The sequence below is a fragment of the Nuphar pumila genome, chromosome 14 (genome assembly GCF_984573655.1).
Source record: "Nuphar pumila chromosome 14, dmNupPumi1.hap1.1, whole genome shotgun sequence".
Lineage (NCBI taxonomy): Eukaryota > Viridiplantae > Streptophyta > Magnoliopsida > Nymphaeales > Nymphaeaceae > Nuphar > Nuphar pumila.
The window spans coordinates 75,925,071-75,997,159 of NC_143262.1; the positions used below are offsets into that span (position 1 = coordinate 75,925,071).

The window sequence follows — 72,089 nt, forward strand, 5'->3', positions numbered from 1 at the left end:
GGTCATATTGAAGAACATTGGAGAAACAAGTACCATCGAGCCCAAATACAAGAGCCAAGCTTATGTCATGCTTGAAACAACCTTGCAGGACAAAAAATGCTATTTTGACTATTTTGGAGCTTCTAGAATTTACTTTGGCAATTCTAGATATTATTTTTGTTTGAAAACTACTTTTGTAGCCTTAAGAAAACATTTATAATTTTTATAGCAAAAAAAATTAAATTTAGGTTTTTTCGAATTCTCTCCATACACCCGAATCTAGTTTCAGTTGCCTATTAGGACCCATTTAGGCTATTGGAGGGTGTAGTGGGTTATTTGGGTATTTTTTTTATTTTTGGATTTGGATATGTGCCTTGTTTTGAATCTCCTTGAGTTCTCAAACTAGCTGTTGGGGACCATGTAAATCCATTAGGCGTCCAACTAGTTGTTGGACCTTGGATCCTTTTATTGGGTCCAAGGGGCAGCGGCCCAAATCCCCAAAACAAAGAAAGTTGGGGCCTCTCCATCGCAACCTATTTCAGCCCCAACGTGAAGGACAACAACTTCTTTTCAATCTTACCAGTGGAGTTTCCCCTTCACATTTAAGCTGTCTATCGGCTAGTTGTTGGTCTATCTATGTGTTGTGTTGGAGCTAAGGGCGTGAAAGAATTCTTGGCCAGCAACTTCATCGCCAGAGCTAAGGGTGTTTTTTCCATTACTGGTCAACACCTATTCTTCTTCATTGTTGACATTGTTACATGTAGACTTATATGCATTGTTAGGCACATAGACTGATTCCAACGTGTTATTCAATTATTCTATATTGATTTTAAGTGGAATCTGATTTCTATATTTGTTGAATTAATTGTTAGTATTATATTTTAGGGTTTTATGAAATTTGTGGCTGGATTTTAGGCAAAAAAATGTTATTAGTAGTCTGATTGTGGAACACACATCAATTGTTTGGTGAAATGCCCCAACGACCTGGCTGGACTTATTAGGTTCAGATTTTTAGTTGGGTTATTTTATTTACATTATTTGATAAATTACCCCACCTAATTGCCAATCTTTATTTCTGTTTGGACGATGGTAGTGTTGTTATTCTCATTTATCGTTTAGCCACTTAGTGTCGTAATTTACTAGTTTCTGTTTATTATGATTTTTGTCATGTCTTAGGTCATGTTTTCATCCCTGGTCACCCTTATTTTCAGACTGATTGGTCGTTGACAAGTCCCTCCCACCTTGAAAAATTGAACAGAGTAAGGAATATTTGGCAATGCATTTTGTCAAATATACCTTATTTTGTCAAAGATCTAACATGGATTTCGAGTTCGCTAAGATCAAGCATCTTTTACATTGTTTTCTTAAAAGTTGAATTTTCATGAATCATAAAATTTGTTTGAAGGACTTGCTTCATGATTATCTTGATAAAAAAAAGGATCAATCAAATCATCTCATCATGATTAACATGTCATGTATTTTCATGCATTTTCTATATTTTACTAAAGTTTTCTTTGCAACTGGCATAGTTTTTTTGGAGCCCAATTGTCTCATTAGAAAAGCCTATCAAGTCTATCTTAAGATCCTCTTAACCTAGATAGTTGGACATTAGGTTCATAGGCTGTCTACCAAAAGTCTGCTACCCAATTGTTAAGTTCATATCTATCTTCATTTTCCATGTAAATTAGACACATGAGTCATGTTTTTATCAAAAGTGCAAGTATTTTTAAAGATTATCTTTGACATCATCTTTTTTAAAATAAGTCTTTATCTTTCAAAATCTTGTCCACCATTTATCGATACAATCTTATCTGATAAGACACTTCTTTTGCTTGGCCTCGTTTAGCAAAGACTTTCTACTCACCAGACGGAGTTCAAGAGAAAACCCTCATGTAAAACAAGGTATTAACTTCATCTTTGACTTAGAGTAATTTGGTCAACACCTCTTGCTCAAATGAAACAATATCATAGAACACATACATGCCTTAAGCTATAAAGCTCACATTTGTCATCATGTCATATCTTTTTGTAAGACTTTTACAAAAAATGATGTCAATGTCAACTTTTGTCTTCTAATAATAGTGTATCTACTTTTTTGTTATTGACTGCTACACTTGACAATAAAAAAGAGCATTTTATAGACACCTCAATTTTAATTCATTTGAATCATGGATAAATTAAATTTTGGATTGGATTTCTCAAACGGGTTCTTTTGGGTCTAAAACAAGGCATAATTGATTTTTAATATAATTTTATCCCATGAGATAACATTTTAACCCAAAAGGTCAAATGTTCTAAAACATGTTATCTTCTAGAAAACAAAATTCACTAGAATTAGACAACCAGTGAAGGATTTATGTCCAAAATAATCAAGTTTGTCCAAAACCGATCCCAATTTTCAGTTGAGCCTCACTTAGAATGCATTTTTTATCTAAAAAAATATATATTTTTAATCTTGAGCTTAAAATAAAAGTTGAAGAAAAATGTGTTAGCTATACATAAAAAAAAAATCACATTAATATTAGCTATATTTTAGAATATATGATAAAAATGGTAAAACTTAAACCATAAAAAAAAGAATTCAATCTTGTTAGCCTATCCTAAGCCTGGATTTACACGATCCAAGCCTTCCAATTTCACTTCCTTGACCTCCAAGCATGCTCAAAATGAAGTCTTAGCCCCTAAGAAATTAGTCCAACCAATCAAGGCCTACCACCTATTTTTTTCAGCTAATTGTGCAACAACCAAATTTGGATAATGAAACCCAAACCTTACATCCAAGATCCAAGATCTACCTCAAACTCCTTAAATAAGGCTTCCCCCTCTTATTTTAGCCATCTAGAACTAGAGTAAGGAGACCTGCTGCACTACCCTATTATGTTAAACCATCTTGCTCAGTTTAACTAGTTCTAAGTCATTTCCTTAGCCTACTAGATCCACCCTACTAAACCCAAACCCATAGAGCCTCAACCCTATGAAAGCTTTGTGAGAGTAGTGTCCTAGGAGGGCTGCCTAAGCCCATGGTGAGCTCTCACTTTCTTTATTTCACTTGTTTGTGTTTTTTCATTTGTTTCATCTATTGTTTCTTAGATTAACTTTATCATATGTTTCACATTTTGTCTTGTTTTTCATGCGTTTTATGAGTTTTGCTGGTGCCTAGCACCATCAAAGTCTCACTTTTTCATTCCAGGATACACACCTGAATAATCGAAGATCTAATATGAGGATCTGCGATCTTGTTGGAGTTGAGCCCTCACCATTCGGGAAGGAAATGCGATTATCTTGCAAACCGAACACCCACACTTTTAAAAAATCTATTTTTAAAGCTTTATTTATATTTTAAAACCTTTTGGGTGCAATTTCCTTCATCCGATCAAAAAAATGAACTGACCCACTTGTTCCACATAAAAGCCAATAGATTTTACCTGTTTTCGGCAAGTCCAATACCACAGAAGTTCAGATCTTAACTAAATATGAACCATTACTACGAGATTCAAGTTTGTTTAGATTCAAAACCCAAATACAGGCTTTGGTCAAGCTTGACCCAAGCCATATTCATCTATTGTGAGAACTAGTCGGGGGTGTGGACATGTTTTGCCAAAATGGTTATGGTTTTGAATCCTCAAATTTTCTTGTACACTACAAACATTCAGAGTCTACTTGGCAAGTCTTGTGTCGCATGCAACAGAAGTGACAGAGCGAGTCTACCTCGTTGGTTTTCATTCCCAGAACCGAGTCTTTAAAGACGATTACAAACTTGAGAGAGAGAGAGAGAGAACCGAGTCTTTTAATTACCCAAACTCGGCGAATCGCCCCAGTATCAGAACCGATTCTTCAAATAACAAGCCATCAAACAGTGAAAGAGGGGACGCGTCTGACTCGGATAGAATCATGAGTCTCAGAATAGAGAATCGAGCCTTCAAAGAGCACAAAAACGGAGGAGTCCGGATCGGGTGCAATTATATGGCAAAAAAATTTGTGCACTAAGCACCAGATCGCCCTCCATCAAGCCTTGGGCCCCACAACTGACAGGCGCTGTCCCAAGATGGAGGGTGATCAGGTTCACCTGATCTTTTCACGAAACGGAGTAGCCAACGAGAGAGAGAGGGCATCTTTCCCCGCGCGTGGCGAGGAGGGGTGCGATGGCTTCCGGGGAAGAGCAGGACCAGCAGCATCAAGGGGAGGTGGTGGCACACGTCTTCTGGGACGACCGCATGCTGGCCCACGACACCGGCACCGGCGTCTTCGACACGCTCTGGGACCCTGGATTCCTGGAGGTGCTCGACAAGCACCCGGAGAACGCCGACCGTGTGAGGAACATGGTCTCCATCCTAACCAAGGGACCCATCCGCCCCTTCATCTCCTGGCACCCTGGCAGACCCGCCCTCATCCCAGAATTGCTCTCCTTCCATACCCCAGGTATCCATCCAGCCCCCTTTTCCTCTATCTCTCCACCTTCTTTTGTTTGGATGGGGTGTCCTAAAAATGAAGGGGTGGTGGCTTCTGATCCAACTAATGAGGATAGGTGACTGCCCATATTGGATTTTGTAGTGATACAAGCCATTATGGTTCTTGTTTCAAAATCCAAAATATGCACATAAACTGCCTTTGCCAAGAAATATGCTATATCCTTTTCTCAGCCGTGCATTATTCGGATCATCCTGGTCTTTTGTTATGGTAACAACTCGTTGGCAGCTGGTTAGGGTCAATCATTTTCTTTTGATAAATTTGTGAAACCATTTTACTTCATTTCCATAATCTGTATTTTAACGTTATGGAATGATTTTCAGGCTACATTAAGAATCTTCAGGAAGCTGATGCAGCAGGTGGCAGGGAACTCTGTGAAGGCACCATTCTGAAACCTGGCTCGTTTGATGCTGCACTTGTTGCTGCCGGAACCACACTTTCAGCAATGCAGCACATACTGGATGGACATGGAAATATTGCATATGCGCTGGTGCGTCCACCGGGTCATCATGCTCAGCCTTCGCAGGCCGATGGATATTGCTTTCTAAACAATGCTGGTCTTGCAGTTCAGTTGGCACTAAATTCTGGTTGCAAACGAGTTGCCGTAGTTGACATTGATGTCCATTATGGAAATGGAACAGCAGAAGGATTCTACAACTCAAGTAATGTCCTCACAGTATCCCTTCATATGGTGCATGGTTCATGGGGACCATCCCATCCACAGAGTGGTTCCATTGATGAGTTAGGTGAAGGTGAAGGGCTGGGTTTTAATTTAAATATACCCTTACCAAATGGAACAGGAGATAAGGGTTATGAATATGCCATGATGGAATTGGTTACGCCAGCTATTAACAAATTCGATCCAGCACTAATAGTCATGGTCATTGGCCAAGATTCTAGTGCGGTGAGTTCAACTCTCATGTCCTATTTTGACTTTGTTTATATTTTTAGTTGAAATTTTTATTAGACTGATTGTAGAGGCTTTGTTCCCTTCTAGGACTTAGGTGGTATATTAAATTGTATGTTGGCTTGGGGATTCAAAATTTAGTATTTAACCCACTAACATAGATCATTAAGCTAGAACAACAGTCACGCGACAAATAAATTAGTTTCATCCAAGCGCAAAAGATACCTCTGCAACGCAACTCCAGTTCTTGGAGTGGCATGATTCTGTGTTTGGAATATTATTTGTCTGGAGAGCAACATCTTGAAGCAAAATCTAATATGACTTCAATCATATTTTATGTTGTCAAGTCCTGCAAAAAGCAGATGTTTTACAAATCAGCCTGCAAAATCTCTACACATCCATTTTTGTTCCCCTGGGTGCAACTGTAAGAGCATTTGTATAGAAACCTAATCATAGTTTATCCGCAATGTTTACATTCCATAAAGGTGTAATGCAAATCTTATCAGCCTAGTTTTTTGTGTGACAATTTGACGTGGAAAGAAACACACATGATCAATCTCAAGGATTAAGAAACCTGTGCATTGAAGCACTAGAGCTTTTCTATAAGATTTCTGAATGTGGACACCAACTATATCACTGTAGCTCTATTCTCTGTCATTGCAAGACAGACAAGATCAGACAAAGTGGATAAGAAAAGAGAGGATCATTGGCAAAACTGAATGGGATCAAGGAAGTCATGTAATAAAGTTGAAGAGCTGCTATGAAGGGTAGAAAGAAAGGAAGAGCTTCAGGTATCATTCAGCAAAACCAAGAAAGAATGAAAGCTATATAAGGAAGCTTAAAAATTAGAAGACTGAAAGAAGCAGAAACTTGAGCTTTCTTTGTGGTAGTAGATCAAAAACTATAAATAGGGCGGATAAATTGCCCCCAACTATAAACACAGATTCATCTTCACATGAATAGATTTAGGAAATTGTGAGTTATTATCGATGTTTTCTAGTGCAGTTTTGAATGAACAGGCCTGGATGAAAAACATAAAGGTGGGAAAGATGAAAAGATCAAACAGACAAGAATTTTGATTCCTTTTATTTTTTAATATTTAAAAGATTACTTGATGCTATCAGAAGCTGATGTTAGCAATGACCAGTGAAGGCAGAAGAGTATATAACTCTTTTGTGTTCACATGATAAAAGTGTTGGATTAACTACCACGTAAAACGTGGTGGTTATCCATGATGTGGAAACACCCCCACATCAAGGGATGATCCATCCCGATAAACTGACATAGATAAAGGGGGAACGGTTATGCAAACCGTTCCCATCCTATGCCTATATATACAGGGTTTCATAAGCAACCCGAGACAGTGCAAAGACAGTGCAAAACTGTGAGAAAAACAATAAGGGAGGGAAGAAGGTCGACTCACCGTCTGCATTCGGAAGCCTGCGCTTGTGGTGGCTGCAGACCGGCTGAGTTGAAGATCGCCCTTCTCCGGCAAACGTCCTCCTCCCTCCGGCAATGGCTGCCTCAGGTATGCTGCTGCGTTTTATATTTTCTACTTTGCAGGGTTTCGACGGATCTGGTGGTTGCTGAGACGCCGGTGACTCCAGACCGACGGTGGAAACCTCGACGGACCCAACAATGGGTTATGGACCCACACCATGCATCCGCTGTAGGGTGTGCCTTTTGGTTGTCCAACAAAGCAGGTCACCGTGGGGTGACACTGCTGCTGGTCGCCGGAAGCCAGCGACTGTCGCCATTGGGCGACAAACAGGCAGATCAAATAAAAAAAAATAAAAATCCTGTGTTACCTCTTTTTTTTGGGGGGGGTTTTTTGTCGGCGAGGACACCGCCGGCGTTTCCCTTCTCCATTCGCCATTAAAAAGCTGCAAGAACCATCGCCGACGACTATTGAGTCGCCAGATTTGGCTTCTACGGTTTTCCCGTATTCGTCGGCGGATGGCTGCTTTTGCCGGAGAAGAAACGCCATCAGGAGCGGCGTCGAGGGTCGCAGGCAGGCGGCGTAGGTCGCCAGAATCTGGCGTTGGTCGTCGGCAGGCAGTGGTGTTGGTCGCCGGCGGCGGCCATTTCTTTCTCTTTGCTACCGGAGAAGAAAACGCGAAAACCCTATTTCGCGTTTTCTTGTTTTATAATGGATTCGTTTTTTTTTTTCGGGTAAATACCAGGTCAGACCCGGATCCAGTACGTACCAGGTCTGACCCGGATCCAGTATGTACCAGGTCTGACCCGGATAAGGTAAACACCGGGTCCGACCCGGATAAAGTAAACACCGGGTCTGACCCGGATCCAGTACGTACCGGGTCTGACCCGAATAAGGTAAACACCGGGTCAGACCCGGATCCTGTACGTACCGGGTCCGACCCGGATAAGGTAAACACTGGGTCAGACTCGGATCCAGTACGTACCGGGTACGACCCGGATAAGATAAACATCGGGTCAGACCCGGATCCTGTACGTATCGGGTCCGACCTGGATAAGGTAAACACCGGGTCAGACCCGGATCCAGTACGTACCGGGTCCGACCCGGATAAGGTAAACACTGGGTCAGACCCGGATTCAGTACGTACTGGGTCCGACCCGGATAAGGTAAACCCTGGGTCAGACCCGGATCCAGTACGTACCGGGTCGACCCGGATAAAGCAAATACCGGGTCTGACCCGGATCCGATTAAACTCCGGGCTAGACCCGGATCCGATTAAACTCCGGGCTAGACCTGGATCTGGTAGCTACCGGGTCAGACCCAGATCTGGTTTTGTACCGGGTCTGACCCGGATCAAGTTAAACCGAGTTTTCTGACCCGAATCCAGTAGGATCCAGGCACTATTTAGCCTGAACCGGATCAGGGTCTGATTCGAACCCTTTCAGGACCGGTTCAGAGCCGTTTTTGGCCAGTTCTTTCCAGTTTCTCACCAGTTCCGAGATGCTAAGACTTTGTTTTCTTAAATATAAGAAAATACAGGTATTTTAGCATATGGTCATTGGGTTTTTATGAACTTTTGTTCATTATTAACATCGGTTCATAAGGTTTAGAACCGGTTCGAACCTTTAAATGACCGGTTCGAGGTCATTTCAGACCGGTTCAGAGTGCTTTAAGACCGGTTCATGATTCATATGACTGGTTCTTTTAGTTTTCGAACCATTTCGAGGGTCATATGATTGGTTCATTCGGTTTACGGACCATTTTAAGATATTGTTTTGCATATTGGCATTAAGGATAGTTAGATGACTTAGTGTTTTTATGTGACCAAAGTGACTGAATACACGTATGTCACCATTGAATTTTATATTATCATACAGTTTAAGCCAATATGCACATTATACTTAGATTCATGAAACGATAGACGACCCAAAGGTAGTTTTATCGTGTTTGAAATTTAAGTAGGGTAGAATAAGATAAATGTGTCGAGATACATCACACATGAGTATCCAAAGGTACCTTGTGTTGATGGGCTATCTTCATAAGAACCTTAGTTTTACCGAATATGGTCGGTAGGCGAAATGGTTTTGCGTGTCGGAGCTTTTACCAAAGTAGGACTCCGATGACCGCCTTCACTCGCTTGGAAATAAGCATATCAAGCGCCTTTATTCTTTTGCTTTTTCCATTAAAGTTTAGTCTCGTACGAATGCTTCTTGATACATGTCTTTTTGTCATGCAGTTTCTAGTTCTGTGATTTTATATGGCTCTAGCTATATACCTTTTCTAGATGGATCAAATTTTAGTGATTGGAAAGAAACTGTTCTTTTTACATTAGGGTATATGGATCTAGATCTGGCCCTAAGGATAGATGAACCCACTGCCCTCACTGATCAGAGCACTGCTGGTCAAAAGATTGCTTTTGAGAAGTGGGAGCGCTCGAATAGGCTTAGCCTGTTGCTTTTGCAATTTAAAGTGTCTAAGAATATTCGCAGTGCTATCCCACAATGCAGAACAATGAAGGAATTCCTCAGTGCCATTAAAGCACAGTTTGTGAGTTCAAACAAGGCTAGAGTCAGTACCCTGATGTCTAAACTTATATCTGTGAAATATACTGGAGGGGGAAACATTCACCAGCACATTTTGGAGATGAGGAACATAGCGTCTCAGCTAAATGACATGAAGCTCACCATCTCTGATTCTTTCCTAATGCATTTAGTTCTAACATCCTTACCTTTGGAATATCGACCTTTCAAAATCTCTTACAACACACATAATGATGAATAGACATTTAATGAACTTATGTCGAAGTGTGTTGAAGAAGAAGAAAGATTGAAAATAGAGAAGGCGCAAAGTGCACATATGGCTTCTCATGCATCCAAGGTAGGACCCATGAAGAATGCAGTTAAGAGAAATGCTAGGAAGAAGCCAACAGAGGATAAGACATCCCAAGACAAGCAATCTGACTCTACTCTCATAAGGTGCTTCTTTTGCAAGAAGAAGGGACACAGGAAAGCAGATTGCATAAAGTACAAAAAGTGGTTGGAAAAGAGAGGTAATTTGTCATTTGTTTCTCATGAATGTAATTTATTACATATTCTTGAAAATAGCTGATGATAAATCTTACATGCTTTGACATCAAAGGTTGGGTCATATATCTGAAAAGAGAATAAAGAGACTCGTAAATGAAGGGATCTTGAAATCTCTAGATTTTACCGACAATGACCCATGTGTTGATTGCATAAAGGCTAAGCATACAAACACATATAAAGAGGGTGTCAAACGCAACAGTGAGATATTAGAAATAGTCCATACGGATGTATGTGGACCTTTTTCCCCTTGTTACACAGGCGAAAAATATTTTGTCACCTTTATTGATGACTATTTTCGGTATATGTATCTCTACTTGATCTTTGAAAAATCTGATGTTTTTCAGATGTTTAAGGAATTTAAGAAAGAAGTAGAGAAACAAACCGATAATGTTATTAAGATAGTCAGGTTTGATAGAGGTGGCGAATATTATGGTAGATTTACTGAGATGGGGCAAAGAGAAGGACCATTAGCGCGATTTCTCATAGAGGAAGGCATTGTGCCTCAATATACCATGCCTGGTAGTGCCTATCAGAATGGTGCAGCTGAAAGGAGAAATCATATGCTTAAGGAAATGGTCAGAGCTATATTGAATTATTCAACGCTTCCCATAAAGTTGTGGGGTGAAGCCTTAAGGACTGCAGTGCTATTTTGAATAAGGTTCCTACGAAATCTGTGCCTAAAACTTCTTACGAGCTGTGGACAGGTAGGAAACCATCACTGTCTTATATGCACATATGGGGATGTCCTGCAGAAGCTAAACTGTATAAGCCCTACATTAAAGCCTTTGATCCAAGAACAACTAGTGGATATTTCATTGGTTATCCAGAAAGATCAAAAGGATACAAGTTTTATTGCCCATCTCATTCACCACAGATTATTGAAACGGATAAGGCTAAATTCCTAAAAGATGGTTCAATAGGATTAAGTGCACTTCAAAGCCTTGGTTTTGAGGAAGAACAAGATCCAGTTTCATCACCTGTTAAGGAAAACATCGAAAGATACCATATTATTATTCCTAATGATGATGTGGTTGATCATTCGGTTGTTAATGTACAAATTCAAAGTGAACCTATTGTGGACAATCCAGAAGAGAACGAACAGGATGATCAGGTTCAATCTGAACCTGAAGAACGATCTGTTTGGAGATCCACAAGGATTAGGTGATCTGTCATACATTCGGATTATGTGGTATACCTTCAGGAGCCTGGTAATTTCATAGATATAGATGATGACCCGTTGACTTTTATGGAAGCTGTTGAAAGCAAACAATCTTCGCACTGGATAGAAGCCATGAAAGAAGAGTTAGACTCTATGGCTAAAAATCAAGTGTGGGATCTTGTCGAGTTACCTAAAGGAGTAAAACTCGTAGGGTGTAAATGGGTCTTTAAGATCAAAAGAGACTCCAAAGGTAACATAGAGAGACATAAGGCAAGATTGGTTGCTAAATGATTCACACAGATGGAGGGAATTGACTATAATGAGACATTTTCCTCTATCTCAACTAAGGAGTTAATGAGGATAATTTTGGCCCTCGTAGCTCATTATGACTTAGAGCTACATCAGATGGATGTGAAAACAGCGTTCCTCAACGAAGATCTGAATGAAGAGGTATACATGGAACAACCTCTTGGTTTCTCTGAAGATGATCGTTTGGTATGCAAGCTTAACAAATCAATATATGGACTTAAACAGGCCTCCCGACAGTGGTATATTAAATTTTTCCAAGTCATTGTGACTTTTGGGTTTACAGAAAACATTATTGATCAGTGTATATACCTTAAGGAAAGTGGGAGTAAGTTCATTATATTGATATTGTATGTGGATGACATCTTACTTGCAACCAACGGTATAAAGTTACTTTCAGAGACAAAACAGTTTCTTGCATCACATTTTGATATGAAAGATATGGGTGATGCTGCTTATGTTCTTGGCATTGAGATTCGTCGAGACAGAGCAAAAGGTGTTCTAGGCCTCTCTCAGAGATCCTATATAGACAAGGTGTTAAAGCGATATGGGATGGAGAATTGTTCTCCTAGTTCTACACCCATATCAAAGGGTGACAAACTGAGCCTAAAGGATTGTCCACAGAAGGATATTGACAAAGCACAAATGAGTGCTTATCCATATGCATCAGTTGTTGGCAGCGTGCAGTACACACAGACATGTTCTCGATCAGATATTTCTTTTGCAGTAGGGGTACTTGGCAGATTTCAGTCTAACCCAGGTTTACTCCATTGGAAGGCTGCCAAAAAAGTCTTGTGGTACTTGCAAGGGACAAAAGACTATATGTTAACGTATCATAAAGTTGATCACCTCAAGGTCATTGGATACTCAGATGCGGATTTAGGAGAATGCCTTGATAGTAGAAAGTCTACTACTGGGTACGTCTTCTTACTTGCTGGGGGCGCGATCTCTTAGAGGAGTGGGAAGCAGACGACCACTGTTGCTCACACCATGAAAGCAGAATTCATGGCATTGTACGAGACTACTTCGCAGGCTATATGGTTAAAGAACTTCATATCATAGTTAAAGGTGGTCGATTCCATTAGGAAGCCACTGAAGGTCTACTGTGATAATGAAGCTGCAGTGTTCTTTTCGAACAACAACAAAAGTACTACCTCATGTAAGCATATGGAATTGAAGTTTTTTGTTGTTAAAGAAAGGACGGAGAATCATTTAGTGCATATTGTCAATATTGGTACCAAAGAGATGATCGTTGATCCTCTTACTAAAGGGCTAGCACCGGAATTATATTCCGAACATGTAATGAGGATGAGATTGTTAAACTTTTTTTGACATATGCACATAAATAAAGTGATCACTTTCAGTTTTTGATTCTCATTATGGTTGTTGTTAATCTTATAAGGATTATAGATTCAACTAAAGACCTATAGAATAGAATAAAAAGGCCATTCTATTCATCAAGTTATTCCCATAAGGTTTTCTGGTTAAAGAGTTTATCGTAGGATCAAGTGGGAGAATGTTGGATTAACCACCACGTAAAACGTGGTGGTTATCCACGATGTGGAAACACCCCACATCAAAGGATGATCCTGTTAAAATGTATCTCCTAAATTCATTGATGTAAATATAAATATATATACTTATATACATAGAGATACATATACATATAAATATTTATATGTATATGTATCTCTATTTATATAAATATATATATTTATATATTTTTCTTTTTGATTACCTGATAAGGGTATAATTGTAATTTCACCTCTTGCGCATATTCCATTTGGAATATGCTGTATTTTTTTCCTTTTTATTTTTTGTACCTTTTTTTATTTTTATTTTTTATTCTTTTTCCCTTTTTTCAAAAAGGTGCATTGGGGGTCCCCCAATAGAGTCGTTGGGGGCCCCCAACGACTCCTTTGGGAGCCCCCTTGCACCTCCTTCTTCTTGTATAAATAGGGGTGTTCCCCTCTTGTTTTCCCTAAGCTTGAGAGACTCAAGCATTCGGTTCTTTCTATGAAATACATGCCATAGTGCATGTTTATTATTTTTACGCTTTTGCTTACTTTGTTCAAGTGTTGTGAGAGTGCCTTTGTGCACATCGTTTCTATATTATTTGTGTTCATATGCGTATTGTCTTATCATAGACATTTTCACATGGTATCAAAGCAAGGTTGATTATTGAAGATCGTGGGATTCTCCATTTTCGAGTGCCTCGAAAAACGTGCCTTTCGATCTTTGAAGTTTGAAGTGGTGGATCTTTCTTCTCAAATATTTTAGAAGAATCTTGTGCAAAGTTGGTGTTGGAAATATTGTGTTGGTACGCTTTTTCCTCTACCTCTTTACTCTCTAATGGGCGAAAAAGAGTCCCATTTTGCTCTTGGTTTCAAATTGAATGGGTCCAACTATCATGTTTGGGCCGGAAATATGGAGGCTCATATAAAAGGGAAGGGCCTATGGGGATATGTACTTGGTACAATTCCGGAACTGGAACCCAAGATTACCGTGGTAAATGGAAGCGAAATCAAGGTTCTTGAGGGAGAAGAAAAAACCAAAGCCCTTGAAGAATACTCCAAGAAGCACGATGAATGGGAAATGAAGAATTTCAAGATTCTTTCATGTTTTTTCTCATCCGTGGAGACTAAGATCAGTGCCAACATTATTAAATTCAAAAAGGCATCGGAAGCTTGACATTATCTTGAAAAAATGTACACATCAAGGGATCTCTCTCATAAATACTACCTTCAAAAGAAGGCTATTTCCCTTACCCAAGGTGAAATGACGATTAGGGAATACTTTGCCGATCTTTCCTCTATTTGGGATGAGCTTGCAATGCTTGAACCAAAATGGAGTGGAGAGGCAATTGAGCTTCGTCATAAGCAACTTGAAGAAAATCGGTTCTTCAACTTTTTGAATGGGCTAAGGCCCGAATTTGAGCAAATAAGGTCATCTATTCTTTCCTCCTTTTATCCTCCTTCTCTTGAAGATGTTCTCACCAAATTAAGTGGTGAAGAGACTCGTATGAATTTATGTAAACAAGGACCAAATGTTCTTGCGGTTCCTTGTAGTATTGAAGAAAATAGTTAATGCCATATCAAGACCCGGAAACAATGTAAGAACCTATCGTCCCCCTCACTTTAAATTTCAAAATCAAGGAGAAAATGGTGGACAAAGAGGGAAAATGGACTATAGCAAAACTATTTGTCATTTTTGTAAAGAACCGGGGCATATCAAACCCGTTTGTCCCAAATGGAAGAAGCTCCTAGCCATGGCTACCACTGGTGTACCACAGAAAGAGGAGGCATCTTCAAGTGGGACCCTCTCTATAAATCAAATAGTGGAAGCTCTTCAACCTCTTTTCAAGGGATCTACCTCCGGTGCGGCCGTGTCCACTTCTTCTTCTCTAGGTAAAATCTCTTGGCTTTTGAACTTCGGTGCATCCTTTCATATGTCCCCAAACATTTTTTCACTTTCCGATTACTCAAAAAATGGTTCCCCATCTTATGTCTCCACTGCGGATGGAACCTCTCTTGAAATTAAAGGAATAGGTAATTTTGAAACTCAAGAGTTCTTTATTCCAAAAATCAGATTTATACCTAAACTAAACTTAAATCCCCTCTCTGTTTCTCAACTTACAGACCATGGTTGTGATATTAAATTCTCTTGTGATAAATGTTTAATACAGGATAGTCAGTCCGGGAAATTGATTGGGGAAGGCTTTAGAAGCGGAGATTTATATTATATGGAATCTCTTCAAGTTCCAAAAGTTTTGTGTAATGTTGCCCGACATAAAGATATAAATGTGTGGCACAAAAGACTTGGTCATCCTAATATCACCAAGCTATCATACTTACATTTTGCAAAAGACCTATGTAAAAGCTCATTTTCTTGTAATGACTGTATTCTTGGAAAAATGCGAAGTTTACCTTTTGAGCAAAGAACTATGTTCTCTTCTAAAACTTTCGAAATTGTTCATTCGGATGTTTGGGGACCTGCACCTGTTGTTTCAAAAGGAGGTTTTTCTTATTACGTAATATTTGTGGATGATTTTTCCAGATATTCGTGGATATATTTTCTTAAGTTTAAACATGAAGTGTTTTCATGTTTTAAAAATTTTCATTCAATGATTAAGAACCAATTCAACAGTAACATAAAGATTTTTAGAAGTGACTCTGGAGGAGAATATCTCTCCAATCAATTTAAGGTATATCTTGAGGATCAGGGTATTGTTCACCAAAGGTCCTGTCTTAAGACACCTCAACAGAATGGGTTAGCTAAAAGAAAACATTGGTACATTATCGAGACCACTAGGACTCTCCTTATATCTCAAAATATTCCTAAAATTTTTTGGGCTGAAGCAGCTCTTGCTTCTGTTTATTTGATAAATCGCTTACCATCTAGGTTATTAGGAAAAATATCTCCCTTCGAGTTACTACATAAGATCGAACCTGATTATAATAGGTTAAGAGTCTTTGGATATAAGTGTTTCATACTTATGGATAAGAATGACAAACTCTCTCCCAAGGCTATTCCTTGTGCCTTTCTTGGTTATTCCGAAACTCAAAAAGGTTTTCGTTGTTATGACCTTCGAGATGATAAATTATATGTCTCTAGAAATGTAACTTTTTTAGAAAATGAAAGAGGTTTTGAAAAAAATGTTTCTTAACAAGAAAATTTTGATTATTCCTTATTCGACTTATTGTCTAGTAATGATGACATATCTAGTGATGATGATGTATCATTAAACCATGATGAGGAAAATGATGGAGACATTGGTGAACATAATTCACCCAATGAACCAGAAAGTAGAGTTCCAAGTGATCCTATAACCTACTCTCGTAGAAACCAAGACACCTTTAGAAGTGCTATTGATCAATATAGTGAGCTTTCCACCCCTCTTGACCATAGAAGATCTGAAAGGAATAGAAGACCTCCAACTCGTTTTGTCTCTTTTGATTCGTTTTCACCCCGATATAGGGCTTGTCTAAGTGCCATTCACTCTTATTTTGAGCCAAGAAATTTTGAAGAAGCTAAAAATATGTATAGAATGGCAAGAGGCCATGCAAAGTGAACTTGATGCTCTTAAAAAGGCCGAAACTTGGGATTTTCAAACTCTACCTATGGGAAAGAAAACTATAGGTTGTCGATGGGTCTTTAAAGTTAAAACTAAGAGCGATGGTTCCCTAGAAAGGTATAAAGCTTGCTTAGTTGCTAAAGGGTATGGGCAAGACTATGAAATTGATTACAAAGAAACCTTTGCCCCTGTAGCTCGGATGGTTACGGTTAGGTGTCTCATTACTATTGCATCTATTAAAAATTGGAATATTTTTCAAATGGATGTTAAAAATGCCTTCTTAAATGGTGATCTCAACGAAGAAGTATATATGGATGCCCCACCAGGCATGATAATTCCTAAAGATAAAGTTCTTCGTCTTCGAAAGGCTCTCTATGGTTTAAAGCAGGCACCCAAAGCCTGGTATGATAGGTTTACCAGTGTAATGCTGGAAAATGGATTTTCCTCATGTTATACTGACACTGCTTTATTTACTAGAAAATCTAATGCAGGGATTGTAATTTTGTTGCTCTATGTTGATGATATGTTAATCACAGGTGATGATATTCAAGGAGTCAAGGGTATTAAGTCCGTCTTGACTTCAAAATTTGAGATGTCAGACTTAGGTTTTCTGACATATTTTCTTGGGATTGAGGTTGCCTATTCGCAACGTGGATATTTTCTATCTCAGTCTAAACTTGCCTGCGAGATTATTGACAGGTCAAGTATTTCTGATAACAAGGTGTGTGAAACTCCTGAAGTTGTGGGAGCAAAAATGAAGATTGACGACGGTGTTCCTCTAACCGATCCTACTCCTTACAGGCAGTTGGTAGGTTCTTTAATGTATCTTAGCATCACTCGACCCGATTTGTCACATGCTATACACATCGCCAGTCAATTTCAGCACGCTCCTACAACCGTTTATATGAGTGTTGTGCTTCGCATCATCAGATATTTAAAGGGAACTGTGAATAAGGGAGTATTTCTATCTTCGTCTTCTGAATTGAAATTGCTTGCTTATACTGACTCAGATTGGGGAGGTGACCCTAGTAACCGTCACTCCACCACTGGTTTATGTGTTTTCTTAGGTGAGTCTTTGATCTCATGGCGATGTAAAAAGTAACAGAAGGTCTCTCTGTCATCCACTGAAGCCGAATATAGAGCCATGACATCTACCACCATGGAAATTGTATGGATTCGACGTCTTCTGGAAGATATGAGAGTATTTATCAAAGAACCAACAAAGCTGTGCTGTGACAACAAAAGTGCAATTTATATTGCCAAGAATCACACCTTTCACGAGCGAATAAAGCATATAGAGATGGATTGCCATTATGTCAGAGAAGAATACTTGAAGAAAGTCATTGATCTACCATACGTAATGTCTGAGTATCAGCTTGCCGACTTCTTCACCAAAGCTCTATGTTCGCCCAGATTTCATTTCCTCCTTGACAAACTTGCGGTTATCACACCGTAAGTTTGAGGGGGGGGGGGGTGTTAAAATGTATCTCCTAAATTCATTGATGTAAATATAAATATATATACTTATATACATAGAGATACATATACGTATAAATATTTATATGTATATGTATTTCTATTTATATAAATATATATATTTATATATTTTTCTTTTTGATTACCCGATAAGGGTATAATTGTAATTTCACCTCTTGCGCATATTCCATTTGGAATATGCTGTATTTTTTTCCTTTTTATTTTTTGTACCTTTTTTTATTTTTATTTTTTATTCTTTTTCCCTTTTTTCAAAAAGGTGCATTGGGGGTCCCCCAATAGAGTCGTTGGGGGCCCCCAACGGTCACAAATGTGACCGTTAGGGGCTCTCCAACGACTCCTTTGGGAGCCCCCTTGCACCTCCTTCTTCTTGTATAAATAGGGGTATTCCCCTCTTGTTTTCCCTAAGCTTGAGAGTCTCAAGCATTCAGTTCTTTATATGAAATACATGCCATAGTGCATGCTTATTATTTTTACGTTTTTGCGTACTTTGTTCAAGTGTTGTGAGAGTGCCTTTGTGCACATCGTTTCTATATTATTTGTGTTCGTATGCGTATTGTCTTATCATAGACATTTTCACAGATCCATCCCGATAAACTGGCATAGATAAAGGAGGAACGGTTATGCAAACCGTTCCCATCCTATACCTATATATACAGGGTTTCATAAGCAACCCGAGACAGTGCAAAGACAGTGCAAAACTGTGAGAAAAACAGTAAGGGAGGGAAGAAGGTCGACTCACCGTCTGCATTCGGAAGCCTGCGTTTGTGGTGGCTGCAGACCGGCTGAGTTGAAGATCGCCCTTCTCCGGCAAACGTCCTCCGCCCTCCGGCAATGGCCACCTTAGGTATGCTGCTGTGTTTTATATTTTCTACTTTGCAGGGTTTCGACGGATCTGGTGGTTGCTGAGACGCCGGTGACTCCGGACCGACGGTGGAAACCCTGACAGACCCAACAAAAAGCATACTAAAGTCCTCTTTTTTTTTTTTCCTTTTAGGTTAGGCGCCTGATATATATATATATATATATATATATATATAATTTTTTTTCTCTGATACTATAATATTGTTTTCAAGCTCAGAGGAGATTATCGTTCAATAATTAGTTACTGGTGTAAGCAAGGATAACACAACCCTTGGAGTTATATCAAAATTTGGAAGCCTAATCCAAAAGCATTTGCAAGCTTATTTTGTAGATTCCATGCCTCCTTTGGAATGCTGTGTATCATTAGGTATATTTAAGAGCCTAAATGGGTTTAAGATTTGGAAAAGCTATCAATTCTCAAAAACAATTTTTGATTCCATTCCCAAGGTGCCGCTAAGAATCAATAGTGACATCAAATGAAAATTTGTCTTGAAAAGTTTTGATGTGACTAATGCATTAGACTGTATTGTTATCCTCAAATATTGCACTAGTTACCAGTTGAACAAATGTGTTAGTACCAGTTAGACTTTGTTTTAAATATCTTTTGGTGTACTTGAAAATATATTTCATGGTTTCCTATTTAGATATTACCTTTGATATTATCCTAGCTTGTATTTTAACCTACATCACAAAGAAATGGGTACAACCCGACTTGTGGCACGAATTTGAGACGTGAGTTCGAAATTATTTTTGCAAAATAAGACATGAGGACAGAGATTTTTTAAATTACTTTAATCAATACAAATATATTTTTTGATATTTTAATAAATACATTTTTAGTGAAATATTAAATGTGTCAGTGTGTCATATAGCGTGTCAGATGACACACAGCCAGAATGGTGCGTCCCTGTGATGTAAGCTTTAACACATGAAAATCAGAAAGCTGAATCTCAATTCTTATGCCCTACTGTTACATTGCTGTTACATGGTCACTGCCAAGATTCCACGTCAAGTACCCAGTACTCCTTTCCAGGGAAGCCTTCTTGTGCTCAATTCTTCCTGAACCTTTATAATATCATTTGCAACAAATAATTACTACTGTATGATGGACACATTAAAATGTGGTTGTTGTCCTTGTTTGTTCTGGCTCTGCACTATTTACTGAAACAAAATTTTTGTATTGAAATTGAGAAACTTCTGAACACTGCGTATTTCATACCAACCAAATGGAAATGCCATGAATTTTATCTCATGCTTCATTTTAACTTGGAATGTAAATGCAATTACTTGCAAAGTCAAATCATTGCTAAACTGGCTTTTTTATTTTCACAAAATAAGCACCAAATAGGGGCACAGCTGGTTTGGCATAATTAACTTGCTTTTCGTCTAGTGCAGTTTGACACTAATGGTCGGCAGTGTCTAACAATGGCTGGCTACCGGAGAATTGGTGAAATTTTACGCAACCTGGCTAATATGCAGTGCAATGGGCGACTGTTGATTGTTCAGGAGGGAGGATACCACATCACATACTCAGCATTCTGTGTCCATGCAACTCTAGAAGGTGTTCTTCACCTTCCACTTCCTCTCCTTTCAGACCCCATTGCTCACTATCCGGAAGATGAAGTCTTGTCCATTAAAGTCATAGACTCCATCAAGAAATACTGGAGCAAGAATGTATCATTCCTGCAAGAAGATAAGCATGTGTAAGCACATTGGTGTAGAGGTGCAAACGTGGATTTGCAGGCTTTCATGGTGTAGAGGTGCAAGCGTGGTGTTACTGGCTTTCATTTGCAATCATTTATAGCACGCATGTGTGTGTGCATGTGTTGGCATGTGTGCTTGTGCGCGTGTGTGTGTGAATGAATGAATGAATGAACGAATGAATCACAATAAAATGGAAGTCTATGCGGTTGTAAATGTGTATATGTTGTGTGTTTAAATAAGAGAGTAGATTATTGTTATATTCATGTTGGTTTATGAGCTACATGTATTTAAATAAAATAGTAGATTATGATGATATTCATGTTGATTAATGAGCTAAATTATGGTGAGTGGTGTTGGTGTTGACATAAGTCAAGTTGTCATATATCAAATGCTGCCTGTGGTACAAAATCGAGTGTATCTGGAGTTAACAGAAACATGAAGGATATATTCAAGAGATGTGGCATCAGGTACTTGGCTTATCTTCCAAACCTGCTGCTGGGTTAAGACATCATTTTGTCCACCTTCAGAAGTGGGAAAATGATAGGAAAATCTTGTACAGTATGTGAAAAAATGCTACTCTAATCAAGTGAAAACTTTTTCATATGACAAATTTTCACGTGTACTATTTTCACATCCAACATATAAAATTTTCTGTTGTGTGTGTGTGTGGGGGGGGGGGGGCGCTCTGCTTGTCTGGCAGGAGCAGTTAGTGCACGTCATCTTGTGTTGGGACTATGCAAGTTTGAATCCCAATGGTATGGTTGTATAACTGGTAGGGGACTGCCTAACCCCAGTGGAAAAAAAAGAAAAGAAAATTTTCTTTATCTATGGTGAAAATTTTCACAAGCCTAATTCCCGTGTAAATTTTTCATATGAATATTCTATTTTTTTTATGAAAAAAATTCCATTTCCAAACATGGTCCTTGTTGCAAAAATATAGCTAGGTACTTTAGTGGACATGTAATCTATGTTTGAACTTTGGACCCATCCTATTGCTCTTGATTTATGAGCCTTGATGCACTGAACCCGGATCTTGTCCAGGATTTCAAACCTTGGGGCTAGGGTTGTGAATGGACTCAGTTCAGGCCTGAAGGATCCAGACTGGCTATGGTTAATTTTTTTCCTAGCTAGGCCCTAACTTAGGTTATAATGTCATTGAGAAATTCCTGTAGAAATATGCTAGTCGCGAGGTCACGCTTTACTAGGAAGGCAGACCTTTTTTTTATTATCATGGGAGATTAAGGCTCCCCTTAGACATGTCCTACTGTGGTTACAATCCATTTAACATACCCAATCTAAAGGTTTATCTTTTCAAAGTACAGTCTCCAACCCTTGAGATATGTTTCAATATTTAACACAGTTTGGGGTCAGGCCCTCTACATTCAAACTCACAGGAGGTTAGTCTGGACCAGCCATGTCTCATGGTGTGCACCCTACCTCCTTGAACTGCCTTCATCCAGTTCAGCCATCCTTATTTGAATGTACCCACATGGTGTATTATGCACCTTGAAGTATTTCAATCATATCATCACTGATTTTCATCTCAGGAAAGATGTCCTCCTCTCTATACGCTCACCCATAGCAATATGAGTGCCCTCACAAATATATCTTGTTGTTGCCATGTGGCATGTGTAGTGTGGTGGCCCCTCCTCACTCGGACCCCACAACCAACAGAACATGGCAACTTCCTCTGCTTGGCTATCCACCATTGGCCCATCATCGTCCTCTGGCGCATTGACACACACATGACATTTGGGTTTCTGGTATTTTTTTTAATTGGTATCGAATTAAGCTTTTTATTGTGATTTTTTTCAATTATAATATGAAATTATGAATGTTGTTTGTTAGGATTAGGATTTAGGTTTTAAATTTATTTTTTCTTAAATAGTTTTATTTTAATAACTAGGGTTTAAGGCTTTTTGTACTTGTTTTTTTCAATTAGCATTTAGGTTTTTAATTAGATGAATATTAATTAATTATTTTTATATTTTTTTCAATCAACATTAGACATTATCTACATGCTTGATTTTAGTTAGAAATTTGAAGATTTTGTGATTTTTTTTTGTTTTAATTAGCTTTTGTATGAAAACTATAAATGATGTTTTCTAGGTTTGCAGTCTTTATTTAGTTTTTTGCAAAATGGCATGAATATTTAGAGTTTGTTGTATTTTTTTCGAATAGCTTAGATTTTTAATTTAGTTTTAGATAAGATGAATATTTAATGTAGGTATTTTTGTATTTTTTAGTTAATAATAAACATGATTCTAAATGCATGATTAGCATAATTGATGACATCAAAATTAGGGTTTCAATTTTGTATTTGTTTAAATGACATGAATTTTGGATTATACTTTTAGGGTGTTATATATATTAATTAACATTAAACATAAAGAATAAATACTTGATTTTGATTAGAACTTAGAATTTTAGGGATTTTTTACGTACTGAGTAGGATATATTTGACACTATTAACAATAAATCAATTATGAATGACTTTTAATTTCAATTTTTTATTTGTAACACCCCGGATTTTCAAAACAAAGGTAGGTTGAAAATTTGAAGATTTTTTTTTGTAGCGAAACTTAGGAAAGGTTTTAGCAGTGAAAAATAGACAATAATGAGTCGTCGATTTTAGAAAACTCTGGGCAAGTCACAGGTACGTGGACAAGCACTCATTGACCACCAAGGTGTTTTATTTATCAAAATGACTTGTTTATTACAAACCTCACTGCTTGGAAAATCAACATTTAGTTTTATAAAGGAAGCAATATAACATTGTGTGAAGAAACCCTAGAACTCGATGACGCCTTGCTCCGCATATTGCATCGTAGGTTTAACACCTGTAATCCTCATTAAACGAGGTCAGGACCATTGTTGGTCGAGTAAGTAAGCATTCATCCACACATTCAAACAAGTATCAACACATACACCACTCAGGGTCATAATTCGCAACAATGACGCTCAAGTCTCTACGACTTAGCGTATATCGCAAGAGCCTCCTCAAGGCTACAAATTGAACATTTTGCTCAAGTCTCCATGACTTAGCGTATATCGCGAGAGCCTCCTCAGGACTACGAGTTGAACATTTTGCTCAAGTCTCCACAACTTAGCGTGAGCCTCTTCAAGGCCTCAATTGAACTCTTTCAGGTCTCAATTAGAACATCAAGCTCAAGTCTCCAAGACTTGACATATCTGTATCTCACGAATCCAAGTGCGAGCCCCTCAATCTTAGCTTAGTCATATAGATACTATATAGGTCTTTGCCTTATCGATCCAGTAGTATACTGATCATAACACATTTCTCAAGGTTATGCAGGACTTGACAGAACAACATCCATTCATTCATACATTCATACATCGCTGAACCTAGAACTAATGCATTGTTTCGATATTAATGGTTTACTCCCTGGTACATAGATGAAGCTTGACTCAGCATCAACATGATGTTCTGGGGCTTGATTACTCTATGTATTTTAGATACCCCAGATGCTTGTTGATCTTGTCCATGGTAGGGCGGTAGAACTCATACCAGGATAACCCTATCAGACCAGTTTAGATGCATCCTCTACTACAGTAGTTGGGTTCAATCCTTAGATATTTAAGGATAACTACAATGTTCAAATCTCTTGAGTGACGAGAGGCTCCTTGAACTGTTTTGTTAATAATCAAATATGTGTCACTCGCGACTATACCATCACCGTCTTCCATGATAAGCAATAGTCCTAAAGAGGTCTGACTATCTAACCATTACTTGTCGAATATTCAAATGCCATTCGGGCAAGGCAGTGCATCCCACACTGAGAAAATATGTACCCAACCCCATTCAGTATTCTCTAGTACTGTCAAACTGTGGGGTTCCTACGACATTAAGTTTTATTCATATGCATGATTAACTCTGCTCTCGGCATCTATGGCCATCACGAGCACCTCACCTCTTTCGGGTGGACATAGAACTCTGACTCTTTGGCTCTTACGAGTCTAGTTGTGCAATAGTATTTTCTATGAGCATGCATATGACATGATTTCAACGAATCGATTGCTCGTTGTATATCACTGTAACGAGCACTTGGCTTAGTCAAGGTGCAACAACTACTTTGGCTCTTCGACCCTTACAAGTAAAGTGCCCTTATAGGCGAACGTGAGAACGAGTTATTTTGGCAGCATTCTGATAACAGGGTATCTTCGTGCTATTCATTCAATTCTTTTGGCAACCATTTCGACAACACTTCACCTGTTTTGACGATAGAAGTGTGATGACCCTTTCCACTCTATAGAAAGTACTTGACAGAATTCTGGCAGCACCTTCTCTATATAAAGAAGTAACATGCTACACTCTTTCTGACCTTGTTGAGCTTCTTCAGAATTTTTGACAGCACTTCCTCGCTTTGACTAAGAAAGCATGTGTTTCTTTTAAGCTCGGTGAGCATCTTTTCAAAAATTTCAACAACATTTCTCCTATTTGAAAGAGAAATCACTACACTAATTAAATTGGGGATGGATGCACACCGTTGTGCGTACATTGCAACTATCGAGGTTTGTTAGAACCTTGGGCCGTAGTGAGGCCATACACAAGTGACTTAGGTTTTTACGAAAAGGCGATTTTGCACAAAAGTAAAGCCTTTCCAATAGGGTCTTTATTCATCAAGCAGAATCTTGATCGATGAGCATCATATGAAATCACATCAGTGATTTAGAGTTGATCTCCATTTGAATGCTCATTTATGCGCAATTATATATAATATAAGTAGAAGGTTGTGCTTTATAGTGCGGTGGCATAAATAAAGACATATTTAATGTTCGGTGGGAGAAACTGAACTAAATAACTTGTAGAATGCAAATACATATATATTTGCAGAAAGTAGGATCCTTGGCATTGTTCGACGCAACGATAATCTTAGATGCATAATTTAAATTACAAAAGCAGAAGTCTTGACATCGTTCGACATGACAATAATCTTAAAAGCGTAAGCAAATACATATATATGTAATATGCAGAAAGCAAGAGCCTTGCTATCGTTTGATGTGACGATAATTTTAAAAGCATAAGCAAATACATATATATGTAATATGTAGAAAGCAAGAGCCTTGGCATTGTTTGACGCGACGATAATCTTAAAAGCATAATATAAATTGCAGAAAGCAAGAACTTTAGCATCGTTCAATTCAATGATAATCTTAAATACATATATATGTAATATGTAGAAAGTAGGAGCCTTGACATCATTCAATGCGATAGCAATCTCAAATACATATATATTGCCTTAAGCGAGAGCTTTTATTGTAAAATATCTAATGATAGTCGCAAGGAGACGTGCTTGAACACTGAAGTGTCTCAGAGGGTATAAATCAAGGACTAGAGTTAGATACTACTTCAAAACGTATATGATATATATCATAATATGAATCAATAAATACTTGAGAGAGAGTGATCGATGAATCAAACTTACTAAGATATGTGGCAGTGCTCCAACAAGGTGGTTGAGGCATTTTTAAGTCGTGACCGATATGTCCTTTATGTCCAGTACGATCACAAATAAGAGTGTCTTTTGCAACTTTCAACAGAACGACGATCCAACAAAGTCTAGACCAAGAACCGGTTTGGACCTAGCTTAAGTCCAACTAAGTTCGAACCTACCTCAACTAGGTTAGGTTTAGTCAGATGGGTTGGGTTTAGGCAAGGAAAGGGTTTAGAAGATCGAGCCGGCAGGACCAAGGGGTCATGTCCAAACTGGGTTCAAACTGAATTAAGTGGGTCTAAACTCATCCTAACTAAGCTAAGCCTAGGTCAAGTGGGTTTGACCTAGGCTAAGACCAAAACCAAAGAAGAGAGAGAAAAGCTAAGCTGGTAGGTCAAGTGAGTTTTGACCAACTGGGCTCAGCCTGAGCTAAGCAAGACCAAGTTCACTGCAAGTGGGCTAGGCTAGGTAGGGGAGGTTTTAGAGAGAGAAAGAGGGCCAAATTTTTTCTAAAAAGGAATATTATATAACACATATTATCTTATCAAATTATCACATATAGAGACATTCATAAAAATTCTTCAAAAAATCGCTACGCTCCATATGGAAATAGATGGATTCTTTCAAGTGGCCCACTCCACTCCATCTCGAACGACTTCATGAGCCAAGCAAGCAACCTGCCACATGCATTTTGTGATCAAACCACTGCATTTGGGGTCAATGACTAGATGGCCAAGGTAAGATGGAAGGCCCTTCTTTTGATAGAATGGAATGAATACACAATGTTGGGAGCTGGCAAGTTTTCCATCACTATGGAGACAACGACAATGGCTTTGGCCTTACACAAAAAATAAGAGAACTTGTGTGTGTTCCTTTGGAAGGATGGAAAGAAGATCTATAGTTAGTTCAGTGAAGTTCTCCACGATATAGTTAGTTCAGTGAAGTTCTCCACTCATGCTCGGTTGGAGACATCCACCCAAAAACCTTGGTTGGTGCTTTAAAAAGGGCACTATATGAAGAATGAATTTTTCCTTTTTTTTAAAGCTTTGCGACCCCCTGTAACAACAAAATGGGTGCAGCAAGACTAGCCCAATACATGTAAAGATCTGGTTCGAACAAGCAGGTCTTTTTCCCTGTCCACCATTTCATACAGTTCTGATCCACATAGACCCAGGGATATATAAGCAAAATGGTTGGAGCGAGAGGATAGAAAGAGTGGCTAGTTTTTGCCCGGTCGGATTGAAGTCCTATGGATTGTAGGAATTTGTACTTTCTAAATGAGTTGAGTCAAAGTGGATGCGGGTAGCTTGATCGATTGCATGGCTTTGATTAGTTTCAGTCCAATCGATGGTTAGGGGTCCACCATCTCTTTTTGCATATACGACCTAGATGACAACATTCCTATTGGGGGCCCAATCAATCCAATAGGGATCTCGCTCTGCTCGTTCCAGTCCTGGTTGATGACCCAACATAGCCTTCTCTAGTCCCGTTAGAGAGACAGATCCATTCCAGTACATTCGAAGGATCTTGCCTCCCATGCCCTGATTAGTTCCATATCTAGGGACTGTGTGCCACCAATAGCAAATCCACCTGCGACCGGATCCTGTGCCAGTCCCCGCGGTGGACTCTATTGATCAAGTCTAGCCACCATCCTGCCCACCCAAGAGACCCATTGTTTCGGGAAAGGGAAAGGAGTTGTTGCAAAGAGACCAGGGATTGGTTGTTGCTGAAGAGACGGGGAGACTGAGCTTGATTGATGGAAGAACCCCCGTGCGTGGTATGAGAAGCGAAAACCTCTGACAAAATGATCGGAGGGGAAGGATCAAACCATCTTTGAGCTTTTTTTTATGTCGTACCAATAGTGGGGCCTTCCCATCAATAAAATAAAAAATGAATAACATCTAGTGTAAGCCCTACTTAAGAAAGAAAGAGAAGTGTAGGAAGAGCGGTTTTCCGTATTGTCTTTTTTTTTCTTTGATGGGTTCAATAGTCACCTCACTTTTGTTCAATTATAAAAAAAGCATTCAATTTATCTATTCTTTGATGGGGATTTATAGCATCATTCAAATAAATACAGATTGAGATTGTAGAAACATGAGCTTGTGATATAGCTACACCTAATTACGGAATGGTTAATGCAAACTATAAATAAGGGATCAAGATCTACGAAATAGAATATATTATTCGTACATAGCAAAGTCTAAGCAGACCCACTTAAAATCTTTGTTGAACTATGACCAACCATCATATTAGCAAATAAATGTATTCCTAATCTTAATAAGCAAAAACAATGAAGAATTGGCTCAAGGAGTACTAAGAAAGGTGCTAAGGGCAGTGGGACTCCTACGGATAATGAGAAGCTTAAAAAATGAAGCCCATTTCTTTGAAATCAACTATAGTAATGCCAATAAAAAGCGGAAATGAGCGACCCAAAGTAATGATAAAATGACTTGTCACTGTGAAGCTATAAGGTATCATACCCTGAGGAATACAAAATAACGAAAAAGTAAAAGTGACCGAGATGTGAGGGAAAAACTTTTGTTAAACATTTTCGATTTTTGCACCATTTATTTGTTCACCAAATTCAGCATGAAATCATGAATAAGCTTTACCAAGCATTTGGTACTGAGTTTTCTCCTTCGATTTTCGTAACAAAATGAACCAGAAGCAACACCAAATTGATAGTCAGCAGCATGGACAAAGGTGAATTTATGAATGAGAAAGAAAAGTTTCCAATACTCATAGGAAAAAATAGGGGAATGGAAAATCGCTCAAGTGGGCTATTCGGCGTAATCGTAAGAAACACTTTTTTCATCCATGCATTTCCTCCAAATGAAAAAGGAAAGAGTTGGTTGGCTTGGTTCGACCAAGAAAGGCATGGGAGTTCTAGTGAATGCTCGAGAATAGACAATGAACGTAGAGTGATGACTCTTCATCTAAACAAGACATAAAGAGTCTATGAAACTTGCTGCTCTTAGGAAGCTCACTTTCTAAGCCACTACACTGGCGTAGTGGTCGACATTCAACCCATCATCACTGACTACTATCACAATAGAAGAAGCTTAAAACTAGAATATAGTCGAGTCTACTTTGCTTTACCAGAAGCTTCGCTTACTCAAAGTCACTATAGTCGGCATTCTAGAAGCTTCACTCCCCATCATGCATCCTTGGTAGAAGTTAATATAGCTTACCCTTCGGGTGCGCCCCCTGCCATCATTTGAGTAACTTATAAGGCTTCAATCAGACTGGTGTTGTCACCTCTCCCAAGACCAGAATGATTATCCCTGCCTGATGGGTCTACATTCATCCTTGAATGTCATCAAGTACTATTCACTTCCCTGCCATTTTTGTAACAGTCACCTGTAATCTATGCAGGTGTGTTTACACCCCTTGGAGTGGACGAGAAAGAAAGGATTTCTTGGAGCAACCCCCCTGGTTCCAGAACTAGGAGTGCACTTTCCTGTATCAGCATTCGGTACATGTATAAGTCCGTGAAAGAGTTATAAGGTCACCACTACGAAGGATCTCCCCCCTAATCTTAGATAGATCGTTTGAGGGTTTGTCGAGGTTCATTGTTGTGCTTACACACTAAGCTACCCTTCTCCGAAAGCTTTACGGGACCACCTATCACAGGTCCTTCGGCCAGAGGATTTTACTACACAATGTTGGGATGCTAGCTCTTATAGAGGGAAGCCCAATGAATGTCAGATGCAAAGCCTCACAACTCATTAAGATCATAATGACATACTCTCCCCAAAAAGAAAGAGCAAATCCCATTGAAGACGAGAGTGAGGTACAACAAGGCCATTTTCGTCCACCACCCTTCTCACGAAGTTGTACGTGGATGTTACCACTCATACAACTCCCAACCAGCAAGATATTAGCCTTCCTCTATAAGGAATGGAAGTGTGGATGAATCAACAATAGAGGAATTCAGTTTTTTTAGTAAAAACATGAGAAGAGCATCCCTTTCAAAAAAACCTAAGGATGCCCCCACATATCCCGCCACTTCAACACCTTGTGATCTTCTCAAAGATCTCAACAAATTGGATGGAGACTCCAAAAAAAATATCATAGGCCGGATAAGGATGAGTATGTCCAGGATTCCCTGATTCATTCTCGGCCTGAAGCTTCTGCTCTCCTTTGGGGAGGGATTTTAGAGAGCCGTGAGTCAAGTCAAGGGTAGCCCTCCGGTTGACTGATTCCTCAAAATCGAAGGAAGATCTCTCATTTGATGACCATGAACAAGAAGAAGTTGCTCTCAATGTGAAATTGGCAGCTTTCTAAAAGAAGGAAGAGGAGGATAAGCTTTCAAAAAAAAGACCAAACATAGAAGAAACAATAAGAGAGGGCCATGATGATGATCCTATGTTCGCTTTCACCCTACTCTGAGAGCTAGATATCGAAAAAAGAAAGATTCTCTCTAAACCTTTGCTTTGAGAAGAGAACTGTTGGTTTGACCCATGAACGGAGTGGGATCTAGGCAAGCCGTTACATGTTCTTCCCTTGCCCTTGAATGATAGAAGAACAACTTATCTTTTCTTAGATAGCAGTCCATCGATTGACATCTATTGTTAATCAATAGATCCGCAGATCGATTCTTCTATACAAAAACCCATCTCGTAGCACCAGCACAACATTGATTCTCGTTCTTATTCTGAGTCCCCCATTGTAAACATCGCACATTTTCCATCTCCATTCACAAACACCTTTTCTTCTGCCACTAGGACCCACTCTTTGCAGCTTTCAGGGAACCAGCTGGTCAATATCTGAGCCGGGGTTGTTCATAGCCCAAATTTTACAATATATTTCAATACTTTATCTTACAATCAAGATTCAATCCTCATTTTGGCTCAATCTCAATTATCAGTTCTCATCCTCAGATGAGAATTTCCAATCCTTTGTGTCTGCCAGGGGTCCGGGACTTCAAATCCTTCATCTAGGATTTGCCTTTTGCATCTTATTTCATATCATCTCACATCATTATATGTCATTGCATGTAATTTCATTGCATTGCATCTCATTATCGAGATCCAACACTCCTGTTTTTCAAAATCTTCAATCCAGATTCGATTTTAAAATTTTTCTTTCAAAATCAATTCCAAATACCTGAGTTTTAAATCAACATTTTGCCATTTGTTAACCCCCAGAATCTTATACTCTTTTATTTTAAAATATTTTCTTTATAAAATGATCTGGATTCATTTTAAAATCAAATTTTAACTGATCTCAGTTCTCAGATGAGACCCATCTAGGTGGTGTCGCTTCTGGATTCCTTCATTCCTCAAATTCCTCAAACTTTTAGAGTCCTAGTTGGATCAGGACTCTATCTTTTTACTTTTAAAACCTTTTTCAAAATTTTCTTTTTAGTTTTAAATCAGAGGTAGACTTATCACTTGTTCATTTCTGTCATTTTGGCCAAAAAATCTCAAAGTCCCATTCGGATTAAGACTCTTTTTCAGAGTTTCAGACAGATCAGGACTCTACTTTTTACTTCTATTTTTATCTCTTTTCCATAAAACCTTTCATTCTGGCCAAAATTCTAGAGTTTCGGTCAAATTAAGACTCTGCCCCAGAGTCCTGATCGAATCAGGACTCTATCCTGATTTCATTTTTACTTGTTTTTAAAAGTCCTTTTTAAAATCTCATCATTTGCTTCTTAGAAAACCAAAAATTCTCAGAGTTCTAGTCAAATTAGGACTCTTCCCCAGAGTCTTAGTTGAATCAGGATTCTAAACCTCACTCCAATTTCTATCTTATTTTCACTTGTTTTCTAAAACCCTCTCATTTGCTTTCTAGAAAACCCTAAATTTTAAGAGTTTTAGTCGAATTAGGACTCTGTCTCAGAGTCTCAGTTGGACCAGGACTCTAATTCTGATTTCAATTTTCACCTTGTTTTTATAAAAAGTTCTCAAAATCTTCTTGTTTGTTTTCAGAAAAATCAAAATTTCTAGAGTCCTAGTCGAATTAAGACTCTGTCTCAGAGTCCTGATCGGATCAGTACTCTATTCTGATTTCTGTTTTAACTCTTATTTTTACCTGTTTTTAAAACCTTTTTGCTTGTTTTTCAAAAAAAATATAATTTTGTAGTGTTTTAGTCAACTTAAGACTCTATTTCAAGAGTTTCAGTTGAACTAGGACTCTGACTCTAACTTCGTTTTTCAGCTCATTTTATCAAATTCTGAGAAAACCTTTTAAAATTCCTTTATTTAGCTTTCAAAAATGATAAAAATCTAGAGTTTTAATCCGGCTAGGACTCTGTCCTAGAGTCCTAATCAAGTTAGGACTCTATTTTGAATTTCTGTTTCTACTTCCATTTTCATTCTCTCCACTTGTTTTTCAAAAATTAGTCTATTTTATAGAGTTCCAGTTTATTTAAGACTTTATTTCAGAGTTTCGGTTGAGTTAGGACTCTAACCCTGACTGTATTTTTTGACTTATTTTCACCAGTTTTGATAAAATCTTTCAAAAAACTTCTTCAGTTGGCTTTCAAAAACCTAAATCTCAAAGTTTTAGTTGGTTTAAGACTCTAGCCTAGAGTTTTAGTTCAATTAAGACTCTATTTTCAAAACTTTTGATTTTCATCTGGTGATTTTAACTCTATTTTTAAAACCATTTTCAGTCTTTATTTCAACTTTTTCAAAACCCTGGTGTAGGGCCCACTCTGATGGTGCCACATCTGAAAGAGTTTTGATCGAGTCAGAACTTCGTATTAGTTTAAAAACTTTCAATTTCCATTCCAATTCTAAACCTCTTTTGAAAACCTTCCATTTTCAAGTTTTAAAATCATTTTTAAAAAATCAAGTGGGGCCCACTCTGGGTGGGTCCACATTTGAAGAAGTTGGGGTTAGCTAGTGTCCTAGTTAGGTTAGGAGTCTAGAGGAGTCCAAACTTGATTTTAAAAGTTACATTTTTACTTTAGATTTAAACCTTGATTTTAAAGTTTTGAAAATTAAGGTTTTTGAAAAAACCAAGTGACGCCATATTTGGAGTCTTTCTTAGTTGATTAAGTTAATTAGGTTAATTAAGTTAGAGTCCCACTTAGGCTAGGTTTTTATCAAAAATCGCCCTCCACTTTTTTAGTTCGTTTTGGATAAAACTTTGAAAAAGTCAAAAGGGCATTAATTAGCCCTAATTAATGTTTTGAAAATTTCTATAAAAAGAGGCCAAAAGGGGGGTCGACCCCTAGGCTTCTCTCAATCCTTTTCTTGTTGATTCTCTCTCCTCCCAGCATCCTCTCCTTCCTCCATTGATGCTGAAGCCCCCAAGGTAAATTTCTTGCACTTTATTTCATTAAGTTTATTAGTTTTTTTGCTTTTTTCTATAGTTTTCACCATTATCGCCACTTTTGTGTTGGATTCAAGCTTGGCTTTCGTCAAAGAACCATAAAATCGATTCAAGAAAGCAATCTAACGTTGTTTGAGGGCATTTTCCATGATTCCAATCCGTTCAAATTGTTAGAAATACCATTTTTTATGTTTAAGCCCAATAAAAGATGAGATTCACCCGTTAAATAGGTCAAATCTCTCTTTTTGAAGGCTAAATCAAATTCTAATCGTGTATTTCCTGATTTTTTTTATTTTATTATCATATTAATGTTTATTTTGATCATTCAAGCATCAAATCTAAATTTGTGATATTATTTGCATGTTTTTCTTATTATTTTTTATGTTTAGATTAGGTTTTTTCAAGTTTTATCGATAATATGTGTTTTTTGATCCCGTGCATGCGGAAACAGTGTTATTTCATGTATGTTTTTCTGTAAAAAAAAAACTGATTTTTTTAGGATTAAACTGTGAATATGTCAGTGATTTTTTATAAAAAAAAATTGGGTTATTTTGGGTTCTGGAACCCTGTCAAAAAAATAGAAAACCGAACCTTATTTATTAAACCATGAAATTGCTACGTGGATTCAGGAACAACTTGTTGAGGCAATATCTCTTTTGTCAAAGATCCAATCAATAATCCGTAAGTTGCAGTGGTTTTGTCTTGATGTCTAGTATTTAGTGTAAAGTTTTCATATTTTTATGCATCTGTTTGCTATTTTTCCTCTATCAGAAAGTATAATCAATTTTTCAAATCTTGTTATACCTTGTTCAAACCCTAGATCGACTTGTGTCGATTGTATCTCCCTAACTGAAGATTTGATTGATGATCCATAAAAAAGAAAAATCTTTCTCTATGTATCAGCTGTTTACTGCTAAAAATTTATAATTTTTTAATATGATTTTTTATATTTCCTTATACCGAAAACTAGATGTACTTATTTCAACTTGTTATATATTTGTCAGAATTGAGCATATATGCCAGAACAATATCTCCCTAACTGGAGATGATTTTTCTGATCTGTAAAATAGGAAATCTATGTTTTTCTGTCCAGTATATTTTTGTAAATTTTTTGAATTTCCATGGTGATTTGATACCTGATTCAGGTTTGACAATGTGACAAGTATGTGCCCGCGGGCAAAATTGCATATTTTAGGGTTTTATTCAATTTTCATGTTAAAATAATGTCAAAAATATATTTTTTTGAAAGCAATTTAATTTTAAAGTTATCATAAGTGTCTATGTTGATTTTTGTTAATTTTTTAATCCATTTGATATATTATTTAATTAAATCATGATTTAAGAGTCCCGATTCGAGTAAAACACTGACAAAAATCACTATTTTTGTGATATTTTGATTTTTTTATAAAAAAAATCATGTTTTTAATGTTTGTTCATGTTTATATTCATGCTATGGTACTTCATACCTGATTTGGCTTTAATTTGAATCCATTTGAGTCCTAAATCCAAAGTTTTACCAAAAAACTTTTCTGAAAACCCTAATTTCAAGGCCATAGTCTTGTTTTTAGGGGTATTTTTATTATTTTTCTTCAAATTTCGAATTTCAAATTTGTTTATCTTTATTATTTCTTCAATTTTATATCATATTTTATTATATTTATCTCAGGAAAACATGGAAAAAGGCTTATATCTGGATAAATCTAGTAATTTTCAGATATTGCTAGATAAATCCAAACAAGCTGACATTTTTGCCACTAACAAGTTTGCAAGTATTGTAGGGATATCCAAGACTATATTTTGTTTATTTTTTTCTTTATTTCTTTTCAGTTAATTGATGTAAATTGTAAATAAATTTGGAATAAGAGTTTAAATTCCTGCTTAGATTAGGGTTCGCATGTGCATATAGTTTAATTTTTTTTAATAAATGTTAATTTTATGATAGATGATGATTCATACATATTCAAATTCCCCATGATCTACACAAATGACACATGCACTAGCTTCTAGAGATGTGATAAACTCGATTGAGTTCGTATTTATGGCCATAGTCAGAATACGAACAAAATCCAGATTTATCATCTTCTTTTAAGCCATGATCAACCTACACTCTTAGGCTATCTTAAAAAACCATAGCATATTTTTCAAACTTTTTTAAATATTTTATCCTTTTAGAATCAAATGAGATATTATTCAATATGTATTCGTGGGATATGTAAAGAATCTATTTCATCTAAGCTCTATAAGGCACAAAAATTCTTTTTCTCAAAGATTTTTCTCAAATTTTTCAGAAAATATTTTTGCAAATTGCATTCATTCATTCATATAGGTTAGAGTGCATCATAAAAGAATTTCATGGGGCCACACTCCCACTTATTTTGAACAAATTCAGAGATTTTATCTCTAAAGAAATCGATTTTCCTTAAAGTTATCTAAATTTTCTCAAAATTCGATTATATCAAAACTTCAAGATTCCTTTTCCTCAAAATCGATCTTCAAGGATTTTCCTCTTTTTGAATACCTTCTCTAAGTTCAAAAATCGATTTTCCAAGTTTTAATACTTCTCAATTTCAAGGGTCAAAATCAGAAAAATCAACTTTCGCTAAGTCTTTTCTCAATATTGGTTTTCTTCAAAACATCAGGATTTCTCCAAAAATCAATTTCCCTTTTCTTTAGAAATGGTTTCCAAGTGTGATTTACGATTTTCACAGTGTCTCTTTTTCAAGTGTTTTTCAGTCTTAGAAGCAAACATCATATTTTCAAAATCTGCATTTTCTGAAATTCATAGCACATGTCTGATTCTTTGTGCATTTAGGAATAGAACCATGATTGAGACAGTTGAGAAAAACAAAGCACATGATTGATCCTTGGTTCAACTACCCCTGGTTATGGTGCCAGGAACGGTTGAACCTTGTACCGACAGGCGAGTCCCATTCTTTAGAATTATTATGCATTTTAAAATAGAGGCGAGTTATTTTCAAAAACTTTTTCAAAGGTTAGTTTGACTTGCAAAATTAAATTTTTGCAATGATAACACCCATGCAGTGACTTTGATTTATAGTATAATAGTGGAATGAGTGGAATGAGTGGAAAGATCTTTATAGAAGTCTTTGTCTAATCCAACCAATTCATATTGTATAAATCGAACGAGACTCTAAAGGGTATTCAACATCTGTCTCTGTCAATCAAAGAAATGTATAGAGGAGGGTGCTTAGATGTTCGTTGAACAACAAGCAAGTGAAGGGTCGAGAGTGGACAATGAGCAAATCGAAACGAGTGAGTTTGCGAGTGGAGCGGAAAGCGACAACGAGTGAGTTGACCTTCCGAACAACATAGATAGTGGCGAGCGAAGCAGCCCCGTGAGACTTGGAAGTGCGGAACAAGACTTTGTCCATATCATCATCTACTTTGTCATGTAGGCTTGCATAGCACATGCTACACATTGGAGTGGATAGTAGGAAAATGTCACACTTATATAAACAAGAAAACATCAAATCCATCAAACTCTTGTTTGAAGATGGAACTCAAAAAAAGGGATCATAGCAATGTCCTCTTCACTGGAGTTGTCTATGTGAGCACTTACAAAAGTGCAAAAGCTCGGTCCGCGTTGGCTGCACTCATAGTGGAGCAAGGGTAGGCTACACTCTCAATGAGAAAAGGCTGGTGTCACTCACAGCTTGAGAAGGGCTCACTCTCGTTTGACTGGGGGGTCTGCTTCATTAGCGGATTGCTATTTTGTCATGTGGGCCACTGGCTCACGTCCTTTTAAGCGACACAGTGGTGAAAATGGTCTATGAACCAACCCTTTCTAATTAATCCATTTTGGTGGGATAAGAGAACATAGTTGGCCCAAAAAACGCTTGGGCGCTCTACATACGATGTAGACTCAAACCATTTCTCTTTCTTATGGACAAAAAAAATCATTCTTTTTTTACTCCCTATCGCACCATGGAGCACTATCTAATTCAATCTATTAGAATAGGTCAGGCCATTTATCAATTGATTTTCATCACATTCATCTCGCTTCTAGTGCATTTATGCCATGCCGACATAGTTGCCATAATAAGTAGGCAAAGCAACTACAAGCGCTTGCTTCGTGCCCTTTCATTCTTCTTCTAGAATGGGGAATGGGAAAGCCAAAAGAAAGATTCAATTCAGTCTTTGTGGAGCTGGTTCTGTTGTTGCTTGCGTGTGGGGCTGTCCCCCACTCCTGTCCTAGGGCGCAAAGGGGTTTTTGTTTTTGGAACATATGACAATGTTTTGCTGATGCCTCAAATCAAGCATTGTGACATGCTATGTTTTCTCCCCTATTGCTAGTAGGTTGATGGTTTGCACGCACGACACACATGTTTTGGCTGGTCCAACACTCAAAATAGGTGATCTAATGATGGTCGCCCGACTAGACATACCAATAATCACCAAATTCATATGGGCAATGATGTTCTTAAGATCCTTCTGTCTTGAAGTTGTTGAGGGAGTATATATTATAGCAATCACGCTTGGACTATAAATGAAAGGAGTGGAACGAAGTGTTGCTTCGGGAAACATGGGTATAGAAAAACTTAAAAACCCGTGGGTTCTTAATGTTGAAGGAATTCCTACCAAGATGATGGATCTAGTCGTAGGTGCCTCTACATGAGCTCAAGGTGACCAAATATGAACTGGTACTAATCATGCATTCATTTTAGTATTTAATTCATATTAATCCATGCTTGATCCAATAACGAATCACATTAAAATCCCACATTTATCGTTAGTTTTAAGAAAATGCGCAAAAAAGATAAAATTTGGAAAAAGCATAAATTGCAAGTTAATTTTGCGAATTAGGTTTTTTAGAAATTAGTTAGTCGTATTTTTCTTTAGGATTTAGTTTTTTAATTAAATTAGATTCAAAAAATATAAATAAATCGATGCTATAGTTTTTAGGAAGTTTAAATAGTTTAGGCAAAATGTAGTTTTTTAGAGTTTTTTTTAGAAAACATTTTGTTTTTAAGCCCCTTTTTGAATTTTGTAAAAATAGTAGGAGTTAGAGCCAAAAATCCCTCTCTTTAAATACTCAACGTAGAGAAGAGAGGGGTTATCCTCCATTGCCAAGGTCTTTCCCTTTTCTTCCCAACTCCTCTCTTCATTGGTTCTTCTTGCCCTTTCTTTCCCCTTCCTCTTTCTCTCAACCTCTCTTTCACCGGTGGACTCTATCAATGGGATCGACGATGGCAAAGGAGCGGCCATTCTCCCCTCAACCAAATCCAAATCATGGTAAGCATCCCTCGTTCTTCTTCCCTTTTTCTTCAATCTGCATTTTTGTTGCTGCGTTTTTAGGTTTTAAACTCATTCTGCAATTTTCATTTCGTGCTTTTCATCTGTTTCATCTAATCTCATCATCACCTCTGTTTGTTTTTATGCATTTGTTTCATTCCACCGCATCACATTTATGCATTTGCATTCACCCCTGCATTTCATCGTTTCATCTGCATTCACTCTGCATAGTTGCTTTTTGCATCTCATATTCATTTCATTTTCCACATCGCATTCTCATCTCTGCATTGTCAATTTCATTTTCATCTAATTTGCATTTTCAATTCTGCATATTTCATTTCCCCTTTATTCATTATCTGCATCATCTGTGCATTCTGCATCGGTCGTGTGTCAGCATTATCATCTGCATTGTGTGTTGATTTCATCTTTTGTATCAGTCATTTGTGCATCACATCTTGTTCATCCGTGAAACTCCTGTGCATTTCCCCTTTCATAACTCTGCATTGCATCAACTTATCTGCATCACATATCACATTTTACAATTTCTTCTGCATCTAATTTTTATCTCTGCATCTTTGCATTTCATCACAGCATCATTTGATCTTCATCTCTACAAATTTTTTTCGGTTTCCATTAGTGCATCGCATTTTGCTTATTCAGCATCATCTGAGTTTCATCCCTGCATTCCCTGCATATTCGAGATTCTATATTTGCATCGAGATTGATCATCCTGAGTGATTTAGTGGTTGAATTTTTTTAAATGATATTTTTAAAACAATATTTTCAATAAAAACAATTGGAAAATCGTCAACCAAAAGTAATAAAACCGACTTTCCACAGAAGTGGCAAGTACGGGTCGAATCCACAGGGAACGAGAAATATTTAAATTAATTCTAAAAATTTCAATTTATTAATATACAATTCTGAATCTAAGTTAACAAATACAAGTCTAATGAAATTACAGAATAAAAACTACAATTAACTAGAAAAGCAATTCTAAATTCTTCTTCCGATCGCCAAGGGCAATTTCGTCCTTTCACCCAAATGTCACTTTTTCACACTGGACAAGATTAACCTTGTAATCTTTAGTAGCTTTTCAACCTAAAACAAAGAAAATAAGAAGTCAGTACACAATTACAACAAATAAATCCAAGAATAAAAATAAACCTAAGTCTACGAAGAATTACTGAATTAAATTCTAAGTATAACTAAAAATTAAACAAAATATCAAAGTTAATTCTAATAACTAATTAGGCTAAGTCTAACTATGCTAATTGATGCAGATGCACTACTTAAAATGTAGGAAACACTGAAAATTACCGAAAATCAAGCTCCTAATGAAATGACTGTTTTACCCCTAACTAGTGCAAAAGTGGATTCTGACAACTTTTTGCAAATGGAAGATCTGAAGAGGCAAATGAAGTCCAAATTTCACGAAATCTTTTCTATTCTGTTCTTGATAGATTAAAAAATCTGAAAGTTTTTACGGATTTGAAAAGCTCATTCTAGAACTTCAGATATAGGCATTTCAAATTCGAGAAATTTTTGAAAATCGCAGGACCCGAAACTGAAAAACCCGAAAAAGTTGTTTTTGGAAAACATTTAAAAATCAGACCAAATCAACTCTAAATGAGCTGATTTTTGGTCTGCAGACAGTGAACACTTTGATGAAGAGAATAGAGAAAAAATTTAGAGAAAACTTCAAAAAATTTGCACATAAAATGACGAGTGCAAAATGCAGTAAAATCAAGTTTTAAAATCAATACACTATTCACTTGACTCAATCCCCTTTTGACACCATGAATGTAAATTAAATGCAAAAACAGTCCTAACACTACTAATTGACTGTTAAACTAACAAAAATAACAGAATTAATGACACTTAAATTAACTACACTAACTTATGCATGAACTACACAAACTACTTTGTAATTTAATCTACTCGATAATACACCTAAGCTAAGATAAAATAAGATGCATGCACTAAGTAAAAGACCTAGGTTAATGGGCTAATTCTAATAACTAAACTGAATATAAATTAAACAATTAACTAGCATACGAAGGTCAATCCAAATCTAAGTTAATCGTTAGAGAGAACAAAATACAACTAAAAAAAATAACTACGTAACTTAACTAGGGTTATTGACTAGAGAAGGTTAGGATGAAACTTGGGTTAATAAGGGGACAACTTGGAGTAGATCTTTGACTTTGACTAAGCTCACGTCCCCCTATGGACACACTAAGTTGGCTAAATTAATAAATTAATTAAAATGGAAACCTAAAACTTAAATACTATTTATTTAAAACTGAAAATAAGAAGGAACTAAATAAGGTAGCTTAGTTACACGTATAAATGGAATTAAATAAGAACTAATTAACACCTACCTAAATAATGAATCAATTACTAAAACCTAAAGCTAATTCAAACTTTAATAAAAATGATTAAGGCTAAATCTAATCTAGGTTAATATAGAAGTAGTAAATGGGCTTAGCAATGCTAAAAACGAATTTCGAAATGAATCTATTCACCATAATTGCTTTGGTAAATCAAATTGGAAAGCTTGCAAAGATGAAAACGTCCAGCTGGGATGTCTCACACGTTTTTGGTTTTCTAAAAAAATTAGATAGCAATTAAACCCCTTTCTAAAAATTGTGCTCAACCTTTTTAGAAAGTAATTTGAAACTGAAACTTTGTTTCCAAAATTCAAGAGCTAAATCCTTTCTAACTTGGCTGGATACACAAAGTCAAGCTTTCTTTAAATACATCCCACGAATTTGGAGGAATCCAAATTTGCCAAAATCGTTTTTCAACAAAAGTACTTCAGTGCCCTTTTTCCAAATTCGACCTTACCTAAATAATGAAATTAAACTAGCACTAAGCTAATTAAACTAATATCTACTTAATGCAAGGAAAGGTTAGGAATGGAAAAACAAAAAACGATTTTCAAACAGACTAATTGAGATAATACTAAAATCAAGACTTACCTAAACAAACACTAAAACGTTTTTGACATGAATGAGCAATACATTGAATCTAGACAACCTATCTAACCTGCCTAATCCTAATAGATTTCCCAAAAACACTATTGCAGACCTTGATAGACTTCTAATGGCAGACGTCTCCTTGGAGAAGAAAGCCCTCTAACACCTCAAGAAATTCGACTTTATCTAACTAAGAAAATCAACAATTTTTCTTGCTTTTTCTTTTTGAACAAACATAAAACACAAACAACAAACCCACATAAAATCAAGACAAAGTGGACCTCAAATTACTGGAAACGAGACCTAATTAACACACTATGCGACCAAAAAATTTTCAGAAAACCGAAAATAATAAAACGTCATAACCGATTTTTACCTACACTATGAAACAATGGAAAATTTTCTTTCTTTTTTTCTTTTTCACTTTAGACAAACTACAAACGAAATTTAAATTCAATAAATGCAATATAAAACTGCTAAGACACGAACCACTAAGATTGCAGCAAAAAGAAAACTAATAATTAAGCTAAAATGAAGAAAAAATCTCTAAACATGAACTCCACACTCTAGTCGATTAACCACTCTTGACAAACATAAAACCTAATGGACCCAACATAGAATTACGCAAGAGGGAATCTTAAACTAATGGAATATAACGTTTTTGACACAGTTTACTGCTAAAAAAATTCAGAACACAGAAAACATAAAACGTTAAAATCGCTAGAGTGGATCTTGCCGATTTTAGCTTTTTGGCTAAAACGAATTTTTAAGAACAAGAGCTATCGAGACCTATGGCTATACTCAACTTTTAAACACTAAAAAGATCTTAAATACGACAGTGGTCTGCTGTCAAAGAACGAGAAAAATAGGAAAGTGGGTTGAAGGTAGGGAATCGACTATAGGATGACACGATTTATCTAAAAGAATGGAGAAAGGCAAGACCTACCTCAAGGGCGATCCGATGACTGTGGGGGTGAAAAGAGCAGAATCAACCTTTAGAAATGTGACTCATCTTCTTTGTTGATGCTGGAACGTCACAATGGTACTCTCCTTTGCAGCTGCACCACGTTTGAAGTACACCGAGGGTGGAAAATGAACCGATTTGTGATCGGGTGGAGTAGAGGATCAGATAGAGGTAGAACCGATCATTCTTGTTGGAGTAGACGACACCCCACGCAAGAAAAGTGCCTTCAACCTATGCTACACCTGCAAAAATCAAGAACACTTGCTCAGTAACCAGCAAGGATGATTAGAACTGAAAAAGATATGTAAAACAAGAGAAATAACGAAGGGAAAGTGCTTGAATCTCAAGCAAAACCCAACAACGAAGGAGTAATGGCTTGGAATGATTAGGGAAGAAGGTGGCTGGAGCAAGACTCAGAATAGGAGGCAGAAATCCCTAGGGAAAAAAAACGTATAGGGTTTGCTGAAAACTTGATTTTATACTTTAAACTCATTTCAAAAAGAGGTTTATAAAAAAATATATTGCTAGGCGCCTCTTTTGAAGGGGTTTTCTGAAAATATTTTCTAAATGGGTCTTGGGACACATTGGATATGGATTATGATGTTTTAAACATTGATCCATTGTCCAAGAAGGGCTACTTTGGGTCAGATCTGAATCCGATTCACCTTGAAATTCGTGCCCAAACACTAAAATAGCCATATCTCACTCAATTTAACTTCGATTTTCCTGAAATTCAAACCACAACTCCATTATGCTAAAATACATCCAATCATGGGTTCTAAACCTTAAACCCATCTAAAAATGCATGAATATATTAATAACATGATGTGCATTTCATGCATCATCAAATACCCCCATGCTTGAATGTTTGTTAGTCCCTTAACAAACAACTAACTATGTTATGAAATTGAAAATAAATATGCACTAAACAATTAAAATCCTAACTCACTTTTCTAGGAATCACGGTTGCATTTAGCTAATGCAACAATCCCTTTAAACCCCTGGGTTACCCCAGTGGACGAGTAAGGTCTCGTGAGGGTTTGCAGAGATGCTACCCACAAACATCAATGTCATGCAGAATGATTTTTCAGAAATATTAGGCAATTAAGAAATCAGTTTGAGCAAGTATTTCATGTAATGTACACTCTCAAAACAAATTTAGATTTTTTATGCCACGACAGTAAAAATCTTTTTCCTTGACTTTTCTAAAACTGTAATTATCTATGATTTTTCTCAGAAATTCAAGTATTATCATGTTATCACTCATTTATCCTCACTTGTATATTTTCTGCACAGTCCTTCACAATTATTATCCAAATCTAAGTTAATCGTTAGAGAGAACAAAATACAACTAAAAAAAATAACTATGTAACTTAACTAGGGTTATTGACTAGAGAAGGTTAGGATGAAACTCGGGTTAATAAGGGGATGACTTGGAGTAGATCTTTGACTTTAACTAAGCTCACACCCCACTATGGACACACTAAGTTGGCTAAATTAAAAAATTAATTAAAATGGAAACCCAAAACTTAAATACTATTTATTTAAAACCAAAAATAAGAAGGAACTAAATAAGCTAGCTTAGTTACACGTCTAAATGGAATTAAATAAGAACTAATTAACGCCTACCTAAATAGTGAATCAATTACTAAAACCTAAAGCTAATTCAAACTTTAATAAAAATGATTAAGGCTAAATCTAATCTAGGTTAATATAGAAGTAGTAAATGGGCTTAGCAATGCTAAAAACGAATTTGGAAATGAATCTATTCACCATAATTGCTTTGGTAAATCAAATTGGAAAGCTTGCAAAGATGAAAACGTCTAGCTGGGATGTCTCACACGTTTTTGGTTTTCTAAAAAAATTAGATAGCAATTAAACCCCTTTCTAAAAATTGTGGTCAACCTTTTTAGAAAGTAATTTGAAACTTTGTTTCCAAAATTCAAGAGCTAAATCCTTTCTAACTTGGCTGGATACACAAAGTCAAGCTTTCTTTAAATACATCCCACGAATTTGGAGGAATCCAAATTTGCCAAAATCGTTTTTCAACAAAAGTACTTCAGTGCCCTTTTTCCAAATTCGACCTTACCTAAATAATGAAATTAAACTAGCACTAAGCTAATTAAACTAATATCTACTTAATGCAAGGAAAGGTTAGGAATGAAAAAACAAAAAACAATTTTCAAACAGACTAATTGAGATAATACTAAAATCAAGACTTACCTAAACAAACACTAAAACGTTTTTGACATGAATGAGCAATACATTGAATCTAGACAACCTAGCTAACCTGCCTAATCCTAATAGATTTCCCAAAAACACTATTGCAGACCTTGATAGACTTCTAATGGCAGACGTCTCCTTGGAGAAGAAAGCCCTCTAACACCTCAAGAAATTCGACTTTATCTAACTAAGAAAATCGACAATTTTTCTTGCTTTTTCTTTTTGAACAAACATAAAACACAAACAACAAACCCACATAAAATCAAGATAAAGTGGACCTCAAATTACTGGAAACGAGACCTAATTAACACACTATGCGACCAAAAAATTTTCAGAAAACCGAAAATAATAAAACGTCATAACCGATTTTTACCTACACTATGAAACAATGGAAATTTTTCTTTCTTTTTCACTTTAGACAAACTACAAACGAAATTTAAATTCAATAAATCCAATATAAAATTGCTAAGACACGAACCACTAAGATTGCAGCAAAAAGAAAACTAATAATTAAGCTAAAATGAAGAAAAAATCTCTAAACATGAACTCCATACTCTAGCCGATTAACCACTCATGACAAACATAAAACCTAACGGACCCAACATAAAATTACACAAGAGGGAATCTTAAACTAATGAAATATAACATTTTTGACACAGTTCACTGCTAAAAAAATTTCAGAACACATAAAACATAAAACATAAAACGTTAAAATCGGCTAGAGTGGATCTAGCCGATTTTAGCTTTTTGGCTAAAACGAATTTTTAGAACAAGAGCTATCGACACCTATGGCTATACTCAACTTTTAAACACTAGAAAGAACTTAAATACGACAGTGGTCTGCTGTCAAAGAACAAGAAAAATAATGAAGTGGGTTGAAGGTAGGGAATCGACTATAGGATGACACGATTTATCTAAAAGAATGGAGAAAGGCAAGACCTACCTCAAGGGTGATCCGATGACTGTGGGGGTGGAAAGAGCGGAATCAACCTTTGGAAATGTGTCTCATCTTCTTCGTTGATGCTGGAACATCACAATGGTACTCTCCTTTGCAGCTGCACCACGTTTGAAGTACACCGAGGGTGGAAAATGAACCGATTCGTGATCAGGTGGATTAGAGTATCGGATGGAGGTAGAACCGATCGTTCTTGTTGGAGTAGACGGCACCCCACGCAAGAAAAGTGCCTTCAACCTCTGCTACACCTGCAAAAATCAAGAACACGTGCTCAGTAACCAACAAGGATGATTAGAACTGAAAAAGATATGTAAAACAAGAGAAATAATGAAGGGAAAGTGCTTGAATCTCAAGCAAAACCCAACAATGAAGGAGTAATGGCTTGGAATGATTGGGGAAGAAGGTAGCTGGAGCAAGACTCAGAATAGGAGGCGCAAATCCCTAGGAAAAAAAACGTCTAGGGTTTTCTGAAAACTTGATTTTATACTTTAAACTCATTTCAAAAAGAGGTTTATAAAAAAATATATTGCTAGGCGCCTCTTTTGAAGGGGTTTTCTGAAAATCTTTTCTAAATGGGTCTTGGGCCAGATTGGATATGGATTATGATGTTTTAAACATTGATCCAATGTCCAAGAAGGGCTGCTTTGGGTCGGATTTGGATCTGATTCACCTTGAAATTCGTGCCCAAACACTAAAATAGTCATATCTCACTCAATTTAACTCCGATTTTCCTGAAATTCGAACGACAACTCCATTATGCTAAAATACATCCAATCATGGGTTCTAAACCTTAAAACCATCTAAAAATGCATGAATATATTAATAACATGATGTCCATTTCATGCATTATCATTTATTATCTTGATCATTCATTACATTTTATCCAGCATTGCGATTCCCGTCTCCTCTGCATCTAAGTTTCCCTGTTACATTTTTTTCTTTCTTTCATTCATGTCGCATCTCATTACATCCATGTGTTTATGTTTGCATTAAACTACATCGCAGCATATGCATTACATTGCAATTATGTTTTGCATCATAATTCATTTTAGTATAGCATTTGTGAAATTCCACTAGAGGGGGGGTGAATAGTGAAATATGATTATGATCGATAAAATAAAATAACTAAGCAATAAGGCACAACACATAAAACACAGAAGTTATACTGGTTCGGTCAATATCCAGACCTACATCCAGTCCCCAAGCAAACCACTTGAGCTTTCCACTATAACATCCGAGTCACCGGATAAATAGTACAACACCCTCTTCCCAAGCGGTCTTCTTCTCTCAACAGAGAAGGGGCACACCCTCTTCCCAAGAGGTCTTCTTCTCTCAACAGAGAAGGGCAACACCCTCTTTCACAGAGGTCTACTTCTTTAAACAAAGAAGGAATAAAGTGAATAACAGAGTTGCAATACTTCCTATAGAACCTTCAGAATGATATGAATGCACGAATGAAGGATTCTAAGAATGTTCTGTTTGTCACTCAGAGGATACTCTTTGTCAAAGAGCTGGACTTGACTTTTTCTCTTTTCTTTCTTTTTCTTTTTCTCTTTCTTTTTCAAGGCTCTCTTTTCAAATCACGATTAGAAATTTTTCTCTTTGTAAGCTCACACGTCTATTTCATTCCATTGTTGAATAGTTTATTTGTGTGTGTTTATATAGCTTATAAAAAGTAGTCGTTACATTTTGGAATTGTAACTTTTTGAAATGTGAAATGTTAGGTCATTTCAAAAACATCTTTTAGAGAAGTTTGAGAATGCCTTTTTTCATAAAGGTGAAATAGAGGGTACACTAGTCGTTGTATTATTTTTAGGTAATACATATTTTATGTAAAAAGCCTATTTCTTACAATAGTACATTGAACGTTGGGTTGTAGTTTTGTCTTTATTCTAATTAATGATTTGAGGTACATTAGTACTTCTTTACTTTAAATGAGTGTAAGTACTATGAGTATTTTGAGATATTTATTTGTACATAGTCATGTCAAGGGTTTTCTTTATGTTGTGTATTTCAAAGTCTCCAGAGAGTATGAGAACCAAAAAGAAGGTCGACATTCTTTGAGAAGGATATTTAATAAGGATTTGTTACAGAAGGCATTTAATGCTTTGTAGAGAGAATGATGACTTCAAGTAAGTCGACATTCTATGGTTATGAAAAAAGGTAACTAGAGTCCTTTTAAAAACATATTTTATTTGTTTTTCTTATGTGTAGCCGATTTATGTTTTTGTCTTCTTCTTGTATTAAGAAACATTTCATGAAAGAAGATAACTAAAGTCTTTTCAAAAACATATTTTATTTGTTTTTCTTATGTAGTCGATTTTATGTTTTTTTTTTTGTCTTCTTCTTATAAAAATATTTCTTTAAAGAGAGAAATTAGAGTCTTTTCAAAAACATATTTTATTTGTTTTCTCCATGTAGTCGATGTTATGTTTTTGTCTTTTTCCTACATTCCTTTTTTCATGTTGTCTTGTATATAGTGTAAGGTACAATGACAAAATGTCTTTTTCATAAAAGGTTGTAAGAAGGTACAATTATTATATGACAAAATATCCTTTTCATAAAAGGTTGTAAGAAGGTACACTTATTGGTTTTCAAAAAGGAGCTTTTTGAAACTATCGTATACTTTTATGATATAGTTTTTATGAATGAGTATGTAATATGCAATATGCAAGTTCCTGAAAGTTCTGTTACATATGACTCTAAAGAAGAAAAAAATCTTCATCTTGAGGTAGCCGATTTCTTCATTTGATCTTTAGGAAAGCATGACTCATCAAGCTTTTTCTTCAAGGAGTATGATTGCACCATAGTTGTACTTGAACAGGAAGTCTCCATCCTTATTGGGTGAGATATCCTTGCATCAAATACTCGTTAGATTTAAGGCAAAAAATATTCAGTCATAATATAACATTATTTCAAGAGAACATATTATCATATCATATAAAATCAAATGAGACAGTGTATCATATTATGTGACATCAAAACTGAGTTTCTCAACATTCTCCCCCTTTTTGATGATGACAAAATATGCTCCCCCTGTCAAAAAGACATTATGCATAGAAATAATAATATGATAAAAAAGTGAAATAATGTTTAAAGAGATAATATTTCTCCAATAATGGAGACAGGTTTTCTCCCCCTTTGTCATGGACAAAAAGAAGGGATTAGAGTAAAAAAATATTACAGACCGAAAGTATTTAAAAGTTATTACAGACCAAATATATATATATATAATAAAAAATGAGTCTATCTCGAAGGTGGAGAAGGTGAAGGTGTCCGGTTGGCACGATTCCGCTTGCGAGTCTGCTGCAACAGGGCTTGATTACGAAGGATTTGATCCTGAGTTTGCTCGATATCCATCATAGCAGAAAAGTAATTGAAGGAGGACATTGGATCTGCTTCATCAGAGCCGGGCATGTGCAGGGACCTTAGATTGAAGGTGGTACCATCGAGGACGTGAGAGGGACGGAGGATGACTTCGTTGTGAAGTGGTACGTGGAAGTATTTGAGAATGGGAGTTATAAAACACCCAAAAAGAAGAGGCTCAAATTTCTGATAATGAATAAAGAGGTCGAAAATAATGGATGACCAATTTATCGGAAGAGAAGAAAGGATTGCGTAGATAAGAAGAGAGATTTTTCGAGGAACTAATCCCTGGCGGGGATGCTTGGGATAGATGTTGTGGAGAAGAATCTGGGCAAGTAGCTGAGCATGAGGTTGGAGATTCCTCATGTGCCACGGAAGTTGGTAGCAGTTGGTGCAGAGAAGTATTTTTCGAAGTACCGATCGGTCGATTGGTACTATGGTGTTAAGGTCGGTACCGGTGGAAGGTAAGTTTAGAATTCTACCTAGGTCGGAAGCATCGAAAATCATCAGCTGTCCTCTGACTTTGCTGGTGATTGAGGTTTGTTCATGATCAGAAGAGAAGTTGGTGTAAAACAGTCAGACTAGTTCGGGATAATAGGCAGCTGGAGATGAAGATCCTATGAGAGGTTTGAGTTCAGGGAGATAGGTGTCTAAGTCGAAGAACATGAAGTCGTCAAAGTTGATCAATTTTCCTTCATGAATGGGGCGAGAGCAGAGTGAGTTGTAGGTGTGAAACAAATCAGGATACCTTAGATCGGTGGAGGTGATCACATTGGTGGAGGAGGAAGCCATTATCGAATGCCTTGAAAATAAATCACTAGGAGAGAAAGGAGCTAGAACCGAGAGAAAGTTTGTATAAGGATAGAAAAGTTCGAATGGAATGGTAAGAGATGAACCAATTGATTAAATAGAAGGAAGAAAATAATTGTTGATATGAAATGAATGACATTGGAAGTGAGTAATTTTTAGATTTTAGTCAAATAAGGAAATCCGTGAGGAGTAAGTTAAGAGACTTGTGAATGACAAATCAAATCAATGTTTGAGGATAGTGTATTATATTAGATTGAGGAGGACATAGTATTGAAATATATAGATTTTACTATGGGTGAGTTTATCGACTAGTGAGAGAAAACATTAATAGAGTATGGGGTGTCATGTTGAATAAAAAAAATGATTGATCTTGAAAATAATGGCCTAATAAAACAAACAACTTGTTACTCTATGTGGAGGGATTCTAAATTCGTGAATGGAGATAAAAAGATGATGTGGATATCTAGAGATGAGAGAAAGATGATGAAGGACAACATTTACTTGATTTAGATATGACATAAAGGTTTGCTTGGAGACAAGACTTTAAAGGTTCTCGATTTTAGAGGGATATACAATAAGAGAGAGGCAAGGTCATGGATGGAAAGAAAGGTCATAGGGTGATCATGTGATGTGTACTTTGAAAGATATGACATTTTAAAGAAAAGAGTGCCTTAAAAAAATGTTTCATGATTAATGTTTGTAATTGTTTAAGAGTATACGTGGATATGAGAAAGACATATTTTGACTTAGACTAGTGGTAAGAGATGATGAGACAAAAAGGAGAAAGAGTTAAAAAATATATAAGAATTGAAATAAGAATAGACATGGAGGAGTCAGATTCAAAAATGTATAAAAAAAATGTATTCGAGAGATGAAATGAGGGGACAAAAAATATTTATGAATGAAGAGTGAGAGAAGTGGGATGACATATATGGATTTTTGTGAAGGATAAAGAAGAAAAAAAATTGATGAAAGACATAAAGTTATGATTGATATGATTTATTTAAAGAAACTCGACAAGGTTAAGTTTTAAACAAGAGTAGACAAAAACGCAGGCTTAATTTGTATTCAAAAGAGATGATAATAGATAGTTTGTTGGGCTATGATATAATAGATGATATAGTAAAAAAAATTTACGTGTGAATATAGCAACTAGATCTTTTAAAGAGATCAACTAGTCATTCGATTTTAACTAATGAAGAGTATGAGTTCTCATAAACTAAGTAGAGAGGTGAAACAATTTATCGTAAAACAAGTTTTTATAAAGGACAAAAAATATTAAAGGAGTTGAGTGATGTGAACATTATTAGGATAGCTTTTAATATAATTAGTTTTTATGGATATGAGAGAAAGGAGATAGGACAAGGAGTTATAATGGATGTGTACTTGAAAGATGACAAGTTGAATGACATAAAGAATGTGTCTTATAAGAATACGTGAATATCGAAACTTAGTTTGACTAACTAAAAACGATAAGAAGGAAAGCAATTTAAAATAAGATTTAAACAAGACTTATAAGAAGTATTATATTAAGTGTAATTAATTTATAAGTCACTTAGTTTGCATATTCCTAGTTCTCTTCTAATTCGTGTGAAGTCTTCATGTTTTAATGGTTTAGTGAATATGTCTGCTAACTGTTGATTAGTGGGTATGAATTCTAGTTTAATTATGTTGTTTAAGACTTGTTCTCTTAAGAAGTGGTGTCTTATTTGAATGTGCTTAGTTCGTGAGTGTAGAATAGGATTCTTAGATAGGTTTATAGCACTCGTATTATCACAAAAAATAGTTGTATTTTCAAAATTTAAACCAAAATCTTTTAAAGTTTGTTTCATCCAGATAACTTGAGTACAAGCTAGGCTAGCAGCAATGTATTCGGCTTCAGTAGTTGATAATGATACACAGTTCTGTTTCTTACTGAACCATGATACTAGTGAGTGCCCTAGCATGTGACATGTTCCACTTGTGCTTTTTCTGTCAGATTTACTTCCAGCAAAGTCAGCATCGCTGTATGAGATTAGATCAAATGTAGAGGATTTTGAATAGAATAATCCAAAATCAACTGTCTTTTAAATATCTCATTATTCTTTTTATAGCTTTAAGATGTGATTCTTTTGGATTTGACTGAAATCTAGCACACAAGCAAACACTAAACATTATATCTGGACGACTAGCAGTTAAATAAAGAAGTGATCCTATCATACCTCGGTATACCTTTGTATCAACAGTCTTACCATCTTCATCTTTGTCCAACACAGTAGTAGTGCTCATAGGAGTGGATTTTGAAGCAGTTGAGTTCATGTTGAACCTCTTCAGAAGTTCATGAGCATACTTAGATTGATTGATGAAAACTCCATCCTTGGTTTGCTTAATATGCAGTCCAAGAAAGTAGGTGAGTTCTCCCATCATACTCATTTCGAATTCCTTCTGCATGGACTTAGAAAAATCTTCACAGAGAGTGCTGTTAGAAGATCCAAAGATGATGTCGTCGACATAAATTTGAACAATTAGGGTATGATTATTCACTACTTTGACAAATAGTGTAGAATATGCTTTGCCAACAGAAAAACCAGTTTTTAATAAAAAGGTTTTAAGTCTTTCGTACCAAGCACGAGGTGCTTGTTTTAAACCATATAAAGCACGTTTGAGTTTAAAAACATGATCTGGGTATTGTTCATTTTCAAATCCTGGAAGTTGTTTTACATAGACTTCTTCATTTATAAAACCATTTAAGAAAGCACTTTTAACATCCATTTGAAATAATTTGAAATCCATATAGCTTGCATATGCTAAGAGCATTCTAATAGATTCAAGTCTAGCAACAGGAGCAAATGTTTCATCAAAGTCAATACCTTCCTCCTGGTTGTATCCTTGAGCTACTAGTCTGGCCTTGTTTCTTATAACATTACATGTTTCGTCTAGCTTGTTTCTGAAGATCCATCTTGTCCCAATGATTGGATGATCCTTTGGTCTAGGTACAAGATCCCAAACGTCATTTCTTTGGAATTGATTCAGTTCTTCAGTCATGGCTAGCATCCAGAACTCATCAATGATGGCTTCATCAATCTTCTTTGGTTCAAGTTGAGAAATGAATGCCATGCTTGCAATCCGTTCTAGCTGAGCTCTAGTTTGAACCCCCTTTGTTAGTTCTCCCAAAATCTGCTTTTGAGGATGATCTTTGATATCGACAAAGGTTCTTTGGTGATCATCTTCATTAGACTTAGCTGTGTTATCTAAAAATAAATCTGTACTTTCAACATCATCATCATTAGTTTGTATATGAACAGATTGATCAATAGATTCACAAAAACTAACATGCATAGATTCTTCAATAGTATTATGACTCTTATTGAAAACTCTGTATGCTTTACTATGACTTGAATATCCTAAGAATATGCCTTCAACAGATTTAGCATCAAACTTATCCAGGCTATCTTTTGTGTTTAGGATAAAGCATTTACATCCAAAGACTTTAAAATAGTCTATTCTTGGAGTTCTGTCATAGAATAGTTCATAGGGAGTTTTATTTAATAAGGGTTTAATGAGAACTCTATTTGTTATGTAGCATGCAGTATTAACAGCTTCTGCCCAAAAAGATTTTGCAAGATTATTGTGTTGGAGCATAGTCCTGGCAGATTCCTGAAGGGTTCTATTCTTTCTTTCTACTACACCATTTTGAGGTGCAGCTCTAGGAAAGGCAAAGTTATGAGAAATACCATGCAAGTTACAAAAATTTTCAAAGAGTTCATTTTCAAATTCTCCTCCATGGTCACTACGGATTTTAACAATAGAACACGATTTTTCGTTTTGTAATTTTTTACATAAGATTTCAAACTGACAAAACGTGTCACTTTTGTTTTTCAAAAATATTACCCAAGTAAATCTTGAGTAATCATCTACAATGACAAAAGCATATCTATTATGATTAAGGCTAGCTACCCTAGAAGGACCAAAAAGGTCCAGGTGGAGAAGCTCTAAAGGTCTTTTACTTGAAATGACATTCTTTGATTTGAAAGAAGATTTTGACAATTTTCCTAATTGACATGCATCACAAAAATAATCCTTTTTAAAAGATATGTTGGGTAACCCACGTACTAACTTATCTTTAGCTAGTTTGGACATGTATTTAGAATTGACATGGCCCATTCTCATGTGCCATAGATGTTGAGTGTCATTATTAGCTATGAGGCAATGTTCTGTGATGTTTTCTAGGTATAGTTCATATATATTATTCTTTCTTATACCTTTTAAGATGATGTTTTCATTTGTGTCAGCTATGAGGCATGCATCATGATTAAAGCTAACATTATAACCTGTGTCACACATTTGACTGATACTTAGTAGGTTATGTTTTAAGCCTTTAACAAGGAGAACGTCTTTGATAAGAGGTTTGTCTATGTTACCAATATTTCCAATACCAATTATCAAACCTTTGTTGTTATCTCCAAAGGTGACAGTTCCTCCTTCTTTATGATGAAGAACAGCAAAAAGGTCTGGATGTCCTGCCATGTGCTTTGAACATCCACTATCTAATATCCATCTGCTCTTCTTCTTTGGAGCCTGCAAAACATTAAGTAAATATCCTTTTTGGTACCCAATCGGGTCCTTTTTTGTTAGACTTTGGAACCCATATCCATTTGGATTTGGGTTTGTCTATCTCTTTAGAGGAGTTAAAAAGATTAACATTGTAATACTCCTTATTTAGTTCAGATGAACTTTTCACAAACGTGGTCTTTTGATTTATACAAGAAGGTTTTTTGAAATGAGAATAGCCAATACCATTCTTGTAAAAAGAGACCTTCTGAGAGGATAAAAGTTTATCCAAGTTTTCTTTACCTTTAGTAAACTTGAAAACCGTTTTCATGAGGTTCTCAGTTTTACTTTTTAGCTCTGAAATCTCTACTTGCATATTTTTAGTTTTGGAGCTAGTAGAAAAAATTTCAGACATAAGCAAAAGATTTTTCTTTTTTAACTCAGAATTTTCACTGCTGAGTTTTTCATTCTCTTGAGAAAGCTTTAAATTTTCAGATTTTAAAACTTTATTTTTGAAACTCAATTTTCTAGATTCTTCAAATAGATCTTGAAAAGCATCTAGAAGTTCTTCAAAGGAAAAATCAGATATTTCACTTACCGAACTTTCGTTTGCCATGAAGCACATATTTGCAGTTTCGGCTTCATCATCACTTGACTCTTCACTAGTGGATGGTTCTGAATCATCCCATTGAGCATGCAGAGCCTTTTTCTTGAAGAACCTCTTCTTTGGTTCCTCAGTTTTGGACTTTCTTTTGAGAAGTGGACAGTCACGTTTTAAGTGGCCTGGCTTATTACACTGAAAGCACATGGGATCTTCTTTAAGATCTTTTCTTTCCTTGTGCCTGTTTGGAAGCCGGTTCCTTCTCATGAAGCGCTGGAATTTTCTGGTAAGTAGCGCAATTTCTGATTCTTTATCTGAGTTTTCATTCTCAGATAGGGCTGGGAAAGCTAGAGTTTTCTTTACTGGTTGCTCTTCTTCCCTTCTTTCTTTCATGTGGACTTCATAGGCCATAAGATTGCCTATTAAGTCGTCCAATGTAAGTTTAGATAAATCTTGAGCTTCTTCAATAGCAGTAGTCTTTTTCTCCCAATCAGTTGTGAGAGATCTCAAGATTTTCTTCACCTTTTCAGTCTGGGAATATGTTACACCCAGAGATTTCAGATCATTGGTGATGTTGGTGAATCTGGTAAACATCTCTGTGATGGGTTCATCTTTGTTCATTTTGAACAACTCATATTTTCTAACAAGAGATGATATTTTGGCTTCTTTTACTTTGTTGGTTCCTTCATGAATAACCTCCAAAGAATGCCAAATGTCATATGCAGATTCACATATAGATATTCTGTTGAATTCATTCTGATCAATGGCACAATATAAGGCATTCATAGCCTTTGCATTTAGGTTTGCCATTTTCTTTTCTTCATCAGACCATAAGTTATAGTCTGCGGATGGAGATGTGTATGGATGCTCAACAATTTTCCATACAGCAAAGTCTATGGATTTGAGAAAGATAGTCATTCTGCACTTCCAATATACATAGTTGGAGCCATTGAAGAAGGGAGGACGAGATGCGTGTTGACCTTCAATATCACGAGCATAAGAGGTAGATGCCATTTGTGTTGGAAGACTTGTTACGTCGAAACCAGCAAACCTGCTCTGATACCAAATGAAATTCCACTAGAGGGGGGGTGAATAGTGAAATATGATTATGATCGATAAAATAAAATAACTAAGCAATAAGGCACAACACATAAAACACAGAAGTTATACTGGTTCGGTCAATATCCAGACCTACATCCAGTCCCCAAGCAAACCACTTGAGCTTTTCACTATAACATCCGAGTCACCGGATAAATAGTACAACATCCTCTTCCCAAGAGGTCTTCTTCTCTCAACAGAGAAGGGGCACACCCTCTTTCCAAGAGGTCTTCTTCTCTCAACAAAGAAGGGCAACACCCTCTTTCACAGAGGTCTACTTCTTTAAACAAAGAAGGAATACCGTGAATAACAGAGTTACAATACTTTCTATAGAACCTTCAGAATGATATGAATGCACGAATGAAGGATTCTAAGAATGTTCTGTTTGTCACTCAGAGGATACTCTTTGTCAAAGAGCTGGACTTGACTTTTTCTCTTTTCTTTCTTTTTCCCTTTCTTTTTCAAGGCTCTCTTTTCAAATCACGAATAGAAATTTTTCTCTTTGTAAGCTCACACGTCTATTTCATTCCATTGTTGAATAGTTTATTTATGTGTGTTTATATAGCTTATAAAAAGTAGTCGTTACATTTTGGAATTGTAACTTTTTGAAATATGAAATGTTAGGTCATTTCAAAAACATCTTTTAGAGAAGTTCGAGAATGCCTTTTTCCATAAAGGTGAAATAGAGGGTACACTAGTCGTTGTATTATTTTTAGGTAATACATATTTTATGTAAAAAGTCTATTTCTTACAATAGTACATTGAACATTGGGTTGTAGTTTTGTCTTTATTCTAATTAATGATTTGAGGTACATTAGTACTTCTTTACTTTAAATGAGTGTAAGTACTATGAGTGTTTTGAGATATTTATTTGTACATAGTCATGTCAAGGGTTTTCTTTATGTTGTGTATTTCAAAGTCTCCAGAGAGAATGAGAACAAAAAAGAAGGTCGACATTCTTTGAGAAGGATATTTAACAAGGATTTGTTACAGAAGGCATTTAATGCTTTGTAGAGAGAATGATGACTTCAAGTAAGTCGACATTCTATGGTTACGAAAAAAGGTAACTAGAGTCCTTTTAAAAACATATTTTATTTGTTTTTCTTATGTGTAGTCGATTTATGTTTTTGTCTTCTTCTTGTATTAAGAAACATTTCATGAAAGAAGATAACTAAAGTCTTTTCAAAAACATATTTTATTTGTTTTTCTTATGTAGTCGATTTTATGTTTTTTTTTTTTGTCTTCTTCTTATAAAAATATTTCTTTAAAGAGGGAAATTAGAGTCTTTTCAAAAACATATTTTATTTGTTTTCTCCATGTAGTCGATGTTATGTTTTTGTCTTTTTCCTACATTCCTTTTTTCATGTTGTCTTGTATATAGTGTAAGGTACAATGACAAAATGTCTTTTTCATAAAAGGTTGTAAGAATGTACAATTATTATATGACAAAATATCTTTTTCATAAAAGGTTGTAAGAAGGTACACTTATTGGTTTTCAAAAAGGAGCTTTTTGAAACTATCGTATACTTTTATGATATAGTTTTTATGAATGAGTATGTAATATGCAATATGCAAGTTCCTGAAGGTTCTATTACATATGACTCTAAAGAAGAAAAAAATCTTCATCTTGAGGTAGCCGATTTCTTCATTTGATCTTTAGGAAAACATGGCTCATCAAGCTTTTTCTTCAAGGAGTATGATTGCACCATAGTTGTACTTGAACAGGAAGTCTCCATCCTTATTGGGTGAGATATCCTTGCATCAAATACTCGTTAGATTTAAGGCAAAACGTATTCAGTCATAATATAACATTATTTCAAGAGAACATATTATCATATCATATAAAATCAAATGAGACAGTGTATCATATTATGTGACATCAAAACCGAGTTTCTCAACAATTTGTGCATCGACATTTCATTCATTTTTTGGCATCATCTTCATATCATATTTCATCCTGCATTATCTTTTAATTTTTGCACTTTAGTGTTTCTCATTTGCATTTTTTTTATTACAATTCTGCGTGTTTGCATTTAGTGTTTAAGTTTGTGCATAAACTTGCTATTGCATTTTACATTCATTTTTGTCTCATTTACATTACGCATATTTTATGAATTTTTAATTTTCTCTTGTTGTGCATTTGCATTTTAGTTTTTTGTTTTTTTTTTACTTTTGCATTATTGCATTTCGCGCCTCTGCTGCTTTGTGTGGTTTTGTGTTTTGCAGGGAAGCGTGGAGACGAGCGAGACTTAGAAGCACGCCTTTGATACATGACACGAGTGCATAAGACATTTTTTTCTTTTCTTTTCGAATTATAAATTTATTTTTCATTTAATTTTGGGTTTGTAATAAAACCATTTTAAGCCCTCTTCGCAGGGTAACAATTATGTAATAGTTAAGTAGTCTATTTTCTTGTATTTTTTTATTTTTGGCAATAAAGCTTAGATTAGGTGTGTGTTTGAATACAAAGTATCCCCCGTTCCGTGAGATCGACCCGGACTCCACCACTCGTGCGAGCCAGTTTTATTTTTGGTGTCTGGCTTCCACATTATTTTTACATAAAAATATCATTTCTAAAATCCTTTCACAAAAATTGACATTAGGTACCATAGTCACTTTGATGGAAAAAAAAGCGAAAGATCCATAGAAATAAGTGGTGTCGCTCACTAAATGATGTGGTTAATGAGATTGGTAAATTGGTGGTTTTTGTTTGGAGAAGAATCAACAGAATAGCTAATAGCATAAAAACATATTCAAGTGAAGTATATAGGAAAAACTGATATGCTGCCTTAATCTTTCTTTGTCTCAAACCCCATACCCCTATAATAATGGTAGAGTAAGGGGTGGGCCCAAATCAGAATGAACTGGTGGTGGTAGGTAGAAGCTCCAGTAGGTAGCCACTCTCTTCTCAGAGAACCGTACGTGATACTTCTGCATCATACGGTTCCGTCCCAAGCTTCTAAGGAACAGGGGGATACAAAAAAGTGATAAGAGGCACACACACCAATCAATCATATTCTGAAATTTGGACTGATAAGAGGAGTAATGCTTCCTAGCATGGGGCACAAAATAGGACCACTTAGATGAAAATAACCTGAAAAGAAATTTTCTAACATAGAAGAGAATCGAACATGGAAGAGATTAGTTGACAACAGTCAAAAGATGGGGCCCTAATTCAAATATAATATAGGTCTATAATCATCATCCCGTGGAACACCTTGATGGAGTAGGTAGGTGGGTTAGGTGCACTTCTCACCTAGTGGGAAGTCATGAGGGTAGTCCTCACCCCTCGCCCCTTGAATGAAGGAAGAAGTAGTGGGCCCCCCTTCTCGTATATGCACCTAATTTCCAATGGAGAATCTTTCTTTATCAATAATATATCTTGAAAAACACAATTCGTCTACCAAGCTGCAACTTGCCATTTTTCTGATAGCTTTTTTATGCTTATTCAGCATTGTGGGGGTATTGGTCATGACCTAAAAGAGATTTGAGAGGCGGGTCTGTATACAAGTGAGGGTCATAAGGGCCTCTATGAGATTCTAACAACATCATGGCATGCTCAATTAGCTCTTAACCTAGCTATCTTAAGTTCTTTAACCATTGTTGTAGCCCATCATATTACCTCTATACCCCCTTATCCATACCATTCACTATTGATTATAGTACACAACTTTAGTTGTAATCAGATCACATGTGGATCGGTGGATTTCTCATAGTTGGTGTTGTTGCACATGCAACCATTTTTATGGTAAGAGACTATGATCCAACTACTCGATACAATGATCTATTAGATCGTGTCCTTAGGCACCAAGATGCAATCATATCACATCTCAATTGGGCGTGTATACTTCTAGGCTTTCACAGTTTTGGCTTGTATATTCATAATGATACAATGAGAACTTTGGAGTGCCCCAAGAGTTGTTTTCAGATACCGCTATATAATTACAACCTATCTTTGCTCCATGGATACAAAACACTAACGCTTTAGCAATTGGTGCAATAGCTCCTAGTGCAACAACATGCACCAACTTGACTTGGGGGGTTGGTGATTTAGTAGCAGTAGGGGACAAAGTAGCTTTGTTACCTATTTTAGTGGGAACCGCAGACTAATGTATTGTACATAACATTCATGCATTTGATCCATGTGACTGTATTGATACTAAAAAATGGTGTTCTATTTGCTTGCTTGTAGTTCTCATTTGATACTTTTTCAAGCAAATCTTGGTTTTTGTTTTCATTGTGACAGACCCAAAAGAGGGGGAACATGCCAAGGTTAGCCTAGGATCATGTCTTTCTAGGTATATTATGGATGTACAATGCTCTTTCGATAGTAATATTCTATTTTTGCTGGAAAATGTAGTCAGATGAAAGGGGTAGTATAAGTGATCAAGGGGTGGTAACTCCATTCACGAGGGAAAACTTTGCATAGAGTTTCATTACCATAAAAAAAGATGGGTGGCTACAAGATTCTCTTATTAGTAGGGGGCACAGTCTTCTGAAATAATGAAGTCTTATGGCTCTTCATTATCCACCTATGATCTTTTTTTCTTAGGTACTCATTTTGTCTGGGCCCTCCATTTCATCTTTCTATTTAGCGGTCATGGTTATTGGCAATCACTCATTGAATCCATTGTCTAGGCTCATAACAAATAAAAAGTTGCTCTTGCTACTTCGGCATTAGCCTTGAGCATTGTACAAGGATGTCTTATAGGAGTAACCCACTACCTTCTGGGTAGAATTTCCATAACATGGGCATTCTTCTTAGCAAGAATTATTGAAGTAGAATAATGATGGCTAGGAGGATTTTAAAGGCATTATGGCATTAATCTTTCAAAGATTTAGCCAAGGCTTAGCTCAGGACCCCACTATTCATCATATTTGGTTTGGTATTGCTACCACACATGTCAAAGAGAGTCATGATGATATCACCGAGGAACATCTTTCTAAGAAGATTATTGCTTCTCACTTCAGGGAGTTAGCAATAATCTTTTAATGAACTTTCAGCAATCTGTTTCATGTGGCTTGGCGAGGAAATTTGAAGTCATGGGTACAAGACCCCAACCATGTAAGAGCCATTGCTAAACCTATTTGGGATCCTAAATTTGGTCAATCAGCTGTAGAAACTTTTACTCGAGGGGGTGCTCTCAGCCCAGTGAATATTGCTTATTCCGGTCTTCTTTCTCAGTGGTGGTATACAATCGGCTTGCGCACCAATGAAGATTTGTCTACTAGAGCTCTTTTTCTATTATTGCTTTGTGCCATATCTATTATAGCAGCTTGAACCCAAATGGAAGCTAAGCGTTTTGTGGTTCAAAAATGTTGAATCTCGTCTCTATCATCATTCGTCAGGGCTCTTTAGAGTAAGCTCCTTGGCTTGGGCAGGACATGTCGCTATTCTCGGATCAAGGGGTGAGTCAGATGGAATTTTTTTTAGATGTATTACCATATCCCCAAGGATTGGGGCCACTTTTAACAGGTCAGTGGAATCTTTATCCCAAAACTCTGATTCCAGTAGTCATTTATTCGGTACCTCCAAAGGAGCAAGAACTACCATTCTAACCCTTCTTAGGGGATTCCATCCACAAACTCAAAGTTTATGGCTGACCGATATTGCCCATCTTAATTAGGCTATTGCATTTCTCTTTCTCGTTGCTGGTCATATATATAGAACTAACTTTAGGATTGGGCACAATAGGAAAGATCTTCTAGAGGTTTATCTTTCATAGGGGGTCCATTGGGATGCAAGCATAAAGGTCTTAATTACACAATCAATAATTCACTGACTTTTCCATTAGGTCTTGTTCTAGCTTCTTTGGGGGTTCTTACTTCCTTGGTAGCTCAACACATGTACTCTTTACTTGCTTATGCATTCATAGCACAAGACTTGACTACTCCAGCAGCGTTAGGGATTACGATCCAGAGCAAAATGAGGAGAATGTATTGGCAAGTTAGACCATATAAGAAGCTATCATATTTCATTTAAGTTGGGCTAGCTTGTTCTTGGGGTTCCATACCTTGGGACTCTATGTTCATAATGACATCATGCTTGCTTTTTGTACTCTAGAGAAACAAAAATGGATCGAACCCTTGCCCAGTGGATACAATCTGCTCATATAAGATGGAATATGGGTTTGATGTACTCTTATCTTCCATGAATGGCCTAGCATGTCATGCTGGTCAAAGCTTATGGTTACCTGGCTGGTTGAATGCTATTAATGAAAATCGTAATTCACTCTGATTAACAATAGGGCCTAGGAATTTCTTGGTACATCATGCTATTGCTCTAGGTTTGCATACAACTACATTGCTCAAAGGTGCTTTAGATGCAAGTGGTTCTTTTTTCATGGCAGATAAAAAAGATTTTAAGTATAGTGAAACCTGTGATGGTCTAGGGTAAGGTAGTACTTGAAAGATTTTGGCTTGGGACTTTCTTTGGTAGTTTGATTGATGTTTGGATGGGTTACCTTCTATTGTCATTAGAAGCATTTCACATTATGGCAGGGTAATGTTTCACAACAATTTAATGAATCTTTCACTTAAAAGATGGGATGGTTAAGAGATTCTCTATAGTGAAACTCTTTACAACTTCTCAATGGATATAATCCTTTAGGTATGATTTTTGTCTCCATCTGGGCTTGGATGTTCTAATTTGGGTGGGCTACTGGATTCATGTTCTTAATTTTCTGGCATGGATATTGGCAGGAATTGATGGAAACTAATGCATGGGCTCATAAATGCAGGTCTTTGGCATCTTTGATTTGCTAGAGGAAGAAACCAATGGTTCTTTCCATTGTACAAGCAAGATTGGTTGGCTTAGCTCAATTTTCTGTAGGTTAACTATTTACCTACGCAACTTTCTTGATTGCTTCTATATCGGGCTTGGTTAAGTTTGTTATTTATTTTAAAAATGAAGGTTAGAAAAAATATCATTTAGGATCTGATCTATATAGAAAATGCCTTGTAATAATGCTTGTTAGGATTCGATCTTAGAAGTGTTTGACTTCAAACAAAGCAAATAGATGCAAAAATGGATGAAGTAACTAAAATAGTTATGGTATGGATTTCCTAATTTTCTATATTTTTTGTATTTTTGAGGACAAAACTATAAAAACTAAGGAATTTAAACTAATTTTGCAAATTTTCAAAATATTTTACAAAAGAAGGGTTTTTCTAAAAATTAGGGTTATCTTGGGGAAATTTCTTCAGAAAATGGGTTTGGACCCAAGTTTTGAGAAAAATATTCGAGTTTTAAACCTCAAATAATACAAAAAAAGAAAGCTAGTGCGTCTTAGTCTATTTCTTAATCCTTTCATCATGTTTCTGCCTACGACCCTAAATGGATATTCATTAAAGACCTCTGTTGGACTACTGCTTGTTGAACCCCTACTTGTCGAACCCCATCTTACTTGACTACCTCCTCCAGACTTAGACTACCTCTTCCAGACTCGACTCATTAGTGTAATAGTCCTCTTCCTATTTCGAGGATATCTATCTTTTTTTCCTATATTGTGGAAGATGTCCAACTGTTGGTTTGTGAAGAAATTCTTTGTTGATGTAGCTATCAAGTAAACTCCACACTCATTTCTTCCTGAGACCGGCAGGTAGTTCTGCTTCTCCATCGGATAAGTTCATTTGCTTAACACACCCGTCCTTCGTTTGGGTGCTATCAGTTTCCCTTTTTTCTAGTGAGTGAGAAGTTTTGGAAGGATATATTAAGGACTAGGAATCACATTGTTTCCTTGTGACTTACATTGTACAGTTGCGCTTAGAGTCTATTTTTCTTTTGTTGAGTCTGATGTAAGCTGCCCGGTTCAGGTGAATCAATACCCTGAAGGGGCAGCCCGTATACTTGAACTGTAATAGCCTGCGGGCAAAATTGTGAATGAAGTAAATGCGTTGAGCTTTCTTTTGTTCACCCGCGTTGTGATTGCAATTTCTCTCCCTCTATTCTCTCTTGCACTCTGATTACAAGCTTCTGCGATCAGCAAGCGAGCTGACAAGTAGGATTGCAGCAGTGAGGAAGGACTGTCGCACCGCGCTGGCCCATTGAAGGAAATAGTCTTGTGACAAGTGGTACTAGAGCAAGACATCTGGTGTCGACAGACACGCCGACAGGCTGCGATTTGTGAGCAAGACATTGTGACGCCTTATCAAAACTTGTGCAACACCAAAGGCAAGGTAGTTGTCGAAGCTGAGTAGATGGGTTCACCTCGGGGCCAAGAAGAGTTGTTTGGAATTGTTAACAAGCTGGTGGAAGATGTGACTTCACATGAGGAAGCGATTTCACGCGCATGTGAATCATTCAGTGAACTGAATGATGTGGTGGCAAGCCTGCAAGAGCAGGTAAACTTACTAATGGGGTATGTTACTTCGTTGATGACTACAGTGGCCGACTTGCAGATTGAAGTAGGGGAGCTTCAGTTGGAGAACCATACGTTGCAACGGACGGTGATCCTAAATGGCAAAAATGGTGAGAGGCCATCAAGGATTAATGTGCCAAGACCCGCGAAATTCAATGGTTCTCGTGACTGCAAGGGCATTGAGAACTTCTTATTCCAAGTAGAAGACTACTTGGATATCCAGAATGTGACCCTTGAAGATCTGAGGATTAAGGTTGCAGCTGCCTTACTTGATGGAAATGCTATCGCTTGGTGGAGGTGGAAGCGCAATGACATGGAGAGGGATCAATGTGTTATAGACACCTTTGACGGCTTCAAAATGGAGTTGTGCAACTATTTCATGACAAGAAATGCGCAGAGGCAGGCGTACCGGATGGTTCATGAGCTCAAACACTCTAGTTTGTTGCAAGACTATGTTAGAACATTCCAGAAGCTTACGCTGGAGATACCTAACATGCTAGAAGACGATATGCTCAACTGGTTCATTGTGGGACTTTAGCCATGGGCACAGTCTGAAGTGGAAAGGAGCAACCCCCATATTTTGGAAGATGCATATGTGGCGGTCGAGCGCTTAGTTGACACTCAGCGCAAGCCTTTCACCCCATCAACCAAAGTTGAAAAGAAGCCTGACCACGGAGGCAAGAAAGATAAGCAGCACAATGATAAAGGTGAGGCGTTGACACACCATCAATCCGAAAAGAAACAAAACTTCATAAACATAATAACAGCAACAAAGGTGCGGTTGTGACATGTTGGTTCTGTGGTGATAGACATATCGCCAGACAGTGCCCAAAGCGCCTCGTAAAGGATGATGAGCAAGTCAATGCTGCACAGGAAGAATACAACGATGCTGAATGTAGTGACACTGAAGCGATGCAACCAAGGATGGGGGCCATGCAATCGATTAACGCGGCTAGAAGATGCGCGGCTAAGAACATGCAGGTCAGTAAGGAACTTATGTACTTGGAAGTCATTATGAATGAAAAGTCTACTTCAGCAATGATAGACTCTGGAGCCACGCACACAAGTTTGTCTCGCGGGAAGAGGCAAAACGGTTGGGCTTGAAGCCTAAGCCAAAGCAGAGGACCATCAAGACGGTAAACTCTGAGGCCAAGCCCATCCTTGGTGAAGCAAGAGATGTGGCTACTCAAGTGGGGAGTTGGGTCGGCAAAGCCAACTTCTCTGTGGTGTCCTTGAACGATTTCAAGGTCATTTTAGGTATGGAGTTTCTGCGAAGCCAAAATGTTATGATGCTGCCAAAGTTTAACACGTTGACGATCATGGGGTCAAACCTGTCCCACACAGTGCAGTGCCTTACGCAGAAATGCAAGTCTTTGGTGTTATCAGCAATGCAGCTGAAGAAGGGTGTCAAACATGGGGAGCAGACAATCTTAGTTGCAGTGTGCACAAAAGAAGGGAAGGTAGAAGCAGCAGTGCCGCCGATCTTAGTCTCACTATTGGAGGAGTTTCAGGGGGTGATGCCTTCAGAATTATCGAAGCGTCTTCCACCAAGACGTGAGGTCAGCCACAAGATTGAGTTGACCCCGAGAGCGTGTGATCATCGCAAAAATTTTTCCTCTCGTAATATTCGCTCTCTTCCTTCTCTTTTCCTTTCTAATCTCTTATTTCCCTCCGTTTTGAAGGGAGAAAAATAAAAGACAAAAAGAAAGAGAGAAGAGAAAAGAAGCGAAAAGGAGAGAAGAGGAATCCTTTTGCGGGGTCTCACTTGACCTTAATTTGAAAATATTTGAAAAAAATAACTCGCCTCCATTTTTGTAATATTTGCGGGAAAACTGGGAGACGGGATCCGCTCGTCGGTACAAGGTTCGACCGTTCCTGATGCTTTTACCAAGGGTAATCGAACCAAGGGTCGAATTCATGCCTTTTGCTTTGCTAAGAAATTATCTAAGAACTTATCCTAAGTCTAAATGCACAAAGAATCATGTTTGTGCAATGCAAGAATGTATGCTCTTTTCGAAAATATTTTGAAATATTCCAAGTGTTTGAGATGAATCTGATAATAGAGTGAAGAAAATGATTTCTAACTTTAGAACTTTAAGATTTAAAGTTCTAAGTTTTTAGAATAATTAGAGTTTGAGAATAAATCTTTGACTTCGAAAGGAATGATTCTGAAGTTGAGATAAAAGGAGAAGAAATGAGATTTTAAAGTCATAAATGGACTTTGAAGAAAAAATGAAAATGGAATTGAATTCTAACTTTGAAGTTTGAATTTAGAAGAGAAAGTGGGAAATCTAAAGTGAATTGAGCAATAGAGTTGTTTTGAAAGTTTGGAATTTCAAGGTGGAGTCTGAATCCAAAAATCTGGATGGAATTGAAAATTCAAGATGAGATTGAATTCTGGATTTAGAATCCTACATGGGAATTGGATTTGAAATTTGAGATGAAAAGAGAATGAAAGTTGATTTGAAATCTGGAATTCAGAATGGAATTGGATTTGAAGTCTGAGATCCAAAGTAGAATTGGGTTCTGGATCCTAGAATGGAATTGGATCTGAAGTCTGAGATCCAAAGTAGAATTGGGTTCTGGATCCTAAAATGGATTTGGATTCAGGATCTAAAGTAGAGATTGTACTTGGAAATCTGGATCCAAGTTGGGATTAGGATCTAACCTTGGATTTGGATTCTGAAAGACCAAATGGGCTTTTGAAGATGGATCTGGGTTTTGGAAACCCAGATTGAATTTTAAAACTTTAGGAAGATTTAGATTTTGAGATTCAAAATCAATCTCAAACTGTGATTGAAGATAAGAAGATAAACTTGATTTTGATTTTGAGAATGAATCAGAAACTTCAAAGTTTAATTTGTACTTTGAATTTTGAATTTGGGTTAGATTTTTGGAGTTTGAATATGCAATGAATTTTGAAATTCCAAAGTCAAATTGGACTTTGAAATTGAGATAGATTTGGAATTTTAAAATAGAAATTTGAAGAAGGGATATTCACAATCACTTGGGTTTTTGAAAGGGATTTTTGAAAAATATGATGCAATTCTACGCTAAATGATGAATTTGAATAAGTTTTGAAATTGGATTTGAAAATCATATTTCATTCTTCAAATGAATTTAAATAAGATTAATGATATAATACATTCCTGACTATGGTCATTGAATGTATTATATAATAGTCATATCTAAATTTAAATGAAGAATAAAATACTTTTTTTGGTGCTTTTATAGAATTTAAAATGAAATTAATTCTCAATATACCCTGACTATGGCCATTGGTATATATTTTGAGCTAATTTTAAGTTAAACTCTGATAAAAGAGAGAAATATTTGAAAATATGATGATTTTTGAAAAGGGTCCAGTGTGGATCCAGTGTTATTTTATAAAAGATAAAAACACTAAGTCTTGTTTACATCCTGACTATGGCCATTGATGTAAATCATCAACTTAGGGTTAATTACCTCTTGCGAAATGGTGCACGTGCCATTCGTGTTGCCATTCGTGGGAATTTTGAGAAATAAAGGCAAAATATATGAAGATAGACAATTTATGATATTTACAATGCTCATTCATTCTATCTGAAACAGGAAATGTAAAGAATTCTCATTATATCTAACTATTACAATCTTTGAAACTGAATTTTGAAACAACTTCTCTTAATCCGAGATGATTTTCCATGACTTCCTTGCAAAGAAACGAGTTAGCATAATGCAGGAGAAAACATTTTGTTGAGAGCAAAATTGTATATGAATGTATTGATTCTAGTACCATATACTATGTTTATGCTGGATGAAAAAGGCATATACAATAGGTAAAGTCAGGAACCAGGATGGTTCAAAATAAATGATGATCCACCATAGGAAAGAAGGGACACGGTGGATCATTGTGAACCACTATGAAATATAGTAACTACGGTGTTTGCTGATGAACCACCATAGAGAAGCTACTGGTGGACAATCATATCCTCTCTATTATAGCAAAATAAGATCAGAAAGTGACTAAGATATGGGTGACCTTCACACTTGTACCTTTATCACCTGTTATGAATTCAAATGATGCCAACACAAACGAATAGACATTGCTTATGAAACTCATGGCAGCAAAAAAAAACAAGAAAAAAAAGAACTTAGAAATCACTCGTTATTTCTAAAGAATGCCATAACTGATATGCCTTTGCCTTTTTCGTAGGACAAGAATAACCTGAGATCCATCAACATTGCAGACTTCATTAGTTGATTTGATGGTTTCTTTATCAGCTGTTTTGACCATTCTGTAGCTTGATCAGTATCGTCCATCATTCGCTGCCCAGTGTCCATCAACTGTTGCTCAGTCATAGCTGCCACATTCAAGGATCATACTTCAATTTGAACCCAATAAATCACATTTTGAATTAAAGGTTCTCTATACTACCACACAGAAGAAGCTAGAAGGCCACATAGCCAGCAAGAAAAAAGGAGATTATAAATGAATCACTTAAGTATTAATAAAATCTCATGCAATGATGTCATGGAACACTACTACCATAATACTATACAAGCATCCATCATATTGGATATTTAGATGTGGTCCATATTTTTCATAAAGGTCTACATATATTTCTACAATAAGCCTTTGTTCTATGCAACTGCATATGTACTGGGTGTTTGGTACCTTTTAGCTGATTGGAAATTTTGGGTTATCCAATGAAAGAGCATACACTCACCTGTTGTGGCTGCATTAATTGATCATAGATGCATTGTGATACAATAAGTGAAAAGGGTAAAAACAGGATACACTAAGGTGTAAATCTGATGATAATGTGATGAATTCAATGGACATACCTTTAGAGAACGTGTATAGGGTAAGGTGACCATAGTGCAAGGTAAATGATTGTAGTTGGTGGCAGGGGACACCGTGTAAATGGAGGTGAAGGGAAGTGATATGCTATAGGTAAATGTAATGTTGTCCCAATTGACAAATATCACAAGTATCTTTGAATGAAAGAGGCTTATATGAAGCTTATATTACATAATTCAGTAGCATCGGGTAAAAGGCCCCAGCAGATAAACCTCTTTCAATTTTGAAAGACCGAAAAGTTGTTCATCTTCTCTTTCTTTCTCGAGACAGACAAAATGAAGAATAAATCGATCATGTTAGGCAATAAACAAGAGCAGAAACCTGGATTAGTTCTATCAGAACTGCAAAAATCATAGAGTTCATAATTGAGAGGAGTATAAAAGGGTATTTCAGCCTCACCATTTATCCTCTCTGAAGAACCTGATGCCTCCATAGCCCCTACGTTAAAAATGCTTACAGTAGCCTGATCTGTCTTTTTCCCTGGCTGCTAATTCTTGGATCTTCAAAATACATGTCTCTAACATTGAGGGGACGCTATTTGCTACAAACTCGTCATTGACTGGCATGCTTGATATTCCATATCCAAGTGAGGGAACAATGCCTTGTCGACCAATTGAAATATGAGGCATTGCTGGAAGCGATGCAAAAGGATTTGCAGGAGGAGTCGGTCACATCATGGTAGCATTCTGGTTGGCAGTCAGTCGCCCAAGGGTGTTCTGACTGAAATCATTTGAAAATGATAAACCTGGAGAATCTGTGATCTAACTCATAATGGAATAATCTAGTAAAATATACCCACCATTTTCCAAGGTTAAGATTGAACACCCCAGAATTCTAACATCAACCAAATCATCCGAAATAAGCAATACCCATGAAGTAAAACAAATGAACTGCAGTGGGATTTGATAACTAACAGATGAAAAGACACCCAATGAGTAATTCCCATCAATACCGCAAGAAACTACCAAGACAAAATAGCAAAATTCCCCAGAAAGAAAAGCAAATACTGGGCTATAATGAGCAAAACTCAGATGATTGTTTCAATAGCAAGTATGAAAAAAAATTAAAGAATCCAAGCAGAGAGGCTCTCACGATGCTTCTTACCTAGTGAAAAAATACCCCAACAAAATAGGAAAAACAAGCAAGAAGAGGAAATATACTAATGTATAGAGGATATCGTCGGTCGATTTAACAATGGGATCTACAAGAGAAAGAGAGAGAGAGCTGACCTCTAATATTCGCGCCCTTCCAATATTCATGGAATCAGATGCTAATGGATGATGTCAAAGGGTAACGGGATTAAAATAAGAACAAATGCTTGCACGATGAATCACAGAGGGAAAAAAATGTCATGAATGAGGGAAATGTCATAATAAAGTCAAAATATTGAGAACAACAAGCACGAATTGAAATTAAGAACAAATCAAGATATGAAAAGAAAACATGAATCGAGACAAAACATAAATCAACAAAAATCGAAACTAAAATCAAAGTAACTAAGAGGAAAATAGGAATCAAGCCAAAGAGCAAGAACAGGAATCGAGCCAGGCAAAATTAGAGAGAAAACTAAAATCGAAATAGATCAAAATATAAAAAAAAGAAGAAGAAAATTATTGGGATCAGAGACCTCGTTGTTGTGGCACGGGGATGGGCCGAGATCGCACAAGCAATCGGGCACCACCATTAGTGCGTGAATGGAAGTTTAAGATAGAAAAACGAAAGAGAAATCAGAAAATAAAGCAAGAATGGCCACTTACCGTAGCTCACCTGGGGGGAGGTTCTTTCTAAAAAAAAAGGAAAAAGAACGATTACTTACCTGCGGTGGCTGCGGTAACTGGCTTTCCACTTGCTATTTGAGGAGAATCAGAGAAGAAGCGTGAAGAAACTGAAAGGATGAAACGCGATGATGCATGAAGAAGGGTGCGGGGGTGAGAAGCGGTGATCGAAGGGGAAGAAGCACATGGAGAGGTAGAAGTTGGATGATCTAGGGTTCCCATGCGTGATTCCTTTATAGGGGAGGAGGAGGTTCGAGAAGGAAGGTGCCGTTAGGCATCGATGGCGGAGAAAGGGGGTTCGGAGATGGAGGGTGATGGAGAGAGGAAGCCATCCGAGAAGAGGGGTTTCAAGGGTTTCGTAAAAGGGAAACCGAGAAGGGGAGAAAAGGAGAAGAAGAAAGAAAGGGTTTTGGAAAAAATTTTGGTTTTTCCCAAAAAGAGGCTCCTTTAAAAGTTTTTCATAAAAAATGTTTTTAAGAATGATTTTTTTTAGCAAAATTGACTTAAAAAGTTTTAAACTCATTCGTTTTTCTCATAATTTTCCTAATTTTTTGGTTTTTGCATTATCTTTTGATTTTTTTTTTTTTTTTTTTAGAATAAAATCCTAAAGTTTTTGAGAAAACAAAGATTAAAATTAATTTTTTTGTGTTTTTGCAAAAATATTTACAAAAGGGAATTTTTTTGAGAATTTAAAAGTTATTTTGAGAAAATTTCTTCAGAAATGGGTTTGAATCCGAATTTTAAGGAAATATGGATTTAAAGTACTGGATTCGGATCCGGGATTAATTTTGAATATACCAATATGGAATTTAATTCAGAAAATCTGAAGTTTAGCTTTGAAATTGCTTTGATTTTCTCAGAAAACGGGGTTAGGGGCAAGAGCATCATTTCTACAAAACTTTGAAAAATTTGGGGTGTTCACAGATGCCCCTCTTTGCTACTAAGTCGGTTGAAAGTCGAGCTTAGTGGCAAAGACAACATTCCAAATTTTGAAAATGTCCCAGTCAGCAGATCTGAACTGGGTGTGGAAGTATTATTTTGAAAATTTGGCTTTTTAAGCTTAAAACCTTATCTTGAATGGTGTTGGGGGGATGAAATCCTTGAAAATGATA

General features: G+C 36.6%; 1 protein-coding gene and 1 pseudogene across 1 annotated transcript; both read left to right on the plus strand.

The window, feature by feature from the left end:
* Nucleotides 1–4,056: 4,056 nt before the first annotated feature.
* On the plus strand, nt 4,057–20,837 carry HDA08 (histone deacetylase 8). The gene is made up of 3 exons (XM_089986629.1): nt 4,057–4,398; nt 4,770–5,350; nt 20,170–20,837. Exons 1-3 carry the CDS (start codon nt 4,122–4,124, stop codon nt 20,479–20,481), a joined length of 1,170 nt encoding a protein of 389 aa, XP_089842755.1. The 5' UTR covers nt 4,057–4,121; the 3' UTR covers nt 20,482–20,837.
* An 8,410-nt stretch (nt 20,838–29,247) lies between these two features.
* LOC149817006 (uncharacterized) lies at nt 29,248–29,891 on the plus strand (annotated as a pseudogene).
* Nucleotides 29,892–72,089: the final 42,198 nt, after the last annotated feature.

Bases quoted from the DNA above. Each gene is read 5' to 3' on its own strand.
- HDA08 (XM_089986629.1), top strand. From the start codon at position 4,122: ATGGCTTCCGGGGAAGAGCAGGACCAGCAGCATCAAGGGGAGGTGGTG. The intron at 4,399-4,769 runs GTATCCATCCAG...AATGATTTTCAG, and splicing joins GCTCTCCTTCCATACCCCAG to GCTACATTAAGAATCTTCAG. The intron at 5,351-20,169 runs GTGAGTTCAACT...CGTCTAGTGCAG, and splicing joins TTGGCCAAGATTCTAGTGCG to TTTGACACTAATGGTCGGCA.